This window comes from Medicago truncatula, chromosome 2 (assembly GCF_003473485.1).
Source record: "Medicago truncatula cultivar Jemalong A17 chromosome 2, MtrunA17r5.0-ANR, whole genome shotgun sequence".
Lineage (NCBI taxonomy): Eukaryota > Viridiplantae > Streptophyta > Magnoliopsida > Fabales > Fabaceae > Medicago > Medicago truncatula.
Genome location: NC_053043.1, coordinates 50,159,443 through 50,231,531, shown reverse-complemented (window position 1 = coordinate 50,231,531; position 72,089 = coordinate 50,159,443). Strand labels below are relative to the sequence as shown.

The 72,089-nt window shown below is 32.3% G+C and overlaps 6 protein-coding genes and 2 non-coding genes across 13 annotated transcripts; 4 read left to right on the top strand and 4 right to left on the bottom strand.

The window, feature by feature from the left end:
* Positions 1-935: 935 nt before the first annotated feature.
* Positions 936-6,320, bottom strand: LOC11442049 (DNA-repair protein XRCC1). 3 transcript variants are annotated; one of them, XM_024775625.2, is made up of 8 exons: positions 6,166-6,320; positions 5,742-5,983; positions 5,139-5,327; positions 3,520-3,631; positions 2,844-2,926; positions 2,610-2,720; positions 2,243-2,329; positions 936-1,441 (listed from the first exon to the last, which is right to left on the bottom strand). In XM_024775625.2, exons 2-8 carry the CDS (start codon positions 5,910-5,912, stop codon positions 1,097-1,099), a joined length of 1,098 nt encoding a protein of 365 aa, XP_024631393.1. In that variant the 5' UTR covers positions 5,913-5,983; positions 6,166-6,320; the 3' UTR covers positions 936-1,096. The 3 variants fall into 3 exon arrangements, with proteins under 3 accessions (XP_024631393.1, XP_039686852.1, XP_039686851.1); XM_039830918.1 differs by having other exon boundaries at positions 5,742-5,923; positions 6,166-6,312; XM_039830917.1 differs by having other exon boundaries at positions 5,742-5,973; positions 6,166-6,311.
* Positions 6,321-6,345: 25 nt separating this feature from the next.
* Positions 6,346-6,427, top strand: TRNAS-AGA (transfer RNA serine (anticodon AGA)). Its single transcript has one exon. It is a non-coding gene; the product is annotated as a tRNA-Ser (tRNA).
* Positions 6,428-9,921: 3,494 nt separating this feature from the next.
* TRNAS-AGA (transfer RNA serine (anticodon AGA)) lies at positions 9,922-10,003 on the top strand. The gene has a single exon. It is a non-coding gene; the product is annotated as a tRNA-Ser (tRNA).
* A 27,072-nt stretch (positions 10,004-37,075) lies between these two features.
* Positions 37,076-38,609, top strand: LOC11433560 (F-box/kelch-repeat protein At1g80440). The gene has a single exon (XM_003597742.4). The coding sequence runs from the start codon at positions 37,368-37,370 to the stop codon at positions 38,460-38,462; it is 1,095 nt and encodes a 364-aa protein (XP_003597790.2). The 5' UTR covers positions 37,076-37,367; the 3' UTR covers positions 38,463-38,609.
* Positions 38,610-42,308: 3,699 nt separating this feature from the next.
* Positions 42,309-47,110, top strand: LOC25487936 (F-box/kelch-repeat protein At1g80440). Its single transcript, XM_024775720.2, is given in 5 exon segments — positions 42,309-42,771; positions 42,774-43,196; positions 43,199-43,255; positions 45,282-45,375; positions 46,938-47,110. Coding segments are annotated over 5 exon segments (1,173 nt in total). The 3' UTR covers positions 47,074-47,110.
* Positions 47,111-48,072: 962 nt separating this feature from the next.
* On the bottom strand, positions 48,073-51,414 carry LOC11421501 (WAT1-related protein At1g25270). Of its 2 annotated transcripts, none has more exons than XM_003597740.3 (7): positions 51,106-51,414; positions 50,939-51,001; positions 50,745-50,861; positions 50,288-50,525; positions 49,919-50,080; positions 48,950-49,101; positions 48,073-48,676 (listed from the first exon to the last, which is right to left on the bottom strand). In XM_003597740.3, the coding sequence occupies exons 1-7, from the start codon at positions 51,375-51,377 to the stop codon at positions 48,484-48,486; spliced, it is 1,197 nt and encodes a 398-aa protein (XP_003597788.2). In that variant the 5' UTR covers positions 51,378-51,414; the 3' UTR covers positions 48,073-48,483. The 2 variants fall into 2 exon arrangements, with proteins under 2 accessions (XP_003597788.2, XP_024631980.1); XM_024776212.2 differs by having other exon boundaries at positions 48,482-48,620.
* Positions 51,415-52,327: 913 nt separating this feature from the next.
* Positions 52,328-57,610, bottom strand: LOC25487935 (uncharacterized). Of its 2 annotated transcripts, none has more exons than XM_024777220.2 (6): positions 57,421-57,610; positions 55,892-57,049; positions 54,443-55,031; positions 54,125-54,347; positions 53,430-53,486; positions 52,328-52,804 (listed from the first exon to the last, which is right to left on the bottom strand). In XM_024777220.2, exons 2-6 carry the CDS (start codon positions 56,907-56,909, stop codon positions 52,556-52,558), a joined length of 2,136 nt encoding a protein of 711 aa, XP_024632988.1. In that variant the 5' UTR covers positions 56,910-57,049; positions 57,421-57,610; the 3' UTR covers positions 52,328-52,555. The 2 variants fall into 2 exon arrangements, with proteins under 2 accessions (XP_024632988.1, XP_024632986.1); XM_024777218.2 differs by having other exon boundaries at positions 55,892-57,012.
* A 3,320-nt stretch (positions 57,611-60,930) lies between these two features.
* LOC25487934 (coatomer subunit beta'-2) lies at positions 60,931-71,767 on the bottom strand. 2 transcript variants are annotated; one of them, XR_003009558.2, is made up of 26 exons: positions 71,613-71,767; positions 71,374-71,394; positions 71,206-71,267; positions 70,713-70,767; positions 69,987-70,023; positions 69,504-69,829; positions 69,270-69,401; positions 68,830-68,978; positions 68,457-68,525; positions 68,145-68,295; positions 67,990-68,055; positions 67,037-67,225; positions 66,197-66,337; positions 66,039-66,113; positions 65,743-65,919; positions 65,557-65,648; positions 65,352-65,468; positions 64,811-64,925; positions 64,648-64,719; positions 63,930-64,126; positions 63,747-63,840; positions 62,896-63,002; positions 62,656-62,785; positions 62,274-62,506; positions 61,626-61,691; positions 60,931-61,282 (listed from the first exon to the last, which is right to left on the bottom strand). XR_003009558.2 is itself a non-coding variant. In XM_013610084.3 (26 exons), the coding sequence occupies exons 1-25, from the start codon at positions 71,613-71,615 to the stop codon at positions 61,672-61,674; spliced, it is 2,754 nt and encodes a 917-aa protein (XP_013465538.1). In that variant the 5' UTR covers positions 71,616-71,767; the 3' UTR covers positions 60,931-61,282; positions 61,626-61,671. The 2 variants fall into 2 exon arrangements, 1 of the variants encoding a protein (XP_013465538.1); XM_013610084.3 differs by having other exon boundaries at positions 62,350-62,506.
* Between the last annotated feature and the right edge of the window lie 322 nt (positions 71,768-72,089).

Sequence of the window (72,089 nt, the reverse complement as noted above, 5' to 3'; positions counted from 1 at the left end):
TTTTGCATGAAACTTCTTACTACTAATCTAGTTTATACCTTAGTACTCCACCATTTGGACCTTCTTTAACTTTGAAAACCCGCCTTACATCTATGCCCTTCTTATTAGGTGGTAATGACACCAACTTCCAAGTGTGATTTTTCGTCAGTTTGTATGAGAGAGAGCAATTTTTGATGAGAGAAGAGCAATTTCCATAAATAGAAGCTGTATTGTCATGTAAATAACACACTTGAAAAATAATAAAATATACTATCTTATTCTCCCTTTATCCATTTCTCTCTACTCTTCTATGTTGTTGTACAATATCTTGCAACACTTTGAATTACTTTCATAACACATCTCTTATTTTCTTCTGTAAAAAAACATTTTTTATTTTGACTATCTTGATAATCTTCACAAGTACAATTACCTTTACATCCTTTATATTATGGTTCTTCATAGGGGGAGCCTACCAATGTGGGTGATTGTCCTCTCAGATTTGAGGTGGCCTAGATCACTCATGAGGATTTTCATAGATTGTTGGGAGAGAAGTGGGGAAAGAGCTCTGATTTGTTGCATAACCTTATTACCTCACAATTGAAAGATCGGAATATTGAAACTTTTGGGAAGGGGCTCTGATTTGGGCATACTATTTCTCAGGGTCTACCGTCTATTGTACCCCAAAAAAAGACAATTTTTTATCCGATCATATTAATTTCTCGCGCGCCCTACAATATTTTGAATATATAAGCCGACAGGCGTAAAAACACGCTACATTTTTTTCTTCAGATTTCATAATCCGAATCAGGTATGGAGGGTGGAAAAAAAAACTCGAAAATATTATAAGATCTTTCAAGTGCAAGTGCACAAGTCCGAAAATTCAGGTACTCCTCCCAAAGTTAAGTAAAAAAAGAGTCCGTGGATAAAATTAGTACTAGCAAAGAAGACGTGAGCCGTTAGGCTAACAAAGATAGTATGAAAAAGTTAATTTTAAACAGAGGCAAGTCTCATAGACCTGGGAATTTTCTGCAGTGTATTGTCGTAGGAAAAAGTAACCAAAATTGTGTAAACCAAACTAACAACTTTTCATCCCTAAACAAACCAGTTCAATCAGCATTCACAAGTTACACGTCTTAGAGGATAAAGTCTTATATGCAAGGTCTATTTCTTGTTCCGTCATCTCGATTGTATCATCACTATCATACTCAACTGCACCAGAAGAAGATGCATCATTTGTCCTTCCCCTTTTGCTCCTATGTTCTTCATTTATCTTAGATTTCTTTGTCAATTCATGATCTAACCTATTCAGTTCTTCCTCGTAAATACGTTTACAGTCCAGTGCTTGTTTGTGGATATCTTCCTTTGACATTGAAGCCTTATTGTTTCCCACAACATACAATCTTGCAAGCTCCTCAACAACTCGAGGTAAGAATTTCCAGTCCTCAGTTCCTCTCCCAATGTCCTGGTTAAATTTAACAAGACAAACACAATCAGCAACAAAAGCATTCCATTTAATCCTTGATATAACAGCCCCACATTGAAACTTAAAGTAAGAATACCAAGATGGCATGGAATTCAGACATATGTGTAAAACCAAATACAAATGGACTGTACAAAGATTAAGCATACTAAAACTAGATAAGCAATTCAGCAAGTCTAGATGCCAATTGTCAACGACATTGAAGGATATTTTAAATGTAAATGAGTGTCATTCAGTGTGATGACTCGGCCAAATGATTCGCCAATTCTCATTCAAGTAAAATATCCAGTATAGCTATATACTTAGGCCTTATAATTAGTCGGCATCATCAGGTACATAGACATTATAAATTGTCCATCCTGTCATAAAAATAAGTGCAAAGGTTCTGGAGAAAACTTTGTTAGGGACAAAAAAAGCTAGGATGACAATGATTAGGAAATAGAAAATACTCAGTAGTAAGTAATACTGGTGCTCATGCAAGAGAAAATTTGACATACTTACGATATGTTATGTTTCTATGTTTAACTGATTTCATACATTCCCAAGAAAGATAGGCAAATTGCTATGAATTCTCAAATAATAATGAGATGAATTTACATGATAATATAAATCTGTGCCCTGCATATATTATTAGTCTGATACTCAGATTATTCTCATAGAATTTTAAGAGATGTCTCCACTCTAAATTTTACTTATATTAACACTCCGCAGGAAAAGAAAATAATTAAATTAGTTCCTTACTAACCAATACAAGTCACAATCAGTTTTAATTATGCGCATTACCTGTTTTTCCTCGATAGAACATATGGCATCTTGCAAACAAGTCAGAATCCCTTCTGCAGCTATTTTTGTTATCTCATTTGGATCTGGCTGAAAGGATTATTTGAGAATTTAGTTTTACATAGGATATAACTAAAGACCTTGAACAAAATGAAGTTAGAACAACAGATATGCCTTGCTTCTAAAGCATTTATCACGGTAAGAGTGAGCACTGACATACTATATTTTTTTAACAAATGAATTTTGTTTCACAGCTCACTTGTTTTTTGTCTTTTAGTTTGATCCTATGCAAGTTATGAAAGCTTACTTAAAGTCATGACCTCTAGAATGAACAGAAACAGTTTTCATATAGAAAGTAGAAGATCATAACCTTTTCTTCTTGACTTTCCAACCACTGAATTGTTTTATTCAAATCATCAAGAGCCCACTTCTTCACTTCAGAAGGTTCAAAGCATTTCCTAGCATCGTCAGTGTCTTTTCCCTGGAATATGTAGCAAACAAAAAAATAGCAAATTTAATTGTCGACAAATAAAATAAAGGTTATTTAGATCCATTTTTCTCAAATCAAGTATATAAAATTGTAAAACATTTTGCCACTTTTTACCTTTGATTTTATGGAAGTAGTCGCCTCTGAAGTCTCTCTTTCAACACGCTTTTGTGGTTTGTGGGGTACAGATGGTTTTTGTTCTGCACTCACGCATAAAATTCATGAGGAAATATTAGATGTGAAACTGGACCGAGACAATGGTGCGGGACTTGGGTAGGAGGTTGGCAAACATGCATGTGGCAACAACTAATTAGATCTGCCCTTACAATTTTGCACTTATTTATATATATATATATATATATATATATATATATATATATATCTCTGGTGAAAAAGATGGTTGTAAAGAAAGTTTTAAACACACAAAAAAGGTCTTTAAGTAATTTTAGGAATAATTAAGCATGCATAATTGCATAATATCAATATATTTGCAGATAATGGAGTTTTCTCTGTAGCTAAAACAGCGATTCTGCTCCAAGAACAACTTTTTATTCTTTCTAATTAGTAATTACTTTTCCAGATAAATGAGAGAGAAAAGGGATGAATATGAAACGTAATATCTAAGATGCAATCACAAAGGTGCACAGCTCCATGCAATCTTAATTGGCTTCTTTTGAGCTCAAATTTCATGTTGTATACAAAATGAATATGGTAATCAGGAAACCATTTATCAAATGCAAAATAACTTAAACTAGGTCCTATCAATTTACTAGTGCATACAAAAATATATCACCTTCATCGACTTCATGTGATCTACCTCCATTACGCCATGGTTTCCCAGCATGCATAAGGTAACTATCAATTTCAACGAGTTTCCTCTGTCTGTAACACTCTTGTATCCAATCCTAACACCCAAGAACAAAATAAAGGATACATCATGTTACGTTTTTGTTGACAAAATATATGGACAATGATACAACCAAAATCAGTGTAACTTTACTAGAATTTTCCCACCAAAATCTAAAAAGCGGTAAGCTTGATTCCAATAATATTTGAAAAATTAATGCCACCAATATTAGTAAAAAAAAAACGTCTGGATTATGTAACAAATAGGATTCCCCTCAGTGAAAGGTTTGGATTAGCACATCACATAAAAATCTCATTCATGTTAGAACAGAAAAGAACAACGAACTATATTTATTATCCTTTCATCGAGCAAAAACTTGATGTCTGAATGTCAACCAAGACAAAAGATCCCTAATTTCCTTCATTGAGGAAATAAAATCATTGTCTCAAGTCTCAACTAACCTCAAAATACCACCGTAAACTAAGACACTAAAGCTACAGCCTACAGTAATTAACGCTAAATTGCTCGCAGATATCAAACTAAATGCTTAAAAATAAATTATTCCACAAAGAAAAATGAGATTATACATAGAGATGCCCTAGTACCTTCTTGGCTATCAGCTGGTTCAAGATTGAGGACAATAGTTTCAATTTTAACTCTATGGGATTGTCAATAATGAATCAACACCAGAGATCTTATTTGTTGATAAGTAGTTTACAAACTCTGACCATGAGACATTAATAAAATGACACTTAGAGCAATGAACTTATTCTCGCCACAAGTAGTGAGAATAACAAACCATACAATAGGGATTCCTAAGGAGTATCTGTTAGGTATCCGGTGGTATTGATAGGGTAACTGCTGATGCAGTCAGTTATTATTTTAATATATAGTCAGTTATTTTATTATATAGTTATTTAGGAGCAGCTAGCATTTTGTATAATATGCAGTATTTGTGTTGATCAGGAGCAGTTAGGCAGTTTATGCCCTTAGTTTGTATAAATAAGACCATTTGGCTACAACAGTAGGGGAATTCAGAATTATTCAGTTAGGAACCATATTGGTTTTGGGCAGAGAGAGAAATGTCTCTTCTCTGAGGAGCTGTTGCTCTGGGATTACAGAGGGATAATCTTCTGTAATATTTTCTTTTCAATCTATAATATTATTTCTTTTGTTTCTCTTTAATTCGGATTCCTAATTAAATAATTATGAATTCCCCCCACTATTGTGGCCAAATGGCCTTATTTATACAAACAAAGGGCATAAACTGCCTGTAACCGCTTCTAATCAATACAAATTACTGCATAAACTGCCTAACTGCTCCTAATCAACACAAATACTGCATATTATACAAAATGCTAACTGCTCCTAAATAACAATATATTAAAATAACTGACTGCATCAGCAGTTACCCTATCAATCCCACCGGATACCTAACAGTATCAGACATAGATTCTTAAGGAGTTCTTCCTTCCACTTCAACCTTCCCAAAATATAAGCAGTACTTTTAAAGGAATACATTTAGAGACCATTCACGTGTAACAAGTTAAAAGAAAGGAAAAAACCTCTGATACAATGGTTCCACAATCAGCTTCAACTTGTCGAAACTTGGGAGTGTTTGGAAATGCACAAACCAAAAGAGTGCAATTAGAGTTCCAGTCCTGCTTAAATTCTGCTCCCATTTCCATAGCACGCGACCTCAGGATACCACGCTCCGGATTCACAAAACCCGACAGCACAAAAACTACACCTTCCTGTCAATTAATCAGTTTAATGAATTAATAACCTCATTCAACAACAATGCAAACAAACCCAAAAAAACACAACTGTTAGTATCCCTATGAGTTTGCCCAAATCACATTGAGCCATCATGATTTTGCAAAAGTTATGTGCATTGTTAGTATCACGGTGGATATGCTGAAATCACAATGAGCCATCGTGATTTACAAAAGCTACAAAGTGTAGCTTTTACAAAATCACGGTGACATTGTGATTTGACATAGCTTGTTCGGCATTGTAGCTTTTACAAAATCATGGTGGCTCGCTGTGATTTCAACATATCAACCATGATACCAAACACGTACTAAGTAGCTTTTGAAAAAATCACGACGACTCAATGTGATTATGGCAAACAGACAGTGATAGCAAACATAAACTTAATCAATTACCATAAGCTTGTTGAAAGCATTTTCATTTTCAACTTTGGTCTTCTTGTTGGAAGTCCCAATTTCACTGGATTTCTCACCACCTTCATCCAAAGTTGGTCTCTTTCCAAAATTTCCATGACCATCATCATCATTTGAAGTCATCCATGATGGAAGGTTTCTCTTGGAAGACATGATGACAATAACTACATGTAAGATGATAAAGCACCAATTTTGAAAAAACACCCAAGTTCCACTGCAAAAACCTGCAATTAGGGTTTATTCAAAATTCACATATTATTTCAAAAATTCATAAATTGTTTCAAAAATTCATCAATTAACAGAGATATACATCAGAATTTGATGATTTCTTTTAGCATACATTACAGCAGTTTAAATAAAACAATAAAAAATATTTACATATGAGATTAAATGATAAATAAAAAACCTGTTTGGTTGATTAGTTTCTTGTTCTTTGTTTCGGCGCTGCGTTTGATTTTGGTATATAATCCAATTGTGAAAGTTTCGCTTCTAATTTGTTGTTGTTATCAAACCAGTGAGTGAGTTAAGTTCTGAAGCCGTTCAAAGAAGTGATGGATTTATATTTTGTGAAAAGTATAGCACAACAGTGGACGTGCCGGAGTGGTTATCGGGCATGACTAGAAATCATGTGGGCTTTGCCCGCGCAGGTTCGAATCCTGCCGTCCACGTCTTTTTTTTTTTCACTAGTTAAATATAATTAATTAAATGATAAAATTGTCCTTATAATGTCAAAATACTGACTAAGAAATCGACAGTCACGTCAAGCAAGTTTTAATATTTAAGGCTGTTTTGTTGAAAATTTTTTTTTTTGTTAGTAAGTAAGATTAAAGAGAAGATTTTTTTTTTTTTTTTTTGTGGTGGTTGGGGTTTGAACCCTAGACTTTACATATACTATGCACTGTTCCTACCAACTGAGCTAAGCTCACAATGAGAGACTAAAGAGAAGATTAGCTACTCCAAACCCAACAAACAATTAAAAGAATACAATCAATATTTAAACAAAAAATATCAGTCAAGTGAAAATCAACAACAATGTAACATGTTATTCTTCCATCTGTTTACATTATTTTTTGTGACACATGAAGCTATTTTTTCATTTCAAAATTTGGGATAATTTTGTTTATATGGCACTATAAAATACATTAAATTGATATGTTTCAATGCATTCTTGAATGTGAGTGGGATAATCTTCTCTCATGTATTCTAAAAAATCAATGAGTGAATTAGTTTGCTAGTATGAGTAGCAGAGGGTTTGGTTTGATCTAAACTTTAAGGAATTATGTTTGATGACCCAGAATGTAGAAAAGAGAAAGAACACAACTACTAGCACATGCCTCACATTTTAATTTGACAGCAGGATATTTAGAGCCATACGATTCATTTGATATTACGGTTGAGATTTCGTTTAAGTCCTGATATCAACGGAACTTGACTCATATATTGACAAGTTCCCAAAATCATGTCTAGCTTCATTTCCAAGCAAACCATACTTGCATTGTTACATGGTTTCATTTCCAAGCAAACACTTAACAGCGAAACAAAAGACAGTCTGTCCAATAATATAAACTAGTATAAATTGATTCAGTTCATGAAATGCAAACCCCATAAATTATTGTTGAAGGAAGCTATTTAACTTAACCGCGCCTTATTAAAGTTAGACAAGAAAATTCAATTCCTACTAAAAAAATATTTACTTAAACTGAATGTCTCATCTTCTCATGTCTGCAAGTTGATTCTTGACATCCGCCAGGTTCTTCAAAGGCACACCATGTGGTAAAAATGGCGAACAGGTAATCTCGATCAGCTTTAAAACTCTTGCATTTTGTAAAATAAACTCAACGAAACTGATTGAACTATAATATCCATGAAAGTCTGAAATCTGAAGCATCTTGAGAGAAGATTTGAAACAATAAGGCCCTGGAATTAATGCATAGTCTCTCTTATCGACGATTTTGCCAATTCCCTAAATAAGAATCAATTAACAAGTTAGCGGATAGAAGTAATATCACTGTTTTAACATTTAAATGAGGCAGATTAAGCAGGATATAAGGCGTACCAGAGGAACAACAAGAGTTTCCAGTTTAGGACACCTTAAGAGGAATTCCAGTACTGTTTTTATAGTGAAAGGTTTAATCCTCCGATGCAGACAAAGATGTGTCAAATTGTGGAACTCGGGAAGGAGATGGAGATGATCAATTGCATAGAGAGGATCCTAAAAAAATGAAACAGAAATAGATTTGCATGGGAAACACAACTAAAGGCAACATTGCGCATCAATACACATTATATTATACACAATATTTAAAAAGATAAATGATGATGATCAGATAAAAGATAATACATACCTTCAAAGCGTTTGCTGATAGTGCGAGAGACTTGACACTTGCAAGTCCACTCAATAGCACAACTGAATAAGGAGAAACATGCCATAACAGGTTGATACAGATCCACATTGATGTTTTGCATTCTGTACAGTTATTACAAAAATTCAAATCACTTTCATCCAACTTTGAGAGACATATAGCTTTGAAGAGGCAAATTATTTCTTGAGATGCAGACAGTTATTACCAACCTCCAACTATTACACTTCACGACTCCAATCTTGTATCGATTCTAAGTGTAGATAGCACATTCTCCTCTTTCTGTTGGAAAATGGTTTGGCAAAACATTTAGTATCTGTGGTGTAATGGTGGGTGAGTAAGAGATTTCATATGCACTTGAAATTGTATTTGTGTACTTTTTGTATATTCAGTCATGACATTTAAGTGTTAATTATCATTGATAGCGAAGCGAGCCACAATCGATGAGAATGCTTGCTATTGATTATTCTCCAGTAGTATGTCATGCTGAGCCAAGTTTCTACATTCATTTTGTCAGAATGAAGAGTTTCTTAATTTTGTACAAGGATAAAAATGTTGCAATTTGTAAGTGTGTAAGAGATATTGTTTGAGTATTACACATGATCTCCTGCACTCTACCTTTCCCATTTCATCATCCATCGAAGTTCAATTTTTTCGTTGTGGCGAACAAAGAGTGTCACAAATCAATAATGGTGTATTGTTTATCAGCCTTTGTTCTTATTTGGGAAACAAGAGTTCCATATACTTTCGTGCTTGTAGCTATCAATTTTTTTGGGTGATAGTGCAATACAATTTAATAGAGCTTTTAATATAAACATTCTAAACCAGTAGTAATTTTTTTTTCCTTTCAAATAGAGTTTATGCCTTAGGTTTATTTTTGTATATGATCAATCAAAGGCATAATTTTGGCTTAAGAATCAAATACTAATGATATCTTTTTTTTTTACAATAATCCTAAATATATCATAATGATATCTTATTCTTGTTTGTAGATGAAATGACAAACATCATTATAATCTCACACATACAAAATGGAAGAATTTGAAACACTATTAAAGGATTACTCAAGAATTTAGTTTTACATAGGACATAACTAAAGGCCTTGAACACAATGAAGCCTTGCTTCTAAGCATTTATCACGGTAAGAGTAAGCACTGAAATGAAATACTATGTTTTTCTAGCAAATGAATTTGGTTTCATAGCACACTTGTTTTTTGTCTTTTAGTTTGATCCTATGCCATTGTTTAAAGTCGTGAGTCATGACCTCTAGAATGAACAGAAGCAGTTTTACAGAGAAAATAGAAGATCATAATCTTTTCTTCTTGACCGTAGCTTCAATTTTTTTTTATTTTTTTTTTAACTCTATGGGATTGTTAATAACGGATCATGAGACATTAATAACAGATCAACACCAGAGATCTTAATAGATGACATATAAACCAGTTTAATGAGTTAATAACCACAATCAACAACAATGCAAGCAAACTCAAAAACACAAAAGACACCGATGCTCCTTAATTGTGTCTTATATCAATGCATGTTTGATATCACATTGTGTTTGCGGAAATTGCACCGAGCCACCATGGTTTTGCAAAAGCTATGTGTATGTTTGATGATGGTGGGTATATACCGAAATGATGACGAGACATCGTGATTTTACAAAAGCTACAAAGTGTGCTACAAAGTGTAGCTTTTACAAAATAACGGTGGCTCACCGTGATTTGACATATCTACCATGACACCAAACATAAAGTGTTGAAGAAATTGGTATATTAATGTTTTGTGAAAAGCTTAACAAAAGAGTGGACGTGCCGGAGTGGTTATCGGGCATGACTAGAAATCATGTGGGCTTTGCCCGCGCAGGTTCGAATCCTGCCGTCCACGCCTTTTTCTTCTTTTCCAATATTTTATTTTTTTCCTTACGAACACCGATCTTCACGCACGTTGTACTTAGGCCTCTCACTTTTCCCATACATATATTTTTATAATAACTTCCTTAACATGTGCCCTCAATATTTACCTTTTTAATACTCATTAAAATATGATGGAGGTTTCTTGGACTCCTCCTCCACCACATGATCATTATTATAAGGTTGATGCTGATATGTCACCTAAAATGTCTTCGTAAATTTCTACTCGTGGAGGTTTGATTGGGAACTCTTGTGATAAGTTCATTTGCGGTTTCTACAATCGACTTGATTCATGATATGCTATATGGACGGAGCTATGGACCCTTCACATTGAAATAGAAATGGCAAATCAATTGAATAAAAAAAATGTCATTTGAAGGATTCTTTAGTCGGGGTCACTAAAGTCAATTAAGACTAATCTCTAAATGCTTTCTTTCAATCTCTTATCTAAGAGGTGATCTCTCTTCTCCACCGTCCTGGATGGAGCACTTCAATCTGTCACATATATCACGAGGCTATTCGTGTTCATATGTCCGTAAATCTAAGACACTCGTAGATTTTAATTGTATTTCATTTGATGCTTTTCATCGGTCTTTGAAACTTTCGATAGAAAATGTAAGGGTCGTTAGTTTGCCTCAATTGATTTCCTAATTTAAGTCCGTTTCTTATATAAAAAAATCATGAAAAAAATGTTAATATAAGATTTTTTTAATGATGTATTTACATCCCTATATATAAGTCTCATGAGAATCCACTTTAATTCACTCTCTTTCTTGAAATATGCTTAGAAATATTATAAGTTCATCTAAAAGGTAAAGAAAATCGAATAAAATATCGTTTCATCTAAGAATTGAGTTATATTCTTTCGAACGATTTGTCTTAAATTGTCTAGAAGGTAAGGAAAATCAATTTTTTAACCACTTAAATCAATAATATGGTCATTGTTAATTTATTCTTGTAAAAGAAGTTAAGCTGTTTAAGAAAATAAAATAATGATTTTTGAAATTCACTTTAAAAACTAGAGAAATAATATATATTATTCAGAATAATTTTTTATTTTTTGGTTCTAGAATAGACTTAGTTTAAACACCGATATTTATGATCGTAACGTATAACTACTTGAATTTTTATTTTTTGGTAGTGTTACAAAGTAACGAGGAAAAAAAAAGAGCTATAACTACTTGAATTATGGTATGCATCGTCACTTTGTATTAGCCATATTTTTTATTAAGTTAAATAAACGATTAGTAAGGTCCAGGTCTAACTGACCATTTGAAAGCATCTGAGCATGTGGTTGGTACATTTTCTCATCACCCATGTTTCAATTCAACATTCATGTAAAATGTAAATCATACTTTGTTTTTTTCTGTATTTTTCTTTAACCAAGCAATAATTGTAGCACACATTGCTTCTAGAAGAAGTATCGTGACTCCGAAACAAGACAAAAATCTCAATAATAATGCATAGTATTAGTATATTAATAAAAGAAAATTCACACGGAATGGATTGGACTATAATATCTAGTCATATACCACTTGCATTGACATTGATATATGTTGCACAAACATTCAATATATAACGACTTTGCTGTCAAGTGTATGCTTAAGTGTCAACTGTCCATATCCTGTGCAATTTTCTGTTTGAGGCAACTCAACTACCATAATTTTAACAAAACTTCACTTTACAGTTTTAACAACATTATAATATTACCGTAATTTTGTTAAACTCACTACTTGTTCAAATATATATATATATATATATATATATATATATATTGAGCAATTAATAAAATATGACAAATTTCTATAAAACGCTTCATTTATTTTCTCATTTGCCACTTGTAGTTAGAGATTATGTAATTATCACAATCATACAAACTATCAAGTATAGTTCACATTTCAACTTTATGATGAATAAGTAGATTAAAGATAGCAAGTGGGAATGAGAATTGGTTGACGAAAGAATTGATGAATGAATCCAAAAATTCAGACCATTACCCACAATTTGCAAGCTTATATGTCTATTCCTAAAGTGTCGTGCTCTACTATATATCCCATATGGAAGTAATTAAGTTGACATATTATTACAAGAATCAAATGGGAAGCTCTTTTTTGGGAAACTTATTGGTCAAACTTGTGCAAACAAGTGCTCTACTATCCCATATGGAAGTAATAGTTTTCACAAGCATAGTCGCTTCACGATTATTTTACTTCATTAGTTGCGTCATTGTTCCAAAGGCAAAGATAATCGATCACTTTTTGATAAATAATGTTTTTACTCTAATAAAATTTAAATTAAATTGGACACAATTCGATGTTAAAAATCATGTATACTATTTCAAGTTAATAATCAATAATTTTGTCATTTCGATATGAAAGTTCGATTTTTACCTTCCTTAACTCGTGTCTGTGAACCGCATGGTAGGATGACTTATTGTTTCAAAAAGAAATTATATTTATACAATCATTTTGTGACAATTTTCTCTCTCATATTTATTGTCTATTTACTTTCTTTTTATATTATTTTAGTTTTTATGTCAATACTTACTTTTCTGTATATATCTTTAATTATCCAACAAATAATTGTTCAAATAACATACCTCTATTTCAAAAACACGCCTCCGGAAAGTGGGTGTTAAAATTATGACTTGTTTTTGTTCTTTTCTGCAAGCCGTTGTTTGCCTGGGAAAGTGGCCCATGAGAAACTTTAACCATACCATCACATTGACATGTCAATCCTATTCCTATCTATAATTTCTCTCCTTTCTGAAAGTACTCCCTCCGTTCCTTTTCTTTTGATGTTTTAGAACTTCAACTATATTTCAAAACTTTTGATGTTTTAGTGAATTTATTATTATTTTCTCAAGTTTACCCTTATAAATTGTTGGAAAACACAATAAACTATTAAGGTAGTTGTGACCTTTATGGTTTATCACATGTGAATTTAATGATAAATAAAGACATTTAAGTAAAAAAACACACAAATGTTTATATACTTTAATTACTCCTTAAAACTTATGTCAAAAGTTAAAACATCAAAAGAAAAGGAATGGAGGGAGTAATATTTATCTATGTTGCTAAATTCAACCTTAATTTACTTTTATTGAAATTAAATTAACGTTGTTGTTGTCAACGACTTCAATGATTAATTTATTGATCTACAAATGCAAATCTCGAAATCTATCCCCTAAACAGAGAAGAAGTGAATCGTTGTCCTAAGAATTAATTTGAAATTTTACTTAACTTTTTTTTTTTCTGAAAGAGTTTCACTTAATATTATAAAAAGATTTCTGTTGATTTAGTCATGGCTATATTTTGAACAATTCAAAATTTAATATATATTTTGAAAATAGAGGATTTTAGGATGGTTTTTTATTAATTCAATTATACCCTTTGACAAATATCATATAATAATGTTTTGCTCAAAAAAAAAAATCATATAATAATGTTATATTGTTGGTGTTATTAAAAAAAAAAGTTATGTTATATTTTTTATTTTATCAGTGTCATTGAAAAAGATAAACATGATTTGTTGAGTTTGTTTCAATTTAAAAGTCATAAATATCTATACTGATTAATCAAAATTAAAATTTTATATAAAGTATCATTCATAATTTACATATGTTGACGCAATAAAAAAAAAAAAGCGAAAAATCAACTACGTGAGTGACTGTCTTTTTGCTAGTACATATAGTCTTGATGTAGAATTTCATGTTCGTAAAATATTTACCATATAGTGTATGAAAAATTGCTACGCTACATATATCGTGGTTAACGAGTTGTTTCACTAGTGTCGTATTCCAGTTTTATAAGAGCCAACAATTTTAAGCCTATGTTTGATTCACCTTCCAATTCTTTTAAAATCGTTGTAGAAAGCCACGACAAAGTGGAAGCAATGCATTGTAGCTTCTTAAAATCACAATGAAACCTAAGTTAAAAGTGTTTATTTTCGGTTACTATAGAATCACTTAGTTGAAAGGTAAATTTCAATCTTGGTGAACTGAGTTTAATGCTCTGACACACCGAGAGAAAAGAAAAAAAAAAAAGTGAAAGTGTATTGGCATCAAGTGTATATAAAGATCTTGAATGAAGGTTATATGTGTAAATTAACATGGCAAATGGTGGCCAATCCTGAAAAATTATGTGCTAGTATAAATGTGGTTGTAATAGCATTTCTTCTATTAGTGTTAGTTCAACATCTTCTCCTCTTTAGAAGGTTATTGTAAAGGAATGGTCGAATGTTATATCAAATATATTAAGGATAAGTGATGATGAAAACACCAACAAAGTTTGTAATGATACTTGGATCCTTGAATATGTTAATCTTAAAGATTAATTTGGTCCTTTGTCCCTCCTTGTAAAATTGACGATCCTGTAGCATTTTATGGTAATAGCTTGGGATGAAATTGGGAGCAAATTTTTAGATATATTCATATGTATATGAATGAAGTTATTGATCTTGTTCAACCTCCTTTTTTGCCAGTCTAAATGTGTTGTATATGAATCTAGCTTTCAATGGGGATTTTTCTATAAAAATTGCTTATGAAATGTTGAGCACAAGAAATAATAAGAGAACAATTTGGATCCCCTCTTTGACAACATTTGGAAATGGAAGAGACCGGTTAGAGCTAGAATCACTTTGTAGAAAATCATTCATGAAAGACTTCTCACAAATGAAGGAGTAAAAATAAGAACGACTTCTAATAGTAAGTTGGTAGATATGGAAGCTCCATAAACGATTTTACATATTTCGAGACATTGTGAAGATATTATGGAATTTTGATCTAGGGTCATAAAAGAATAATGTTGACAAACTCTTCAGTTTCAACTTTTTTTGTTTGAATTGGATGTAACTTGACGTGTAAGGATATTGGTAATCTACTTAGGAACTGACCTATCTTCTTTGGAGTTATACTCCCATCTTAATAAAATATAAACAAACAAAAAAAAATACATGCATTTGATCATTTCTTTTTGTTTATATATAATGTGTTATAGATAGAGTATCTATTAATTTTAAAAATTGAATAAAAAGTGTTTAACTATGGTATATGTAGTATACAATATATAAAAGCTTACAACAAGTTTATGAGGGTTGTTTTTTTTAACATAAAATATTTGTATATCTTTAAAGTATCATTAAATTTTATTTTTTCATGTTGTGGGTTGAAAACTCATAATTGTTTTATGTCATAACCATCTTCATGGTAATTGTTTTAAGATGTAAGAATTACATGCAACTCATATCTGAATTGCATGTCCTAACCATAAATGGTACATACCAATTTCAAAATACCTACAATGTTAGTGTGTCGGTCGGGTTCATGCAATGAAGAATATACCAATTTCAAAATACCTACAATGTTAGTGTGTCGGTCGGGTTCATGCAATGAAGAATATTGATTGTTATTTTTTTTAGAGGAAAGTTGAACGTGAACCTTCTTATCACTTCAATTTCTATATTCTTCTCCCAAATCATGAAACTAACTTATTTTTTATAATCAAATTGGCTAAAGTTTTTATTTATTTATTCATTTAATTCCTTTTATTTTTACTTTGGTTTTGATTGAGTTGATTTGATTATTACTCGTTGTGTTGTCAATTTATTACTTATTTACCAATTTTTTGTACGTAGAATTTATGTTGTTGGACTTTCTACAAGACTGAAAAGTAGCCTTTTACTCTTATGTTACTCAATCTAACTAGTATTACTGAATCAAATAACAATATTTTTTTCATATCGATTTATTACTGAATTGAACCAAATAATCATAATTTTTTCATATCAATTTAGTTAGTTTATGGTTTAGTGAGAAAAGATTGCGAAAATTGAACCTAATCAATTCAGATGTTTTTAAAAACACGTTCACTTCAAACTAATTTATTAGTTTAAAATAGATATAAAAAAAAATTCTTAATATTACTCCCTCCGTCCCTATATCTAAACATCATTTTGACTAAAAAATTGTCTCTAAATAGAAACCCTCAGTTTTGTACTTCCTCTTTATTTTAATTCAATTTCTCCTTTGTTTACAAAAAAAATATATAAACCCCTTTTAAAATTACTAGATGCATTTATTATTTTACTTAAACATATACCTAATTAATACTACTTACTTGTCTCAAAATATAAAAAATCAAATTTAATACACATATAAATAAAGAATAATTTAGTAATATTAAAACACAAAATAAACACATTAATTGCACTACAACTATTTTTTAAAAATGTGAAAAATATAAAAGGTGTTTATATACAGAGAGATAGAGTAGTAAATCACTCTGGTGTATGTAGGACTAACATATCAATTATCTACGTGTTTTGGGGCAGACCCACAATTATATTTAATTTATTGCTTGACAATCTTCTTTTTTTTTGTTACTTTTGCTTGACAATCTTCTCTAGTTATATTATATTCTTTCTTTTTTAATTTTTTTTTTTTACATTGCTAATAATATTCTCTTAACAACATTAGTAAAAAAGACTTATCCAAATAAATTGATCACTAGCCAAGTACTTCTTCATTTACTTCTTTAAATTAATCAATTTAACTAGGCAGTCAATCTCTTTCATTTCCATATTTGTTAACAATTGGGTTTTGATTTTCATTTATAAGCGTAGATTATTCTCTCTACGTATTCTTACCAATGGTGATTGTAAACAAACATGAGAATTGTTGTTCCCACATGTTGTTTGGCTGTGCCACACGAGTAAAATATGAAAATACCCTTCGGCAGTTTGCTACCGAAGTTTTTAGGAAACCGGCGGCAGTTAACTGCCGAGGAAAACCTCGGTAGTTAACTACCGAGGAAATATGAACTTAAACAATTTCGGCAGTTAACTACCGAAGAAAACCTCAGTAGTTAACTGCCGCCGGTTTCCTAAAAACTTCGGCAGTTTACTACCGAAGGGCATTTCCGTAACTTACTCATGTGGCACAGCCATACCATATGTGAGAACAGCAATTCTCAACAAACATTGTCCATTTAAAGGAACTTGATTTATGAAGTTTTGATACGAAATTTTTAACCTTTATTACAACATAACATTATCATACGAAAATTTGTTTAACGCTATAACTTAAATAACAAAAAAGTCAATCTAAAATTGCACTATACGGACATTTCCACTTTACTCATTTGTTAAAATTGCATAATAGATTTTCCACCGGTGGAAATTAAAATTGCACTATAAAATAACCTATAGTTTATATAATTGTTTAGATCATTAAATTGATTTTGTATTCTTTATAGTTTTTATATTAAATAAATAGGATGTAAGCATAATAAAGAATTAGAATGACTCACCCCAAAATAATGTTTAAAAAATGATGTGTTGCAGAATGAGCTAAGCCCTTGTAATTTCAAGTTTATAATTCACAATTACTATAAGAATTGTTTGTTGTGCTGGGTTATGTCAGTGCTTATGATTAAGCACTAATGATGTATATCTTTTATGTAAAATGAAAGTGAAATGACAAAAACAAAATGGTTATACTAAGTATTAGCAAGAAATCTATTAATCACATACTACAAGTCTATTCAATTACTTTCTTTTTCCCTTTCTCTATCTCTTCTTCCAACTTTCTCTTCCTGCATTTGTCTTTCTTTTTTAATACCATCCATTCTTTCTCAACATTCTCAATGTCTTTACGCCATAAGTCTTTCAACTCCCACAAAATTTTAACGGGTAATTCAAACAGATAATCATATTCGCCTACATTTTGCATATTTCGCATATCTAAAATGATCTGAGCTGGATTTATCTGACCAATATCCTTTCACACTCTAAACAATTTTATCAATTTGATTTTTTTTTTGAAACTCATCCTACCATACCCGCAACCATACCCTGGCCTATCTTGTTATACTCTCATCATAACAAAATATAAACAAACAAAAAATACATGCATTTGACCATTTAATATATATATATATAAAATGTGTTATAGATAGAGTATCTATTAATTTTGAACATTGAATAAAAAGTGTTTAAATATGGTATATGTAGTATACAAAATATAAAAGCTTACAACAAGTTTATTGGGGTTTTGTCAAAAAACAAGTTTATGAGGGTTATTTTTTTAAAAGACACAAAATATTTGTATATCTTAAAATTATCATTAATTTTTTTTATATTGTGGGTCGAAAACTCATAATTGTTTCATGTCATAACCATTGTCATCGTAATTGTTTTAAGATGTAAGAATTACATGCAATTCATATCTGAATTGCATGTCCTAACGATAAATGGTTCATACCAATTTTAAAATACTTACAATGTTAGTATGTTAGTAAATTGTTATATATATATATATATATATATATATATATATATATATATATATATATATATATATATATATATATTATGTCATAAATTGACCGTTGGTACCTTCGGTACGACGCATTGCGCGATACAACTCTAGTCAAAGCTGAATGCACATTTCCTGGCCTATATGAATGTTGGGTTATCATTGTTTGAGCAATTCTCAAGTCTTCATTTGCATCCCGACATATCTGCTTTTAGTCATTATTTAGGAAAAAAAATCATGTTGTAATAGTCGTGTGTGTGTCTCTCTATATTATATATATATATATATATATATATATATATATGATTGGGTAAATATCTCTTTTCGTCCCTGTAATATGAGCGAATTCTGGTTTTGGTTCCTGTAAAAAAAATAATTTAGATTATGTCCCTGTAATTTCAGATTCTTCCACTTTGAGTCCTTCACTTAAACTTGTCAGCAGAATCTACTGACGTGTCCAGCTGACTGTGTAATTATTTATTTTTTTATTTATTTTTTAAATAGAATTAGGTGCCACTTGGATTTTTTCTTTTAAACCATTTATTTTAAAGATTAAAATCTGAAAATAGCATATCCTTGTATTTCCATCATCCTCTTCGCAGATCCCTTCCTCTTCTTTGTTGTTCTGTTCCATTCAATCCTTCATCAATTCATCTTCAAATTGAAATTCTGGAAAACGAAATTCAAGCAGTATCTTTATCTTCATCCACTCCCAGTATCTTCAATCATTCATTCTTTGTATCCACCACACCATACTACCCCACCTTTAGCCTTTAATCTTCAATACAAAACCAATTTTTGTATAATTGTTTGTGTTTGTGACATTTCTCTCTCTTCTCATCTTCTTTCAACAAAACAACAACAAGACCAACATCAATAAGAACCGAAATTGTTGCTCTCATCCTTCAAACTCTTCATGTCTATCCAACAATAAGTAAGGGATTGTTGTTGAAAACAGAGATTTTCAGATGAATAAAGGGAACCTAGATCTTGTATGCTCAAATATCTTAAAATTGCAACAAAACATCAGCAACATCAGAGAACAGACGTATGCGACCTGGAAACACCGGAAACATGTTGACGCTGAATCGGAAGTTGAAGCTGAAGCCATTGTTGTTGAGTGGAGAGGATGGAAGGACAGGACCCGAAGTCGTCGTTGTTGAACTCGGATTCAATTTTGGTGATGATGAAAGGATATTATGGACGTGGTGATGCAATTGAAAGAAGAAAGGATTAAAGAAGATGAACGAAAGGGGGAGAATAGGAAACCTAAGATTTTCCCCCTTTTCTGCTGTTTTTATTTTATTTTTTAGTTAATTAAAATTAACTGTTTTTTTAAATAATGGAAATAATTATAAAATCCACGTGTATTAAAAAATATTTAAAAAAATTGAAAAATATATTAGTTACACAGTCAGCATGACAAGTCAGCAAATTCTGCTGACAAGTTTGAGTGAGGACTCAAAGTGGAAAAATTTAAAATTACAGGAACGAAATCTAATTATTATTTTTTACAGGGATCAAAACCGGAATTCGCTCTTATTACAGGGACGAAAAATAGATATTTACCCTATATGATTTATATTCAAAAGATATTGTATGATACTATCCTACCATTTGATCATACCCTATTATTTGATCTATAAAAGACCCACCATACAACCACAACCTAAACCTAATTTAAAATAAGCAAACAACATCTTTTTTCGTCTTTGCTATACGTTATGTTCCCGTAAACACACAATCCCGAGTTCTAATAATTAGTATGTAATCATCCATATTGTAGTTACTATTTTTCTTTGCATAAATGTAATGACAACAAGGTAACATCCATTTTCTACATGGACACTCTTTTGTTTGTAGACTGACATCAAATTTATCTCTATGTAAATAAAAGGCTTAAATATATAAAAGGTCTCTGTAAGTTCGCGTGTTTTTGGTTTTCGTCCCTGTATTTTTTTTTTCCTTCTAAAACAAACCCTGTAAGTTGTTAACCTTTTGGTTTTAGTCCCTAACGTTAACTTCTGTTACAAAAACGCGTTGTTGGCAAACGGAATTACACGTGGCAATCGCTGACATGGCAAAACACGCTTATGTGTACTGACAGATGATAAGTGACTAGATTTGAAGGACCAAAACCAAAAACGCAAAATTACATAGGGATGAAACTCAAAAAATGCAAACATTGAAATATAAAAACTAGATTTTCTTAATTCCTCTGTTTTTTCTTCTTCATTCCTTTGATTTGGTTTGCAATTGTGAAGGTTGATTCATCTTGTTAATTAGTATTATCACATTCATGCTTGAGTATCTTTTAAATTTGTTGATCAAAATGCCTATTTTACTCCAACAAGAAGTGATGGCTCAAGAAACTACGTTAGAGGCTGCTCTAATTACCCAAGTTACATGGCTTATACAGAGTCAGCAAAAGCCAAAGTGTTGGAACACTAGTGTATAATGAAAAAACTTGGAGTATACTAGTGAGTTTGTGGAGCCTTTGGCATGTAAACACAAGGATGGAGAAACTAGTGTAAAGTGTGAATTGAAAATTTTATGTCCCACATCGGGTAGATCACACACTCTAGTAGAAATCCTCCTTATAAATTGAGAGCTCGGGAATAGTATTCTTTACTCCAAAACTGAGAATCGAATACTCTTCTCTGGTTTTCTCCCCTTCTCATCTCCCGCGATTTGTGTTGACGAATCGTTCTTTTCCTCCTCCTCTTTCTGTGGGCTTCGGAAAATTGTGGGCTTCGGAAGAGTGGTCTAAGAACCATATTGTGGGATTCGGAAGAGTGGTCTAAGAACCATATTGTGGGTTTCGGAAGAGTGGTCTAAGTACCATATCGAGGTGTCATTCTCGAGCGATTTCTGGCAGTGCAGCCTTTAATCGTACAGTAAGAATCTGGGCTGTTTTATCCTGGAGACGGCGCGGTTGCTAGTCTACCTTGCACAATTCAGGTAGTGCCGCGAAACGTCTTAAAGAGAGCGACCTGGTCGTGACTCATCCCGGTAATAGTTTCAAAAGCTCCATCGTATATTTTTAAATTACAAAAACAACACAAAGTTAGATCTCTAAGTGCACCAAAACAAAGGCCTCAATATGAGAAATCGGGTTCGTCAAATAGGTACTCACTCAATGGACACGACATGGCAAGATTGGCCGCACAGAGAACATCTACATTGCAAGCAAGCTTCACTAGCAAAGTCTATCCTGGTTCTGGTCGTTTGGATAAGCTTGGAATTCCTGTAGGGTATAGATATTGATGATAATGTTAATTTATGTTTAAAGGGTATAGATATTTTTGTAGCTTTATTTGAGTGTTGTTGAAGTCTTAACATTTATCTTGCTAACTAACTCGTTGTACTTTGTTGTGTTGTGAAACTTCATCTTTGTGGGCTGTGGCAGCATTAGAATACTTTAACTATATTATACATAATGCTAATAGAAGAATTTACTTTAGTTTCTCTAGAATTTTTGTCAGAAGGTTATTTCCTATTCCTAGCATGGTGTTATAGTTATATATCTATTAGTTTTTTAGGTAGGTATCTTGTTTTTACTTGTATTTGGATGCCCTGCATACTCAAGCATGTGATAATATTAGATAACAAGATGAATCAACCTTCACATCTACAAACCAAATCAAAGGAATGAAGAAGAAAAAACAGAGGAATTAAGAAAATCCAGTTTTTAAATTTCAAATTTTGTTGTTTACATTTTTTCAGTTTCATCCCTCTGTAATTTTGCGTTTTTGGTTTTGGTCCCTCAAGACATGTCAGCGATTGCCACGTGTGACTCCATTTGCCAACAAAGCGTTTTTGTAACGGAAGTTAACGTTAGGGACTAAAACCAAAAGGTTAACAACTTACAGGGTTTGTTTTAAAAAATAAAATAAAAAGATACAGGACGAAAACACGCGAACTTACATGGACCTTTTACATATTTAAGCTTAAATAAAATAAATGTTAAACATATAAAAGTAATAACTTTATACATATGTGTGATTATAACCTGGAAAACAAAAATTGTTTACACGAGTGCTGGACAAAAAATCTTATAATATGATAAAAATCGCAGCTTTAGACATACATATGATAAAGTAACTATAAAACTTGAACAAAAATTTGAGATAAAAAAATATGTTAAGCATGGATGTTGAATACAAAATACATTAATATTGATCATAGGTTGAAGTCTTGATTGAAAAGTTTCTCACTGTTTGTTCTTATTGGTGACCAAATAAAATTTTGGAGGTTGTGGTAACTGATTGACAAAATATAGTAGATAAGAAATAAGATAGTTGAAATCAAAGAGGATATGAAGATAAAGTTTAAAGAGTGTGAACGAGTGTTTGAAAAACTTATACTCCTTCGATCACTATTATAAGCAAAAGTTCGTTTTTTAAATTCATTTAATAAATGTTGTATGTAGTCTATATATATGGTGGGATTTAGCATGGGAAAGGAAAGTTGTTTCCCACCATAAAAAAGTTTTTTTTGACCATTAAATTAAAGAGGAGCACTGATTTTATCATTGTCTGTCTATATTATGTTTCCTCTTTCTCCTTCTCTTTCTCTTTCATACCGTTTTCTACCTCATGAATGCTGATTTTTTTTCACAGATCTGAAATTTTTCTTGCTTTACCAAAGCCTTTTCAGGTATACTGTGATACATCGCAGGAGATTATAAAACCTGGCTCTGTGCTCCTCCATCACCCCACTCATCTCAAAGATATAAAACCTCCATAAATTCTGAAAGTAGAAATGGAATCAAATTATGAAGATTTTTTTTTAAAGGGAACCATCAATTACTATTACTCAAGTTGGTTTTCGTTGAATTTAATTGAATCAGATTTTTTTTTTTTTCCATTAAAATTGCAACAATCATTTTAGGTTTGATTTTCTCATTTGGATAAATACCCATATTTTTTTTTCTTTTTCTGAAATGATTTTCTTGGCTGAATCTCCATATTGGTTCACGACCTCTTTGCTAAATTAATCTTAAGAATTGAATGAATGTCGAGGGTGGATTACAAGGTTGTTGGGATAATGTTTTAAATGAGATGGCTGCAAGTGGTGAGGTGAAAGAGACATTGAGAAGAGTGAAAAAATCTTGTGTTGAATGTCTATGATAATATCAGTACTCCTCTTTAATCCAATGGTTATAAAACACTTTTTTATGATGAGAAACAACTTTGATTTCCCAGGCTAAATGCCACCTATATATAGTCCACTCCATCAACAAAAATTATTGTGTGAAAATATAAAAAAAAACTAATTTTTTTCTTAGATCAAGCAATTGCAAAATGACAAATCTATAAAAATAGGAATTATATTAAACAAAGAAAGATGTAATTTAGTCTGAAGTATGATTATCAACGATCTTATATTAGTAGTAGATAATAGACCCACAATGATGATCAAGCATTGCATGATTATATTGTTGTCTTTATTTTATTTGACTTTGTTTTAACTTGAACACAACCTCAAATTAATTTATTTTGGGCACACATTTACAAATGAAAAAAAATTAAAAGATAATAGATTTAAATGATGTTACTAAATAATTTTTCTTTTAATTTTTTACATTTGTGTGTGCTCAAATAAATTTAATTTGAGTTTGTGCCTATGTAAGAATTGGTCATGATGAGTGGAGGAGAGAAGAAGCTAAAATATAGAATAGTGTTATTTTAATCTTTATAAACTGAGCAATTAATATTATGCATTGTGTGGAAAATTGCACACATTAGACAAAATGGTGATAAAAATGACAAATTTCTTTAATTTTTTTTGTACTTCATCTTGTACATAAAACGCTTCATTTATTTTCTCTTTTGCCACTTGCAACTAGATATTACATAATTATATTAAATAAAGTATAGTTCAACTTTATGATGAATAGATTAAAAAATAGCAAGTGGTAATGAGAATTGCTTGACGGAAGAGTTCATGAATGAATTTAAGTTCAACTATACTACCCCAATTTGCACTCTACTATCCCATATGGAAGTAAGTTGACATATTAGAGGAGTAATTAAAATGGGAAGCTCTTTTTTGAAAAACTTATCGGTGAAACTTGTACAAACAAATATATACACCCTTAATTTGTTGAATACTAGCCTTAATTATTTTTGGTATGTACTTTATAGACAAAGTACATGCTTAGACATTGTGTTTAGTTTCATATTTTTTGTTCTATAAAATAACATTACTCATGTCATGAGGTTTAAGTAGAATTTGACCGTAGTTACAAATTGTTTTCACACAATTACTTCCAGAAATTTTTGAAGGCATGAGTTGCCCTAAATCTAAGAGGAGGTTGAAATAGTTTTCACAAACATAGACGTTTCTCGATTACTATCTCATTAGTTGCGTCTAGGGGTGGGAATAGGCCAGGCCAGGCCAGGTTTTGATAGGTCTGAGCCTGGCCTACGAAATAAATCACAAGCCTGAGCCTGGCCTATGGCCTATCATAGGCCATTTTTCTAGACCTGGCCTGGCCTATTTAAAAGCCTGGACTTGCCTGAAAGCCTACTTATAGGCCCACTTCACATTAAGGCCATCAAATAATTCATTTGGCCTACTAAATAGGTTAAACATGTCTTAAAGCCTACTTAAAAGTTTATTTCACTACAAGTAAATTTCAACTAGATTCAAGCCTACATAAAAGCCTATAACAACAAAGCCTATTAAGGGACTAATAGATAGAGAAAAGTATGTTTATATTTTTAATATATGCAATTATTTTAATATAAAAAAAATATTTTTTAATAAATAAGTATTAATAGGCCGGCCTATTAGGCTTAACAGTCTTTTTTTGAAGCCTAAGCTTGGCCTATTTAACTAAACAGACTTTCTAAAAAGCCTAAGCCTAGGCCTATCTACTAAACAGTCCAGGCCAGGCCGTAGACCCCTGTAGGTCGACCTGGCCTATTCCCAACCCTAGTTGTGTCATTGTTCCGAGAGTGGAGATAATCAATCACTTTTTAGTAAATAATGTTACTCTTATAAGAATTAAATTAATTTTAACACATTTGGACCACGAATATTATGCATGCAATCTTAAGTTGATAATCAATTATTTTGTCATCTCAATATAAAAGTTTGATTTTTAGCTTCCTTAACCCGTATCTTGAATCATAAGTTAGATTAATTCATTATTTGAAAAACATGTCTTGTTTTATGGTCAAATGTATTAAAATTACCATTATGATAGAAGGGCATGATAGATTTTGTGACCCATGAGAAATTTTAACCATGCCATCACACTGACATGCCAATCATATCTATAATTTTTCTCCTTTCTGGAAGTAATATTTATCTATGTTGCTAAATTCAACCTTGATTTGCTTTTATTTATATTTAATTAAATTTGTTATTGTCAATGATTTTTGTAACACCCCGTTACCCAAAAACAATTATATAACAAATATTCATCAGAGTAGTTCCACAACGGGCATGTTACACGTCATTTCAAAATTTCTTAAATAGAAAATAAAACTATTTTATCAAATCAACTTATTATATATGAAAACATAGCAGCGGAATAGTTTTCAAAATCCATAACCTCATGAACATCCAACAATAGTCTAAGGCATTAAAGGCCTTAACATCATTCAACATCATAGTTCAAAGACAACAAAAGGCTCCACACCATAAGTTCCAAAATTTGATACATAAGGAATGAAAACAAATATAACTAAATCTCATCCCGTACGTATCAGAGCCCTAGACACGACTTTGAGCCACCACCTACTACTCAGGATCACCTGCAAGTTACCCATAGGAAGGGCAACATTTTCAAGCAGAAGGGGTGAGATTCACAACAATAAATATAGATATTAAAATCATCAATTGAATCTAACACCCTAATCAACAATACTTTATCTTGTAAACATATAAATGTATAAGTCACAAGCAACAACAACATCAACAATACACCATGATCACAATGAATATATATATATATAATGCATATTCAACACCAACATCATCCATCAGATAATAACTGAAATCAACAACCAAGACTCATGCAAATGACATGACCACTGCTAAGACACCATCTTAGACTTCTTAATGAAATGCAATATGCATGTGGTACCAAACAGGACCGAAGCCCTCATTGCTTTTGAATGGTTAAAGCATTCATCAGGACCGAAGCCCTCACCGCTGTTGAGCAACTAGTACTCCAGGACCGAAGCCCTCACCGCTGTTTTATGCATATGCAATGGACCTACTTGTGTATATCTACATACAACTGACCATGCAATGCAACTCCATGTGACTCCACTTAAACAACATGTATGATTCACTAATTAACATACATTTAAATCATCATCAGTAATCATCAATCCAGCAATCCAATCAACCAAAATAATGTATAATTATATACAACCATGCTCAAATACAACAACACCAACCACTACTAATCATGCAAGCAAGTCAACACTCAGAAACTGTGCAACTCGCCTCGCGAGCACATCTGCTCGCCATGGCGAGTTCACAAAAACACTAGCTCGCCATGGCGAGTTCAAGGCGAACTCGAGGCGAGTGAAAATCAGATGCTCTCGGGAAAAATGTCATTTTCTCACTCAAATCCAAATTCTAAGTTCCCTATTCATCTTTTTAACCTAAAACTTTTACCATTCATCATTAAAATCATCTAGGTACCATAAACCATCCCCAAAACATCTTATAACAATTTTTCAAAAATCACATTTTAATCTGGGCTACTCGCCATGGCGAGTTGGACTGCTCGCGAGGCGAGCGATGAAGTTGCTCACTTGCCATGGCGAGCACAGCTACTCGCGAGGCGAGCGATGAACTTCTGTACGGGCAGAAAACTGGTTTTTCCCAAAAATCCCATTTTCCTTCCAATCACTCCCCAAATCAGTTTACAGATACATAATTAAGTGTTCTATGCAACCAGAAACTAATTCTAACATCAAAATCATGTTTACAACTTCAAAATCCTCATTCTATCATAAAACCCCAAAATCCCAATTCCTCACCAAAACCTGTTAAATACAAAATCAGGATTTAATAACTACATTCTTGAAGTAAACCTCACCCTTACCTCAATTCAGAATGAAAAATGCACAACAATTGAATTCTCTGGGTTCTACTTGCTCTCCTCTTGGTTTTCTCTTGCTTTCTCCCAAAACTTATGTTTGTACGTGAAACAGTTTTGTCTGACTCTCCCTTATTCTTAACTCCCAAAACTTAACTCCCTTTAATTCCTTTAACTCCCACTTAATTTCTATTAATTCCAATTTAACCTCAAACTCCTTAATAATTCTATTTCTCCACTTATTCTATTAAATAATGAAAATAGCCATTAATAAAATAGACCACACCACAAAATCAACATAAATCATTTAAAATCATATAAAAGACTTTAAATCAATTAAAATAATTAAATAACAATTAGGGCGTTACAATTTTAGTGATGATTTTATCGATCTACACTTGCAAATCTCGAAATCCATCCCCTAAAAAGAGAAGAAGTGTTGAATCGATTTTCTAAGAGTTAATTTGAAATTTCACTTAATATTATAAAAATACTTCTATGGATTAAATTAAAATTGTTTTACTAAGTGAACCGACTTTGTTTGATCTGAAATGAACAACCGAGATCCTCTACGACATGATTTTTTTTGGGTACAACTAGGGACGGACCCAGAAATACAGTATAGTGAGGGCCATGTGTGCATATAGTTCTAACAATAAATATTATATACACCCTTTGATCATTATTATAAGTCAAAATTAACATTTTAAATTCATTCAATACATGATGTATGTGGTCTATATTATAGACCATGTACATCATTTATTCAATGAATATAAAAGATGTATTTTTGCTTATAATAGTGATCGGAGGGTGTATGAAATATTTCTGTTTATTTTTTTTACATATATTATTATATATTTAGAATGTTTTGATGGAATTATCATATATATTTTATTACATTTATAATATTAAATATGACTATGCTAGTTTCTTTCAAAAATAATAACAATATAACTATGCTAGCTAGTGAACAAATTGCATGGACATGGTATTGAGCAAAGGTGTCAAATGGCCTGGCCCGGCCCCGAGAGGCCCGACTATATAAATGGGCCAGTCTGGCCCAACCCATTTATAATTGGGCCATAAATTCTATGGCCCTGCCCAGTCTGTGTGGGCCATGGGTCAGCCCAGTCTGTGTGGGCCATGGGCCAGCCCGGCCCAACCCGTTTATATTTTACCTTTAAAATTTATTCACTATTTTTTATATATTTTTAATATATTAGCCATTCATCACTATTTTTTGCTAAAATATGATTAGATGGACATAAAAGTGTAAATAATTTTTACATTAACATTGAATATTAATGAAACTCTAGATTATTCATTCAATTAAATCAAATTAATAATTTATAAACTTTAAAATTTTAAAACTTTAAACTAAATTCATTCATTTTTATTTATTTAAATATATTTTTATTGACAAATTTTAAAATAGTTGATAATTTTTTTCAAAAATATACTATTTTTTTTAACAAAAATCAAATTAAATAGCAATAATGAGCTGACCCGGCCCAATTTTTGTATGGGCCAAAAAAGCCCAAGTGTGTTTTGGGGCTAGTTTTTGAGGCCCAGCCCAAAATTGTGGACCAATGGGCCGGCCCATTAGCCCGTGCCATTTTTTACAGCTCTAGTATTGAGAAACTATAAAAGGTAGTGAGGGCCATGGCACACAGACCCTTCAATGTGGGTCCGTCCTTAGTAGAGCTGTCAAAAATGGGTCGAGCCCATTGGCCCATATTTTTGGGCCGGGCCGGGTCTAAAAAACTAGCCCAAAAATGCACTCGGTTTTTTTTTTTGGCCCAAGCCCATTTTGGTTATACAAAAGTTGGGCCGGGCCGGCCCATTAGCTCATATTTCATTTTATTTTTGTTAAAAAAAACAGTATATTTTTTAAAAAATTATCAACTAATTTAAAATTTATTAATAAAAAAATATTAAATAAATAAATTTAATAAATATGAATGAATTTAGTTTAAAATTTTAAAGTTTATAAATTATTAATTTGATTTAATTGAAGGAATAATCTAGAGTTTAACTATTATTCAACGTTAATGTAAAAATTATTGACATTTTAATGTTCATCCAATCATATTTTAGTAAAAAAATAGTGGTGAGTAACTAATACATAAAAAATACATATAAAAGAGTGATTAAATTTAAAAAATAAAACTAAAATGGGCCGGGCCGGGCTCTAGAATATGCAGCCCAATTATAAATGGGCTGGGCCGGGCTGACCCATTTATATAGTTGGTCCACACGGGCTGGGTCGGGCCAGCCCATTTGACACCTCTAGTCCCCGGGTACAACCCTAAATCGGGTGAATCTTATGAAAATCACAGCGAAATGGAAGCTACCCTTTGTAGCTTGTGAAAATCACAGCGAAATTCAAGTTAGAAGCATTTATTGTTGGTTACCTTGAATCACTTAGTTGAAAAGTAAATTTCAACTTTGGTGAACAAAGTTTGATGCTTTGACATACTGAAAAAAAGTGAAGGTGTATTGGGGTTAAGTGTATATGAAGACCTTGAATGAGGTTTATATATGTAAATTAGCGTGGCAAATTGTGGCTAATCCTAAGAAATTATGTGTAAGTATAAATGTGATTGTAATACCATGTCTTTTATTATTGTTAGTTCAACATTCTCCTCTTTGGAGGGTTATTGTAAAGGCTTGGTCAAATGTTATATCAAATATATCATAGATAAGTGAGTATGAAAAGTGAAAACACCAACATATTTTATGAAGATACTTTGATCCTTGAATATGATAATCGTAAAGAATAATCCGATCATTTTATCCCTCCTAGTAATTAAAATTAATTATCCGGTGTATTTATATTTTCTTGTTACAATAGTCTGTGCATTCACGGTAGCTAGGGCCATGCGTTTCCCCACTGCCACAATTTGTAGCTAGCTCTGTATTGGAATTAAATAAAATTTCTATTTAAGTTGACCATGGTCAGTAATATGATATTAAATGTGGATAAGAGTAGCTCATGTGTTGTCACACGATTTTAAACATTCTACATGGGCACACACAAAGAAACAAGACAATGACACGACGAAATGGTTAAATAATATCTATTTTTACATCACTAATTGATATGTCTTTTTATGTGCGACTAAATGGTGTGTCATAAACTCTTGTGATCACACAAGAATTACTACAAAGATATTAATGTCTTCCTGCAATCCGCAAATAACTCTAACATATCCAAGTAAATGATCAATATTACTTTCTAGTTGCTTGCTCGTGAGTTTTTTTTTTTTTTTTAAGTTAAATTAACTCACTTAAATTAATATCGGAGAGATCGATGTTGCGACTTCAAAGAAGAGTACACTTTCAGATCCCAAGTCAATACCACCGAACTAATCCAAGTGAGTTTGCTTGCTCAATGAGTTAAGACTTGAGAGGCTTTGGTTCTCAAGAAGGGAAAAACCGTGGAATATTGTAGTTCACCATACGTGATAAACGTGTTTAATTGTATTACTGGTACATAATATCATCCAGTTTATTGGTAATTATTTCTGTCGGAAAATCTAATTGTCCACATGATAATGTGTTTAAGGGGGTGTTTAATAAAAATGCATGTAAATAATCTTGAATTTAACTGTTGTTGTATTGAATTGGATGCATGAAATGACGAATTTTTTAATTTTATTATTTTCAAAAGAACATATATCAAATTAATTTCATAAAATTGTAGGTATAAAAAGTTGGAGTTGATACCCTAAGGTGCTTAGCTTGTGAGGAGAATCAAGTTTCAATCTAACATAACACACTTTTGTAAGGGGTGAAGAGTCTTAATAATTAAAGATCATAAGTCATTGTGATTTGTGGCAATGTACGAGTCCAACATAAAGAATTTGTGAAGCTTAAAAAAGGTTTTTTTTAGGTGCATTCCTTGCAAAGTTGCGAATGTGATTAGTCATCAGAGTGATGTGTCACTCTATGTTGATGAAATGAAGAATTGTGAAACTTTGGATAAATGAAGAATATGTTGTGTTAAAGTGTACTTCCATCCAAGTCGTACATTGAGTACTGAGTAAAAAAAAAGTAGAGAGTTATTATAAGAGGAGTGATATTTGTACATCCATTTAGGTGTGTTTAAAATCGAATCAACCCAATAGAAAAACCGTAAATCGAATTAACCCAAACTGAAACTGCAAAAAATCGCATTTGGTTTTGATGTAATCAGATTATTTTCCTCTGAACCGCATGGTTTGGTTTGGTTTGTGGTTTTCATTTCACCAACCGAACCAAACCAAACCAAACCGCAACATAAGAAAAATGTTAATTAAAAATATCTCACCTAGACCAATACTCGTGGAAATTCAATTGAAACTTTTATAAAATGACATATTTTTTCTTTTGTTAGATTCTTTCTTTACTTTTTATTTAAAAAAAATGTATTTATGTGCTACTTGAAATTTTAGAGAATGATAAAATCTCAGTCTTTTGTATTTCTTACAAAATAGGATTACGTTTTGTCTATGCTTTTAAATTGGTCTATGTTGTTGAAAACATTGTAAAATGAAAATGAAATTATAATATTTGATGAAATTTAAAACATTGCTGAAAATATGTTGTGTTTCGGCTTTTTAACTTGATTTTAATGTTGGAAAAAAAAATTGTGTTGTCTCGAAATAACCGCACCAACCGATCCAACCCAAACCGCATTGGTTTGATTCAGATTTTATTTTTAAAGTCAACCGAACCAAACCAAACCGCATGCTTTTTTTATCTTGCGGTTCAGATGACTTTAACCCTCAAAACTGAACCAAACCGCATGACGAACACCCCTACATCCATTCGATGATAATTTTTTTTCTTCTTCTTATTGATAAAAAACAATGGAGAGAGAAAAGGTAAGAGAGGAAAGAGGAAAAGAACATCATGTGAGTATGTGATAGAAAATTGTCCAAAAATTGTCACAAAATAATTGTATAAATATCATTTATCTTATTATAAATATGAACAGAGGGACACTCTTTTCAACAGTCACTCTCTACAACTAATTTTAGACAAATTTTGTGTATGTGTGAGAGAGAGAGTAAAAACGCATGTGAGTATGAGAAAAATAGTTGTTTTAAAAAAGAAATGCATATAAGTAAAGAAGGTAGAAGAGAAGCAAATATAAAATATAGAATATGGTAGTTTTATCTTTATAAATTGAGGGATCAGTATTATGAATTTTGTGTAAATCCGCACATGTTATAAACACCGGTGATAAAATATGACATTTTCTTGACTTTCTTGTCCTTCATGTACATAAAACATTTTTTCGGTTTTTCACTTTTCACATCAAATTTAATTAATATATTTTTTTAGTTTCAATTAGTGTGTTGTCACGTCAATTAATGAATATAAAAACATATAATTAAATATACATGTAACATAATTATACATCAACATATTATACTAATAAAATTCTATGCCACTTCCTAGGGGCGGTTTCACCGCCCGGCGACCCCGGGCAGTCGCCCGGGCTCGATCGATAATTTTTGCACATTAAACCCAATCCAAAAGTTCATTAACACACTTACAAAAAGAAAAATTTGGGCAATCTGAAAATTCTCATACGCAAATAGGTCTCAGAATTTTATTTAGCACACTATTGACGGGTTCATCTCTCTTATTTTAACGGATTAATTGTTCAAATTGACCCTGTAATATACATTATTTCTGAAAAATGACCCTGTAAAATACAAAACATATATTCTAGCATTGTAACTTGAATTTCTTCTTATTTTTGACCATCCTATAATATACGTCTGGTCTAAAAATGTGACCTACAGGTTGAATTTTTTCGCTATTTTTTTCATACATGTTTAGCACGTTAAAGTATAGCTTTACACAAAAAAAATTAAATTTCTTCGACCAGGGATAAATTAATTATGATTTTTTATTCCCTCATAATTATGAATTTCTTAAATAATTTATAATTAATTTGTATCTCGTTTAAAAACTACAAAATTTCATTGTGAAGGTTATTATCATTTTCTAGTCATGCCTACAAAATTAGGGAACTAAATTTGACTTGTGAGTATATTTGATGATAAATTTTTCGCCCAGGCTCCATAAATTTTCTGGCTCCGCCACTGCCACTTGCACTTAGAGACCACGCAATTTTCACAATCACAAAGTACAAAGCATGAGATCAAGTTGGTATAGTTCACGTTTCAACTTCATAAATAAGTGGATTAAAGATAGCAAGTGGCAAAAAGAATTGGTTGACGAAAGACTTCATGAATGAATCCAAATTCAGACCATTACCCCAATTTGCAGGTGAAGTTTAGCATGGGTTTGCAAGCTTATATGTCTATTTCTAAAGTGTCGTGTTCTACTATCCGTTATGGAAGTAATTAAGTTGACATATTACAAGAATCAAATGAGAAGCTCTTTTTTGAGAAACTTATTGGTCAAACTTGTGCAAACAAGTATACTTCAAGACTTTTATACACAAGTACACTCATAACATTACGTTTACTTTCCTATTACTTGTTTTATAAAATTATAAAAGAGAAAAGCTAACAAAGGATTCAGTGATATTCTTTAAGCACCTCAAATAATAAGTTTTTATAAAAACTTATGTATTTAATAATTAAAAATTAAAATATTTGACTCTTTCAAGTACTATTTTTTTTTTTGAAGAAACTAAAATAAAATATATTAACACGACAAATAAAATATATTAAGTACTATTTTTGTGTCCTGAGACAATCGTTATCAAGATTCTTTGTAAAATAACATTACTCATAAGTTTTAGTCAACATCAATTAAAAGTTAAAATAATTGTTTATAGTTTTCATATTATACTAGTATCAACTAGTACAACTTTTTGAAATTTTTTATATTTATATGTTAAAACTATTTTTGATAATTACACGATCAAAATAGTTTTTGATTTAAAATATCAAAAAAATTATTAATTTAATAAATTTTATTTTTTTTTGGGTTCAAACCTTAACTCATTCATTTATCTATACATTGTCAATATGTAGTTTATTATTGGGTTACGAAGTGAGCTCTGAGAATCATCCACGTTCAAATAAAAGTATACATACAAGTAGGAAAGATATCATACTCTTACCTAAAATCTAAAGATGATGTGTTTATGAGTAATTCACTTATAAAGCGTTCAACCTCTATAAAAAATGAGACATATAATTCACACTTAAAGACAAAATTTATATTGGTGTTGAAAGTAGAAACCATGATAGAGTGCTTTACATGTCGTTGCTCTTATCTGCAATTCGCTGTTAGGTCCATGAGAATTTTTCACTATGCCATCATTTTGACATGCCAATCTTATCTATAATTTTTCTCCTTTCTTTTTGAAACTAATATTTATATATGTTGCTAATTTCAATCTTTACTTTCATTGACATTAAATTATATTTGCTATTGTCAATGCCTTCAGTTATTAGTTTATCTATTTACAATGCAAATTTCGAATTCTATCCTCCAAGGAGGGAAAAATTGAATCAATTTTTTATGAATTAATTTAAAGTTTCACTTTTTCTTTTAAGGATTAAAGTTTCACTTAATATTATTAAAGTAACACACTCGTATGACTTGTATAGATTTAGTTATTGATTTTTTTTTTTTTCTGAGGTAAGATTTAGTTATGGTTGGTTATATTTTGAAAAATTCAAAAAGAAAAAGTAACTTATGTGTTTCAATTTTTGTTTATTTGCTGCAAAAAGATAAAAGCTGACTATGAAAGAGTAGTGTTTAAAGTTAAACTGTTTCTAGTCATGTTTGTTTTTAGCATAAATAAAAGGATAGGATGGACGGTGGCAGAATTAATCAATCTTGTTGATAAAGTTAGTCCTTGTATTGTATTGTATTGAAGTTAAACATGGAATTGACATACAACGATTCACATTAGTACTTGTAATTAATCCAAAGGCCCACACCAAAGTCAGCATCCAATCACGCATGGGTAAGGACTAAGGAGGAAACATCAATTATTGCAATAACCAAATATCAATAAAATAAATCAATATATTTTATCCTCTTTTTTAAATAATGCTATATCAAAATAAATATTTGTAAATATATATGTTAAGAAATAACATTAAAAAGTGATTATTATATTATAATTTAATTGGATGTGTATGTCAAAATGTTTTACACTCTCGGTATATACAAATAAAATTTAAAAAAATACTATTATTCCATTAGAGTTGTACACAAATTACACATAAATAATAAAAGATGATAACTAAAAGAAAGAAAAATAACAAATTCTAATAAATAGTCGTTATTTTGTTTTGAGGGGAATATTTTAGGGGAATAAACTATCATTATTCTTCTCTATTATATTGAAAATAGGTAGAATATTTATTATATAGAGAAAAATAGGTAGAATACAATAATAAATTATAAAAGTTAAATGAAAACATGTAAATAATATCCTTTAAAGTAACAATTTTTGTTGGTTTTTTGTGTGTTTATAATTTTAAACGACAATTAAAAAAAAATGAAGATACCTACAAAATTAAGCTTAGTTGGAAGGGTTAGAATCCCACAACTCGTCGAACTAAAATTTTAAATTATTATTGAGAGACATTCTCATATGAAATGCATGACAATACCTTAGATAAGATTATTTTAAATGGATAGAAACTATGGAAAACATAAAAGGAAAAAAAGAACTAGATGTGTAAAAATTAAAAAAAAATTTGGTAAAAAAATAATTAATTGATTTTTTATTAGAAAAAATCATTTTTTTTTGACAAATTTTAGAAAAAATCATATATTTTATTTTAATATATAAAGTAGAAAATACAATTCAACAATGATGTAAGCATGCATTAATTGCACAGTATAATTAAAAGAATCAATTAAAATTTCCAAGTATATAAAAAAAAAATCAATTAAAATTATATAAATAATTAAAACCGACACGATTATTTTTTGAATATAAATAAAAGCCGACACGGTTTACAGAACTATTTTCCATTATTATATATTGAAAATAAACCGTTATAATAAGAGAGGAATAATGCATGTATTTTATTTTATAAATTAAAAGCAACAGTTATTAGATTCTCCCAACCCAATGTCATTGTCCTATGCACCAAAGAATACTTTTCTTCCCCCACATGACAACCTTGCCTTTAATGCTCACTTGTCTCTTCTAACCTTTGCCCAATTGCCGGTTCTCACAAGTCTTCTAGAAGACTTTCACATTTTTTATGAGAAAAACATTAGATTCGTCGATCTAAGTTGATAGAGCACATTAAATACAAATGTAGATTTAACAATAATAAAAATAAAAAAATGATAATATACGAGCAAACTTACAACATTTAAATTAATAATATATCAAGACAAAATGCTTTTAAGTATGTACTTTTAAGCCACATTTATAAGTAAAAATAACTTTTTATGTTCAGTACATAAATAATGTATCTAGTCGATCAAGTACATTAATTATTTCATGAATTTAAAAATTATTTTTTGTTTATAAATGTGAGAGGAAGAAGTGTATGATAGGATCAAAATATTCACATCATAAACCTTCTAGAACAGCAATACATTTGTTTATATTTTTTATGAATAAATTATCTATCACTTTAAACTTATCTGAAACTCCATGTGCGTACCGCTATTGTTTCCTATAAAATCCAATATCTTACACATCACCATTCACTCTCTATCTTCATATTATATTATCCAATTAAATTATTCACACATTCTCTCTTATTTATATCCTACCCTAAAAAATTTCTTCTCATTCACTTTTCTCAATAAACCTCAAAAACCCATTTTCTTCTGTATACTCTACCATACTTTCAATCCTCCAATAGATAACAACCCATCAATCAAGTTTCAAACTTTCTTTAATTTCATTATTTTCAATTCGTGGGTCATCAAAAAAACAGTGAAGTTTTGGTTTGTTTTTTTGTTGTCAAAACTGTTGTGTTTTGTTTTGCTACTATGGAGTTGATTTCATGTTTACCAGAAGACATAGCACGAGAGTGTTTGGTTCGAGTTTCATATCAAGAATTTCCGGCAGTTGCCACCGTGAGCAAAGGGTGGCAAACGGAAATTCAGACGCCGGAGTTTCGCCGTGTACGGAGGAGTACAGGTCATGCTCAGAAAATCCTAGTCACGGTTCAGTCCAAATTTGATTCTGAAAAAAGCAAAACCGGTTTATTGGCTAAAGCTACAGCGAACCCGGTTTATAACTTGAATGTATTGGAAACTGAAACGGGTATATGGAGCGAGTTGCCAATGGGACCCGAATTATGTGAAGGGTTACCCTTGTTTTGTCAGATTGCGGGTGTCGGGTATGATCTAGTTGTTATGGGTGGGTGGGACCCTGATTCATGGAAAGCTTCAAATTCGGTGTTTATTTATAGTTTTTTATCTGCTAAGTGGCGCCGCGGGGCCGATATGCCTGGTGGGCCCCGCACATTTTTCTCTTGTGCATCAGATCATGAAAGAATGGTCTATGTGGCGGGAGGACACGATGAGGAGAAGAATGCATTGAAGTCAGCATTTGCGTATGATGTGGTAGATGACATGTGGATCCCGCTTCCTGATATGGCGAGGGAGCGCGATGAGTGTAAGGTTGTGTTTTGTGCCAAAGACAATGGCTCTGGCACAATCAAAGTTGTTGGTGGATATCGTACGGAGATGCAAGGGCGATTTGAACGTAGTGCAGAGGAGTTTGGTGTAGCCACGTGGCGGTGGGGTCCAGTCGAGGAGGAGTTCTTAGATGATGCCACATGTCCAAGGACTTGTGTTGATGGTTGTGATTTGGAGAGAAAAATGTACATGTGTAAGGGTGATGATGTGGTGGCATTGGATGGTGAGACATGGCAGGTGGTGGCCAAGGTACCTAGAGAGATAAGAAATGTTGCTTGTGTGGGAGCTTGGGTAGATGCATTGTTATTGATTGGGTCTAGTGGGTTTGGAGAACCTTATATGAGCTTTGTGTTGGACCTAAAGAGTGGTGTTTGGAGTAAACTTGAAAACCCAGAAAATTTCACTGGCCACGTTCAATCTGGCTGCCTTTTGGAGATTTAAGAATTTTGTTTTGTTCTAATATATTACAGTGTAAATATGAAGCAACATTTTTGTTTTCTTTTGTTAAGCTACTTCCCTTAAACTTTGAGAATGTTTACCTATTCTATGAACGAGTTGTGTAAATTGAACTAATTTCTCTGTTAACAATTACAAGTTACTGCCTATAGCAGGTTAAACTAAGCTCTTAACTGGTAGTAACCAGTCACCACTAATTACATAGATAAAGCTATGCTATGATACTCCTTTAATACATATAAAGCTTAATTCTTGCTTGCACAGCCGTGTTAGTAAAAATATTGCACTACATTCATGATAGAGACATAAAGTGCAAGGACAACATATCTAATTGTAGTAAAATCAGATATATTACTATATAAAGGGGTCCAAATTGTTCCAATGCGTATTTTTTTAGTTATCTAGAGTTGCAAATCAACCCAATGGAACAAAATATGGTAAATTGCTTATAAGAGATAGAAGAAAATTGAAATGTTGAATGAGTGTCATTTTGCATTCAGACGCAAGATTTTGTATGTATTTTTGGGGCTTTTGTTTTGCGTTCAGGCAGGGTCTCTCTTTGTTTATTTTAGGTTTAATTGCACTTTTGGCCCCCTATGTTTTAAGAAGTTGCGATTTTGGTTCCCTAACTAATTAAAATACCAAACAGCCCCATATATATTGGATCTTTGGCAGTTTTGGCCCTCTCACTAATTAAAATACAAAACAACCCTCTATGATTGGATATTTGACAGTTTTGGCCCCCTAGACCAATTTTGACTCGGTCAACGCTGACATGACACTTCAAAGCCGCCACGTGTGCATTTTTTTAATTAAAAATAAATAAATAAACCACATATAAATTAAAGAATTAAATAAATCAAGAAAAAAAACAACAAATAATTAAAAAAAAAATAAAAAGAAAGAAAAAAAAAGGAAGGAAATCGTGTTCCAAAATCTGATTCTCCCTCTTCTTCCTCTCATCTCTCTAAAACACTGATTCTCTCTCTCCAAAACCCTTTGTTCCAAAATCTTGAAGTTTTATCACCACCGTGGATTTGCTCCCATTGAATTTCTCTCGTATTCGAATTGTAACCAGAAACACGAGGAAGTAAAGTGGCATTATAATTTTTCAAACACAGGTAAACTAGTTGTAGCATTCACGAACATAGTTGATGAGAAAATATAAATAGAAACTATCATTATACTTTTGATAATGTAAACAATATGTGATTGTTCTGATTTTTTGGGAGATCATCAAATTGATAATACAGGGAGTTCTTATTCATGCATTCAAGGTAACATGTAGGAGTTATTGTGTCTCGGACGAGGAGTTTTAAAACACTTTTTAACTGATTCAAGAATAGATATTCATACTATTAAAGATTATTCAGATATTCTTGCATTATTCATGCTGACACTGATAATATTGCATTTATAACTGCAAATTAACAAATAACTGAGCCGTTTATAATAAATATACAGATTGGAAACGACATAGTAAGGGAAGAAAAAAAAGAATTCATATGATAAATATATCATGCTATTGGATTGTTAGGGAACAATGGAGGTGTAATTCTTATTCAAGTTATGTATAAGCAACATGTAACTAATATAGCTGCCTTGTTTTGTGCCCTTTATATATGTCAAAGTGCATGTGATATGCTCATTTTTCTTTTGATAAAAATGAAACTTTCATTTCGTTCAATAGAACATTATTTCATTATTGTGCTTGCATTGAGCTACTCATCCTTTTTCCACTTTTTCCATGCTTCTGTCAATGGAGCAGGTTCTTGAATCAGTGTTTTAGAGAGAGATGAGAGGAAGAAGAGCTAGAATCAGATTTTAGAACACAATTTTCTTCCATTTTTTTTAATTATTTGTTTTTTTTCTTCATTTATTTAATTTTTTAATTTATATGTGGCTTTTTTTATTTATTTTTAATTAAAACAATGCATACGTGACGGCTTTGAAGTGCCACGTCAGCGTTGATCGAGTCAAAATTGGTTTAGGGGGCCAAAACTGCCAAAGATCCAATACATAGGAGGCTGTTTTGTATTTTAATTAGTTAGGGGTCCAAAATCACAACTTCTTGAAACATAAGGGCCAAAAGTGCAATTAAGCCTTTATTTTATTTACTTGTTTATATTACACTGAAGACTCACTTATATAATATTGTATTATGCAGAATTAATCTTGTGTCAGTTGTTTGTTTTCTATTTATGTTTATTTTCTGCAGCTGCAGTTGTACTGTTTAATCTGTTTGTATTCAACTTGAAGTTAAAAATGGAATTGAATTCAAACAACGATGACTACCTACGAGTACTTTACCTACAGTACAGGCTCACAATTATTACAACAACGAAGTATCATATTGAAAATTAAAACGGGCACGGTTTGTGGAACAACTTTAATTTCTTCATCATATTCAAAATTAAAACCGTTATCATAAGAGAAGACCTCGTCATACGATGCAAGTAAGTATGCATGTATTTTATTTTAATTGTCTTTATAATTTGGATTAATTTTGATTTTCGTTGTAAAAAAATACTTTAAAAAAGGTCTCTGACCCCATTTTATGTCTGACTTGGCATGTTATTCGCCACGTGGCAGTTGCTGACTGTGAAACAGTCAACGTAATTAAAAAAATTTAAAATAAAATTCTGAAAATTAATTTTTTAATTTAAAAAATCTGAAAATAAATTTAAAAATCATAAAATAATTCCAAAAATAATCTGAAAAAAAACTTTGAAAATTAAAATTTTCAAAAACTTAATTTTTTGACATAAAAACTATTAAAATTTGAAAAAAAAAATGTGAAAATTAAATTTTCGAAAAATAGATTTTTTTTTTTAATTTGAAAATTATATATTAAAATTTTTTGGAAAGTAATGACAATTATATTTTCAACAATTATAAATATAAATTTTTTGAAATAAATTATAATTTAAAAAAAATCTAATTTTTTGCTCTTTTTTTTTTCTTTCAGATATTTCTGAATATATATTATTTTGAAAATTATACAAAAAATAAATCATAAAATTATTTTAATATTTTAAAATTTATTTTCAGATTTTTTAAATTGTTTTTTATTTTTTTTAAATTTATTTTATTATTTTTTAATTTTAAAAACAATTTTCAGATTTTTTTTTTTAATATTATGTGGCATACCACATGGCAAAAGTTGCACAGTCAACAACTGCCACGTGGCTAAAACCATGCCAAATCAGTTGAATAGTGGACACAGTGTCCTTTTTCAAACAATTTTTTTTTTTTACAAGGATGTATATCAAAGTTTTTTTTTATAGAGACGAAAATCAAAACTGGACCAAATTACAGGGACGATTATCATATTTAAGCCTCATTTTAAAAATACATTTCTTATCCAAAATGACAACCTTACTTTTAATGCCCAATCTGTCTCTTATGTCTTTGATACTTTGCCCTTTAACGCTTCTCATAAACCTTATAGAAACCCACACACGTATTTCTTAACACTCTTTTTTTGTGCATATATAATCACTCTAAACTTTAAATTTATCTTAAACTACATGTGCCTAGTGCTTTTGTTTTCTATAAAACCACACACATCACCCTCCATTCTCTATCTTCACACATTCACCTTCCATTCTATAAAATCCAATACTCACACACACTCTTATTTATATCTTACATTAAAATTTTCAATTTCATTCAACTTCATAAACCCATATGTATGCATATTTTTTCTCTACTTTGCAACACTTCGAATCCACCAAGAGCTAACACCCAGTTATTCAATTCGTGGGTCATAAAAAAAAAATGAAATACTTGTTTTCCTTTTCATTTTCAAAATTGTTTTGTTCTACTACAATGGAGTTGATTTCAGGTTTACCAGAAGACATAGCACGAGAATGTTTGGCTCGAGTTTCATACCAATAGTTTCCGGTGGTTGCCTCCGTCAGCAAAGGGTGGCAAACAAAGATTCAGACACTAGAGTTTCGTCGTGTACGGAGGAGTGCAAGACATGCACAAAAAATACTTGTCACGGTTCAGTCCAAGTTTGATTCAGAAAAATGCAAAACCGGTTTATTGGTTAAAGCTACAACGAACCCGGTTTATAAGCCGAACGTATTGGAAACTGAAATGGGTATTTGGAGCGAGTTACCAATGGGACCCGAATTAAGCGAAGGATTACCCTTATTTTGTGAGATTGCAAGTGTGGGGTATGATCTAGTTGTTACAAGTGGGTGGGTCCCTGATTCTTGGAAAGCTTCAAATTCAGTGTTTATTTATAGCTTCCTATATGCTAAGTGGCGCCGCGAGGCCGATATGCCTGTGGGCCTCACACATTTTTCTCATGTGCATCAGATCATGAATGAATGGTCTATGTGGTAGGAGGACACGACGAGGAGAATAATGTGTTGAAATCAGCGTTTGCGTATGACGTGGCAAATGATGTGTGGGTCTCGCTTCCTGATATGGTGAGGGAGCGTGATGAGTGTAAAGCTGTGTTTTGTGCTGGAAACAATGGCTTTGGCACGATCAAAGTTGTTGGTGGGTATCGTATGGAGATGCAAGGGCGATTTGAACGTAGTGCGGAGGAGTTTGACGTAGCCACATGGTGGTGGGATCCGGTTGAAGAGGAGTTTTTGGATGATGCCACTTGTCCAAGGACTTGTGTGGATGGTTGTGAATTGGATAGAAGAATGTACATGTGTATGGGTGATGATGTGGTGGCATTGGATGGTGACACGTGGCAGTGGTGGCGAATGTACCTTTGGATATAAGGAATGTTGCTTATTTGGGAGCTTGGGAAGGTGTACCTTTGGAAAATTGCTTTTCTAACATAGGATACTTCCTATTGACACAAATAAATGACGCTTTTACCCCCAGCGGCAGTTAACTGCCGTTAGGCCATGCGCCGACAGTTAACTGCCGCTGGCTTCCAGCGGTTGTTAACTGCTGTTGTGTTCGTGATATATTCAAAAAACTGACTTTTCTTTAATACACATTTTTTATTTGAATTTTCGTATTTCATATAAATAAATAAATACAAATAAAAACTAAAATAAAGGAACGCAAGTAATAGATATAAAATCACATTTTATTAATATAATAATACATTTACAATGGGGTAAAACTAAATCTGCTTCGTCATACCAATAACATTAAAAATAACATCTTCGTCGTACATTTATTCCTTAATAGGTGAAGTCATCTTTGTCACACCAATAACATTAAAAATAACATCTTCGTCGTACATTTATTCCTTAATAGGTGGAGTCATCTTTATTCCTAGAACTTTTGAATACTCGTCTCCAAGATACTCATACAAGACAACACCAAGATGACCCAAAAAATATTGTTCCTCACCTTTGCACTCTTGTTGTTTAATAATACATTTAAGGCTAAAATATGGTTTTAGTCCCTGCAAATATGCCTCGTTTTGATTTTAGTCCCTGGTAAAAAAAAAAATTGTTTTTGGTCCCTGCAAAATTTTTTGTTTTTGAAAATAGTCCCTGACCTCACTTTTGTGATAATTTGCATACGTGACACATTATAACCGAACCAATTTTATAGTTTTTGGTCCCTGCAAAATATTTTGTTTTTAAAAAAGGTCCCTGCAAAATTTTTTGTTTTTGAAAATAGTCCCTCCCAAAATTTTTTGTTTTTGAAAATAGTCCCTGGAGGGACTATTTTCAAAAACAAAAAATTTTGCAGGGACCAAAAACAATTTTTTTTTTTACTAGGGACTAAAATCAAAACGAGGCATATTTGCAGGGACTAAAACCATATTTTAGCCTACATTTAACTACCGTTTGGGTTAAAACAAAGAAAAAAAAAACACAAATCATTAACCCTAAACCCTAAATCCTGAGGTAAACCCAATTCAAAGAAACCTCTTGAAATTTTTCAAATTTTCAAAGAGGCTTATTTCAAAGAAAGGCGAATGATGACAAACCAACATTTTGTAGAAGAAAGAGGAAGAATGAGAGTAAGGAGGAGAGAATGTGAGGAAATGTGAGAATGTGAGGGTTTTTATAGGGAAAAATGTAGAAAAAATAGGTAGAATGTTGAATAAAGAGATTAAATAAATGATGGAAAAAGAGATTGAATGATGGAAAAAGAGGTTGAATGGTGAAAAAATAGTTTGAATGTTGAAAAAATAGGTTGAATGAATGATGAAAAAGAGGTTGAATGATGAAAAAGACGGTGCATCCCAGAACGCACATAGCGGCAGTTAACTACCGCTGAGTGCCAGCGGCTGTTAACTGCCGGCGGTTCTCTCAACGGCAGTTAATGTAACAACCTATTTAATTATTTAATTATTTTGTGGAATTTAGAGTCTAATTATATGACTTATTTGATTATGTGAAAAGTTGTTATGTTGATATGTTGTTATGTGGCTTTATCTTATTTAATAAGATATGATTTAAAAATAGAATAATATAAGTTGAGGGGCTGTTTTGAAAATTAGAAGAGTTTAGTGGATTAAGTGGAAATAAGATAAAGTAGGTTAAGATTTTATATATAAGGAAGAGTCAGAATTTAGAAAAAAAAAGAAGAATACGTGAAAGCAGTTTTTGGGAATAAACCAAGAGAAGAGAAGAGAGAAAGCGGTAGAGTCTTGCGATCGATCAACCTAAGGTAAGGGTGAGACTAACTTTCACTAATTCTAAGTGTATGATTTTGAAAATTGAATTTAGCAAGTTGTAGGTTGTAGTTTTGGGAATTTGGAAATTAGCGTTAGAAGTTGATTTTGGTTAATTTAATAGTAGAAATCTGTTGAATTGATGTAGAAATAGTGTTCAGACCTTAGATGATTCATAGTACAATGATTAGAATCAGTTTTGGGGTTAGAGATATGGAATTGGGAGAGTTTTGCTGAAACCTGGGTTCTGCCCGTAGAGCATATCGTCATCGCTCGCCATAGCGAGTAACCCTTGTCGCCTCGCGAGTGAACCCATTCATCGCTCGGCATTGCGAGTGAATCGCTCGCCATAGCGAGTTGCCCAGTGAGAAAATATGATTTTTGCAAATTAATGTTTAGGGTCAAGTTTTATATGGTTTTGAGTGCCTTAACATGTTTAGAAATGATTAGGCAAGTTTTTGGATCAAAATTGGGGACAGGGAAGTTAAAAATGGGATTTTGAGTGAAAAATGTCAAAACTCCCGAGAGCCATCAGTTTTAGCTCGCCACGACGAGTACCTTGTTCGCCATAGTGAGTACCCTTTTTGTTGAACTCGCCATAACGAGCAGAGTGGCTCGCCTCGCAAGTTACTCAGTGGCAGTCAGCCTTACTTAGTGTTCTTGCGATCTTTGTCGCACGTGATGTTCTGAGTTGGTCTTTGGGGTAGGAATGTAAGTTGTTTATAATTGTATTGTCTTTCAGTGAGTCTGAATTAACATGATTATTGTTGTTGGATAATTTGAGATACATATATTATGTGGAAATTGTATGATATAGAAATATTGTTGTTCATATCGTTCAAGTTGTTATTATTAGTGTTGTTATGTTGCAAGTTGTTGATGTTGTTGTCTTTGCTGTTGTTGATTATTAATATCATTAAGTTGCAAGTTATGGTCAAAGTCGCTAAGTTGTAAGTTGTTGTTCCAAGATGTTGAAGTCGTATAAGTTGTTGAAGTTGTCTAAGTTGTTGGTTGATGAGTCCATGCATACTCATTAAAGTTGAGGGTTTGATGCCCTGTGAGCCCTTTTGTGCTCTATACGTTGAGGGCTTGATGCCTTATGAGCCCTTTGTGCTCTATATGTTGGGGGCTTGATGCTCTGGTTGGTACCACATGCATGATTAAGCTGTTGTAGTTGCATTGTCGAGATGATGTCGTTGTTGTTGCATTGTCGAGTTGATGTCGTTGTTGTCGCATTGTCGTTGTTGTTAAGTTGTCAAATATCAATGAGTTGTCAAAGAAAATTTATGTGAAGAATTAATATTATTAATTGATGTTGTCTATGTTGTTAAATTCTATTGATGAATTATATGCTTATTATTATTGAATGTGAATCTCACCCCTTCTGCGTGAATGTTGTCTCTACGTGGGTAACGTGCAGATAATCAGGAATAGCTGTTGAAGTGAGTTGACTCTCTCACGCGTCGTCTTAGGGTCGCTCTGATACGTAACGGGATGGAGATCTTACTTGTTTTCCATGTGTTACGTATTTGCTATGATTTTATGTTGATGAATCACCTAGATTGAATTTTAATAAGTTGTTTATGTTGAGGCCGTTGTGCCATTACGTTGAAATATGAATGTTTTTCGTTGCAATGTATTTGAATTGTTGACATGTGATGTTTTGAATAAATAGTAATTATACTCTATTTATCTATATTAAAGATGTGTGACATCCTGTTGAGTTGATTACTCTGATTTTATGTAAAAAATTTCAAGTTGGAAAAACGGGGTGTTACAGTTAACTACCGCTGGAGGCATTTACGTATTTTACTTGTGTCAATAGGAATGTTTCATTGTCAAAAAAGCAATTCTCTACTTTTGTTGATTGGGTCTTGTGGGTTTAGGCAACCTTATATGGGCTTTGTTTTGGGCCTAAAGAGTGGTGTTTGGAGTAAACTTGAAAGCCCATAAAACTTCATCGGGCACGTTCAATCTGGTTAGGGATGGCAATGGGTACTCAATGGGTAGGGTACTACAGTGCCCGTCTTCATATCCGCATTTATAAAAAAATACCCGTACCCGTGCCCGTACCCTCGTGGGCAACAACTTTAGTCCCCTTTCCCATACCCTATGGGTACCTAAGTGCCCATACCCGCACTTTAACTATGGAAAAACAAAAAAAAAACATCACAAATGAAATAAAACTACGATCCCAATTTTTTAAAATTAACTCATAAAATAATATAAACCGTGGTATTTAGTCAAATAGAAAACATCCAAAATATCCCTAAAAAATTATACACCGGCATGATGGAGTTGTTGTTGTATTAAGCAGTTGTTTGGTTTAAGTTTAGGTTTAATTAGGCTTAAATAGTTAAATAAATAAATTAATTATACATAAAAAATAAATAAATAATTTATAATATTATATAAATATGTATATGCGGGGTTGCGGGTCTGGGCAGTATAGTACCCTTACCCGTGCCCATACTCATAAAAGCGGGATTTTACCCTACCCATTATGAATATTTTTTGCGGGTACCCATTGTGTCTGGGTCCAATTGCCATCCTTAAATCTGGCTGTCTTTTGGAGATTTAGAATATAGTTTTCTTCTAAGATATACTAATGCAAGAGAATTGCTCTTCTCCCATATGTTTTTTTTTTCTCATTTCCATCCTACGTGAGTTAACTCACGTTGAAAATACACCTGCGTGAGTTAACTCACGCTTGGTTATTATGATGGAATGAACAAAAACAAATGGGAGAAGATAAATCTTAATGTAAATATGAAGCAACATTTTAGTTTTGTTCGAGTAAGCTACTTAGCCCTAAAGTTTTGAGAATTTTTACCTATTCTACGAACTAGTTGTATATATGTGTACATAACGATTCATATAGTAAAGTTTATTATATTTCTTGCCTACAATGCTAGACAAGTAAAGTAAATTGTTAGCAAACAAATTTCACTAAATTCTTGATAGAGACATAAAGTACAAGGATAACAAAAAAACAAGATAAGAATTAATCATTCATATATTTGGACATTTAATTTAATTTGTTTATCATAGACTTAGTTTTAGTCAAATCGGATATAGTACTCTATTGTTTTAAGTGGGGACAAAACTGTTCCATTACATAATTTTCAGTTAATTATACCCCAGATTCAATCTACTGTCACTTGCCCCCCTCAAGCAATCCACTTGGACTAATATTAACATTATTTTTAGATGTATATGTACAACATGTGACATTAGGATAAACTTTGGACAACACACTCTACATAAAGTTACCTTGAAGGCAATAATTTAACACTTTACTGGTTAACAATGAAATATAATTGGATGAGTGATTTGATCACTTTAATGTAGTTGAATATGCCTTCCCATGTGATGATTGTTTATAATTTAACACTAGTGACTAGACTTGATGTCATTGTTGTTATCAATATCAAGACTTTTAGCATCTACAAGCTTTGTGGTAATTATCTCCAATGGTTGAACCTGGACTGAGCCTCTTGTGTGCTCTATAATTTGCTTCAATTCTCTACCTTTACCCCACAAGACAATGTATAAACCAATCACAATCAATAATGATCCTATTACACTGAAATTTTGAAGAAAAAGTTTAGGACAATAATAATTTAAACTAAAAGTATAACAAATTAATAATAGACAAATGTTAATTTGTGCTCTCAAAGACACATGTTAAGGAATTCATTATAGAAATATATGTATCAAAAGTCGTGCAATCAACTTCTTAAAAGTTAAATTATCATGTTTTTCAATGCAAAGTTGTTCATTTTAGATTCCTTAACATGTGCCCTTAGGGCACAAGTTAACATGACCGTTAATAATAATATCTGTTAAATGTTTGAACCTTCCCAAATGTAGCCTTTCATCTAGTAGGAGAGACCCTCCAATAGCCACTAGAATAAGGAAGAGGGGGTTGAAAACAGAAGCATAAAGTGGGCCTTTTATGCATACACACCATGCAATGAGAACCCAAACTATTCCTGAGGCCACAATACCCTGATACAAAATATCGTTAGTTTATGTGTAAAAATAAGTAATTTCATTAGCCAATACCAATATTTTCTTGAAAGAAATTAATTTTTTGCAGTGATAAGGTAACACTTTTCGCACATGCATCCGATTAAGGCATGTCAAACAGAGCTTTGTAGAGAGATATATTTAAATTTAGGGAACTTCTACGGTACACTCAGAAATTTTAGTGTATCGATACTCTTGTTTTACAAAATTTATAAATTAACGATCATTTTTATAAAATAAAAGTTAGTTGTCAATATTTATATTTTAGAAAACGTCATATCATAAGAAAAAACATCATTTCATTATTTATAAGGATCATATTAAAAAATTTAATTTTGTAATAAAAATTTGTAAAAATAAATTTTATTTCGTCGAAGTTTTTGATAAATAAAATTTAATTATTATAGTTGTCAATGATAGAAAATAATAATTTTTCTTCAAAAAACAACTAATTTATTATTAATTTAATGAATTGGTATACCGATACACCCAAATTTATTGGATATACCATAAAATTTATCTTAAAAGTGATATTATAAAGTGATTTATTTGGATGCATGTGAAAAAATTACATTGTCGGTTTATATAAATTAAACCCTTCTTCAAAATGTCGGGTCACTAATTTGAATAACCTAAGTTTTGTCTAACAAAAATTCCACAACGATCCGAATCAAAATTTGAATATAACTTTGAGAGGTGTCCCACATTTAATATCCAACAATGTCCTAAATAATATGACTAATGAAGATAACATATGAAAAACAGAGGGAAAAAACATTTGATATAGGCAATGTACCGAAAAAAGTGCAGTGAAAAGTTTGATATCCCAGCCAAGCTTCCACTGATTCCAATCATCTCTTTCTTTAAATAAAGCAAATATAATTGATTGAATGGAGGCCATCACGGACATCAAAGCTGCACTTGTATAATGCCAAGGAAACTTCTCACTCATTCTAGCCTATAAATAATATAAAAATATATATATAATTGATAGTAAATATATAATTGATTTTGTAATACGATTATCCGGTAAAAAATTATTTGAGGTGTTATATTATTAAGTTTGACACCATGGTGTCAATTGATCCTATATCATATATAAAAGTATTTACACATTCATATAAAAGTAGTATCCTATCCTAATATGAAATGAATTAGGTGTTACCTGAATTATCAACCATATTGAATATGATATACATGTGCCTAATGCAAGAGAAGACCCCAAAATATTATCAGCAGACACATTTTTTGGTTGTTGATGTTTCAACAAGTTAATATGAGTAGACCATAGGTGAATCTCAATACTTTTATAGAATGTGAGAATCATTGCTCCACTAATTCCCAATAATGTTCCAACTATCTTGGCCTTCCCTGTTAATGTTCCAATGTTCAATCTTTCCAATCTGAATTTTTTTTTTACAAAAATAGTAATAAGAGTTGGGAAAAAATATCTTGACATCAAAATTATTAATGTTCAAATACGCGCAGTGTCCATTGTATTTTGCGTATTTTTAAAATATGTATAAAGTGTAGAAGATAAAACATATAAGAGAGACCGAACCGAGGTAAACACATTCAATGTCACGTAACGTAAGGTGTCCATGGTATGAAGGCTTACGTACCCAAAACAAACGGCTAAGATAAAGGTTGCAGCAGGAATGAAATTGTACATGACTGTAGCATATGTTACACCTGCCAAAACCACTACTTCAACGTATAAATTTTGTTGTAAGGTTGCCCTGAATGATCCATGTTGCAAATGTTAAGATAAAATAAAATAAAATTATACACATAAAATGATATTGAATCAACTAACCCAAATAATCCACAAAGAAATGCTTGAAAAAGAACTTCAGCTGTGATCTTTGGGTTGCTCTTCCTGTTGAATTAAAAACAAGTATATAGTGCTTCAATCCATCAATTGTGTTATGCTCTAAAAGACTAATGAATCTTAATGTAAGTAAAATGCAGTTAAAGTGGCACCTCTCGACAAAGTAAGCAAGAGGAACCATGAAAATGGATGCAAAGAGGTAGCGATAAGCCACAAGTACACACAAACTCATTCCATCATTTGCTACCAATTTGTACAATATGCCAACCACAGCATAAGCAAGTTGAACCAACACCATTAGAAATGCTGCCTTGAGGCCATCTATGAATTTCAAAATAGATGGCATGCTAGTTAGAGGGTTATTAACATATATGTTAATCAATCTATGTCTTATAATCACTCTATGTTCTATATTTGTGAACATGTAAATGTATAATCATCTCTCATGTGGCACAACCAAATGATCTTGGAACATCTTTATATATATATATATATATATATATATATATATATATATATATATATATATATATGTGTGTGTGATTATGGAAATTATCCAAATTAACATGGATGAATTCAAGGTGCCAACACTTTTAAAATGCCTCATTGGCAGTAGCAAGAAGACACATATTCTATGGACACAACAAAGAGATTGAGTAAAAAACAAGAAACAGCAAAGAGGCAGATTTTATCCAAAAAAAAAAAAAAAGGCACCGTAATGGAAAATTTATCAAAGAATTTTAAATTCTTTTATTAATTTAATTTGAATTAAATGATTTAATATTTTTATATTAAACTAAATTAAATCAATATTATTTTCTCTTTTCATTAATTAACTACTCAACTCAACGAGAGACTTTTTTTTTTTCTTCAGGAGAATGCTAATCGATGCCCCAAGCACACCGGTTACGGAACCAAAACAAGTAACTTTGTACAAAAAAGTAGTGTGATTATTACTTCATTAAAAGTAAAAACTTACATTTTCAAGGCAAATTTTCCATTTGAGGATTCCTTAAGCAGTGCCCAGGGAGGCACCAGTTAGCAAGACTTTTTTTCTTTTTTTTTTTTTTATTCCTTAATTTCTTTAGGGTTTGTCTAACACGTGCAATAGACAAACCCATTTCTTTAATCGATATTTAAATTTCTTTGACCAAAGCATTAAACATAATATAATATTTGGAAATATTTATTGAAATACTAAATAGTTTTTTTATTATTAATGGAATAACTTCCAACATATCAATAATTTTTAATTTAATCACTTAAAAAAAATTAAAATTTTTAATTTAATATTTTACATGCATTTTGTAAAGTATCCACCATTTCAAGCAATACTACTAACTAACAGTTTTAAGGGGAAAAAACTATTGATACTTTGGTACTCTGTTGAGTAAATTGATTTGTTGTACTCAAACACTAATGAATATTGCTTCTTAGAAATGCATAATGACATTCATTTCCTCTGATAAAAGAAAATAGAGGAGAGCTAGCTAGTCATAAATTGGCACAACTATGACAACCAGCAGTCACTAAATTATGTATTTTGTGAATGAGTAAATTTAATTGAAAAAGAAAAAAAACGAATGAGAGTATTGCAAGGGTTTATTTGCTTCTCATGCACCTAACAATAACCTCAACAAATTTCTTATACATGTGTTGCTTCAAATACATCCTCTCCACCTTTTTCCTGCCTTCTATCCCCATTTGCTTCCTTGCCAACTGGTTTTTAAGTAAATACAGAAGATTCTGTGCAAGGACATCGTTCCCCGCTGCACGTCCAATTGGATGAAGAAGACCTGTAACATTGTTCTCAACTATCTCCTTCGTTCCCCCAGAATCTGTTCCGAGAACCTGCTCCCATAAGATTAATTGAAACACAACTATTATCACTCATTCATTTACATTCAGGATTGAGTATTTTTATATATATAAAAACTATTATTTTGAACACTTATATAGTATCAAAACATAAATAAACCTAGGAGCATTTTTCCTAGTTTGAGAAGAACTGGCAATACACAAATCACAAACAAAATCTGTATATTTAGAGGCAACCACTATCAGAAGGCAATGCACCTTTCTTTCGGTCTTAGGCTGGTATAAATAACGTGTGTGTGTTTCTTCAGTAACAATTATCAAAAGGATCAAAGGCCTGTTTGATTTGGATCATTTGAGTTTATCTGCTAACATTGGAACTTGTGAGACTGTTTGGAAGAACTTATGATAGCTTATGACATGCTCATCGGCTGTTTTCAACTTATTACCACAAGCTTTCCTTTATAACTTACGAAAACAGTTTACAAATAGTTTAATTTTATCTTTCGTTATAGAAGTAGCTTATGCATAAGTGTCTATATGATAAGTGCTTAACTAAATTGTCTATCTAAATAGAGCCCAAGTGTGACACTCAAATAAAATAAGTAATTGCATAAGATAAACAAGAGTAAACAAGAGGAAAGCAAACTAGCAGTCATACCGGAAGACCAAATGCCATTGCTTCTATAGTCACCCGTCCAAATGTCTCTCCAAGTCCCTGTTCACCATCTTGTTAGTTAGCAACAGTTTCCCATTTTGGAGGATATTTTCGTAACTAAAGTAATAGCTCTAAATGTAGGTAACAGCTGGAATTTGTAGTCTCAGCAATTATGTGAAGTTGTAAAATAATGAAATATTTTTTAATTTTCAACGTAAAACAATGCCGAAACTTCCATTCAATACTATTTCCAATAAATTCATTAATTACCAGTAAATCTTATCCTTTACTGATAAAGAACACTGAATATGCTAGATGCGAATTCAAAATTTTAAAGGGAACATAAAGACAAGAAGGTATTCTAAAAAAAGAACCAAGGTAAAAACTTCAAGTCTTCAAGATAAGATCATGAGATTAGAAAAAGTAAAATATTATATTTTGTTAGTTTCAAGTTCTCAACTGATAGCACAACATAATATTTCCAACATGATTGAACAATTTTGTCATTTAAAATATCTTTGCTTGGAGCTATGTGTGAATGTCAGGGCAAAGTAGATTCATAAGTGGATGCACATACTCATAATTAGGAAACAAATTAATACCTATATAAAAGCGTTATTACATATATCTATATGAATGAATAAACATTATAACTATTAGTCTATTACTTTATAAATAATAAAAAAAACACAACCTACCTGAGAGTTTATGGCATAAACATCTGCTGCAGAGTATAATGAGGCAACCTGTGTTGTGGCTGGAGTCCACAAAACTGATTTCGAAGTGTTTGGATGCTGTTCTAAGAAACTTAGGAGGCTTTTAACATAATCCACCTTGTTACTTTTGGATCCAACAGAGCCAATGAGAACTTTGAGAGATTGCTGCATTGTTGCTTTGTTATTAGCCAACAATTGCTTCCTTCTGTGTTTGTCAAAGTTCACATAATTAGTGCAATAAATAAAAAATAGATACCACAAAACCATAAGTTACATAATTTATTTCCAGTTTAATGTAACCTGCTTAAAGAATTGTTTGAGGTATCCTTCAGAGCTACTTTGCCGTCTTTCAACAATGGTAACAATTTTCTCATCCGATGTCGTCTAGTCCGTGTAGACAAGCCTTCCTTTATATTTGATAATTTTTTCATTTTCTTATCATCTTGCAATTGTTCGTGTTCTACTACTGAGCTTGCTGATTCAAGAAGCAATAGCTGGCCCTTTCCGGGGTTGATGCTACTTAGAGATATTACAAGCATATCATTGTCAGTTAATCCCATTTCTTTTCGGACCGATTCTCGCAACAACTGCCTTTTCTCAATCATTTTATCAGTACTAAAGGACGGAGTGTTAAGTGTAGAAGGAATGCCGGCTACAAATGCCAGTTCATCATTAACAGACAAAGGAACAATTGCAGGTTGGTATCTCAATTTTATGTTTTCTTCTTCACACCATTTTTGCCATTGTTTAGATTGTGATTCCGAAAGAAAAACCAACATCTTTACTCTGTGCAAGACACCCTTTGAACGGTCAAAGTACTCTCTACGGTTTTCCATGACCCACCAAGCAACTTGGCTCGCACCAGCAGGAAAACGTTCAATATATTGTTCTGGAGACATAAGAAAAGAAAAGTTTTTTTATTAAGACGTATAGAAGAGGAATTACAAACTCATACTGACAAATTATACTTGAATAATCTGAAAATGATTACTTTACAATGAATCGACACAACTACATTTACAAGAGAAATATAATTGGAATTCCTCTGTATTAGAAGCAAAATCAGTAACAGCTAAACAATCCATGGACACAATACCAAACAATAAAGGAAAGAATTAATGATAATTACAATTACAATTATAATCAACAGTTATGAATCTACCACGATATATATAAAGGTTTAAAACTAGAAAATGGTATAAGGTTACGTGAACTATGTAATATGCATACTTATATGTATGATTAAACTCATTCATTTCTAATGGTTTGAATGATTAAAAGGTAAGGAGTTTGTGCCTATCTGCAGGATATAGGTATGTGGAGGATCCAAAGTTAGTGCCATTTAATTAACGAGACACTCGAGTTTTGAAGTATGGCATATGCTTTTGTGGTAAAAGTCCTAAACCAATAGTTATAGAGCTAGTATGATAATGTGGAATTAAGCCTTTTACAAGTTGCAATGTCTGTTCAAAAGACTAGGTCGTCCTAAGCATATTAAGTTATTTTAATATTTCCTTTTGTGGTAGCTACAATTTCAATGAGCATAAACTAACAGGCATATCTTTCTGGCTGACAGCTCAAGATCAATTTCAATGTTGCATATTAATTTGGCACCTTGAGGTTGAAGAAGTATTTGTTTAGTCTAAACTACGAAAGTAGAGGAAGGAAAAGATGGAATTGAAAAGCATTTATATGTTGAGTTATTAAAATTTGACTTTCTAACACTAAAAACAACAAATCTGTTCATACCAATCCATGATGCACATACAGCTGAACCAGCAATTACAAGATCAGCCTTCATTGCAGTTTTGAAGCTTTGATCTGCTTTGTCCTCAAGCACCTTGATCCGTCTTCTAGAAAGCTCTGACATCAAACCACCTTTCCTGCTAAGTGCAACAGCCGAAATAGTGGCACCACAGCTCAAAAGCTCTGTTGCCAATTCCAACATTGAGAGTGGAGCTCCGGTCATGGAAAGCTCGTGGAATATCAAGATAAATCTTCTGGACCAAACAAGGCGTGCAAAGTCCCCCTTCCTATTACATGTCCCGGAACGTTTTTGAGGACTCCATTCCAAAATCCTATCTTCTGTTGAGCCAAATGGACCAACAAGTAATCCATACGTACTATTGGTTTGAGGAATTTCTGGTTCCTGCTCTTCTATATCATTGTTCTTAATTTCCACTATTGGTGGTTTTTTCTTACCACGAGCTTTACCTTTCGAAGATCTCCTGCTCTTCTTCTTTGGGCTTGCTTTACGACGAGAAGGAACCTCATCATCACTTTCCTTCTTCGCCAAGGCTACATTTATTGTTCTACCAATCCCTCCTTTATTTCTAACCGTCTCATTATTAACAGACAAGGAATCATCACTAGCAATCAAATCACGGCGAAGACTTGGATCAGCATCTACGCCAGTATTTCTTGGCCCGGTTCCAAAGCCAGAAAATTCCTCCTTCTTATCAATATGTGCCCACCTGGACTGAAAAAAAATTCCAAGATAAGCCCAGAGGGTAATTAGAAGCAGCCACAACAACACACGATTGCTCCGAAACAACAGAAAACCACCAAGAGTTCTTCCTTCTTTCCTCGGTGTTCGATTAGAGTTTAGTCTTCGAAACGAAGGAGAATTATTTCGTGGAGATGATCTTCCTGATAATGTTGATTTAAAACTTCCACCTGACCTTAATGAAGATAGTTTCGCTAAACTAGCCTGAAATTCACCTCTATTGCTGCTTTCCTCCATTATATTCCTTTCCTCAACAATCATGATTCATATATCACTAATAAGCTTGACCCTTTTAGAAATACACATTCCTTTCCCCAAATTCACCAAAAAATAGTCCTGCAATGCTTCAATCTTGAACAGTTTTCTGATATCAAAGAACTATTAATTTCTCAATCATAACCCTTCAAGTAATTAAAAAAAAAAAAAAACTTTAGCAAGTTAATCCATGTGGGCTATCTTCATAACATCGAAATTTCTTTTCTTGTTATTCATACAACAGTTTAATTAAAAATTAAAACTTTAGCAAGTTAATCCATGTGGGTATCCTTCTTAACACCAAAATTTGTTTTCTTGCTAATCATAGAACAGTTTAATCAGTGTTTCAAGATTGTTTCTATTCTTTAAATCAATAATCTATTGCTTGATCAAAAAGGAACTAATTAAATTTTAGCAACCAAGTAGTAAAAGATCATGCAAGCAAATAAAGAAACTAAGCAATTTGATTATTAATATGCAAAAATCTCAATCTTAGGCAAAGAAATGGAAGCATTACATTGAATTAGATCTGTGATTGATTCTTGAAGTTGAGTTCAGCACTGTGAGAACTTGTGATAACTGAGTTGGATGCAAAGTTCAGTGAAGAAGAAGAAGAAGAAGTTGACACTGTCAGTGTGAGAGTGAGAGAGAAACATGGTTCTAAGAGAAGACTGAGACAAATTGAATGATAGCACGTGCTTGTTACACGTGTGATATATTTCTCAATTTCTTTCTTTCTTTTACACTGACACTGTAATAAATAAACAACGCATGAAATATTGACTGTACCGTCGGTGGGTCTTTCTTAATTCAAACATTCTGTCACCTTTTGATCAATCCAAGGGTCTCAATTGTTGTTTGATCTTTGTCTCATTGATTACTATTTTTGAGTTTCCCTTTTTTGTGGCCTTCTTCTATTTTTATCTTTTCCTTTCTTGGGTACCGGTTAATAACGGATTAATTGATGTGTTGTCGTGTAAATACTATCCTTACGATATGAAAAATGATATTGTACATCATTTTGACAACTTTTGTACAACTTTCTCTCTCATACTCATATTATGTTCTTATTCTCTTTCTTCATTTATCTCTCTTTTTATTGTTTTTGACCAATTAAAAGAGAGAAAAAGTAGGTTGTCACAAAAGTTATCATCAAATGGTTGTTCAAATATAATTACTCTTACAATATAACCTAAGCTAATTAATTGAGTAGTGATATTTGTACAACTTTTTGGTACAACTTCTGTGACAACTTTGGTTTTCTCTCAATTGATTGGTCAAAAATAATAGAGAGAAAATGGGGGGGAGAGAATAAGAAGATAATGTAAGAGCATCCACAATGGTAGTTCTTTAACAAGAACTCCTTAAATGGACCCCACATTACACATCATTTATTTATAATATTTTAATAAAAGTACTTATTAAGGACTCAATGACTCCAATTGGGAGTACACTAATAAGGACTCCAATGAAAAGTACTTAAATAGATCCCACTAACTTTACGTCATTAATCAAAAAAAAAATTATTAAATTATAAATTAGCTCATAATATTTAATTGTAATCCTTAAAAAAAAATTAAATTATAAAATTTTTATTTATTCGTATGAACTTAAATTTATGCTACATTTGCTAATAATTTGAAAATGGAAAAATTATCATTACAAATTTTCGATTCCTTCGTTAAAAAATAACAATAATAATTTACATGAATTACATTTTATTTTAAATGATGACAAATAGATAAAATAATATTTAAAACAACTATTAATTATCATTTTTAAATCAAAATAACTATCAATTATTAAAATATTACTTCTTTTGTCAGCGGACCACATAATACATATTTTATTATTTCTTTTAAATGTGGGACCGTTAGTTGCTTATGGGAGAGATGATTCTTATATGGTTACCCGTTCTTTTATGGGTACTCATTTTTTTTCTCTCCAATGAAGGGTCCTTAACGGGGAATGGTCATTGTTAAGTAAGGACCTCCCATTAAAAATGCTTTAAGTATGAGAGAGAACGTTATTAAAAAATGATTGTACAAATATCATTTCTCTAATTAATTAGTTCATTCTTTAGGGCATCTCCACACTCCAATGGAAGATTAGAGATGTTTTGCACTTTTGCCTAATAGTATGTAAAGTTTATTAGCTACTCTCGTTTGAAAAAAAGAAAAAAAAGAAGGATTGTTATTCAGGTATAATGTTTCGATCATTTGTTTGTCCAAAAAAAGGTATAATGTTTCGATAAGCCCTCCCTCCATCCCCTCTCTCTCACAAACACACATGTGCATAAATGTGAGTTTCATTAATCATTGCAGACTTTATTCAACTTCTTTCATTATATTTCAAAAAAATAAATAATGCATTGTAAACTATTAGTGCGACCAATTTAAACTATTAGTGCGACCAATTTAATAATGCATTGTAAACTATTAGTGCGACCAATTGAGAACTACACATTACACATGAGAGGCTACTACTCTTATCTAAAAAGTCACAACAACGCCAGGTATGTGAATTTTTGTACACTAACATGCACATGAAAAATACACAAATGACATCAAATGACGTCTTTATTGACTTAAACTACAACACAATATACATATATAGCTCAAGTTGTTTGTTAATAGAGTTAAGGGATAAGAAGTTTGAAGTCTTGAGTTCAAATTCAAACAAAGGAATGAATATTGATTAACATTTTTTTGAAAGAGTAGAGATATAAGTAGGCATGGCAACAAAACCATGTCTATGGGTACCATCCCAAACCAACCCCGATTTGACGAGTTTTTTCCAATTTGACTGGGTTTGGGTACGAGTTTGGATTTTCCCTGATTTCAAAATACCGGTACGGGACGGGTAATGGGGATATATGTACCCACCCCCGAACCCATACCCAAACCCTACCCGAATGTAGAAAGGTCATATACATATATATATATATTTTTTAAGGAGGTTGATAATGATATGCTATGTTATTTGGTTTGATAATTGTCATGATATAAGAACTTTTACGGATAGTTAAAGAAGCAACCGAATTATTCGGTAACAAAATTTTAAAATGAACGTAAATTGTTGGATAATGCATTACAACATTACCATTGAAGCTTAAAAAAACTCTTTTTATCTTAAAATTATTGATTCACTGCGGGGACGGGAATGTGGTGGGAATACCCGAACCCATTGGGGACGGGGATGAGATTCAATTTTTCATCCCCGTCGGATATGAGTAGGGTAACGGGTAAGTATATGGAAGTAGGGGATTGGGATGGGAAAGGCGAAACCTGTCCCATCTCACCCCATTGCCGAACTCCCCTAACTCACTTTTTTTTTTTTTATATGTGAGCGTCTTTTTAGGTCTTATCTAATTCTCTATTTTTTTGTCACCATTCTCCCCTCTCTTTATCATTGTATCTCCCCTTCTTTCATCACAACACAACCTTATGGTAATCCTTTTCTTGTTACCGACGACCAACGTTCATATTGATTTCGGTCATTCTCTTCAATCGTTTGGCAGGTACCATTTCATTTTCTCTACAAATCAACGTTGTTTTCCATCGTCAATGTAGTTTATTTTTAAGAAACCAACTTATCGGACATCTTTCAAAGTGACAAATCCGAAAACAACTTTCCATGATTGCTTATTTCTACACATACGAAATCAATAATTTCCAGATTTGTAGAAAATACTTTCCGTCAGTGGTTGGGATGAAATTTGAATTTCAATGGATATCAATACATGAAAACACACAATTAACATAGAACAAAGGACAAAAAATGTAAGAATTGTTAGTTTGGCAACTATTTTGTTGTCCAAGAACATATTTATATACGGTATTGATGCAATTTTCTTTTACAAGTTTTTTCTCTTTCTTAAGAGTCAAATCAATAGTTATAAATGATGTATTTCTATAGTGTCAAATAAATTGCCAATTTTTAGTTTTCAAATAACATTCCTCAAAATGTAAATACTATTCTTACTATGAACACACCAGAAAACAGCAAAAATTTGAAGAACTTGGTATAACATGTAAACAGAAGTAACCCTCGAGAAGGATCATTATTTTCTCTATCAAACATCCAAGTTTACAATCAAATAAAATATATATGTAAATAAAACATGGCCAAGAAAAAAAACTACCTAAAACTTAAACAGGCACCCATCTCTAGTTCAACTTTTCTACATTCACAATGGCACGAATATATTGAGGTAATATCCCCAAAAAAATGTGCTATAAACTCTAGTAAATTGTAACCAACCTAAGGATATTGTTATGCCGCAGGCAATGACAAAATTCAGAGCACTATAAAACCACAACACCAAGGAAACAGAAACAACCAGTCCGCATAATCCATTCATGGCTTCTTGAGGAAACCTGCATTTTTATATATTAAAAGCAAATCAAACCATTAACACACTAATAAATTACCACGCTTGTCTTGTAAACCATACAAAAACATGCAATGTAGACGAACTCCAACTCAGATATGGTCTTCAACAAACAACACTATCAACAAATAGTTTATCTGCATATGATAATAAAATCATATGAAAACAAAAACTTATTTGGTTACACACACATTGATGACCTCAATCTGCATTTTATTAGCAAAATTGTCCAAACAATCTGACTACTGATTTTCACATTTTGGTTCAGTAAAAATGTGATGCAAGCCCAATATGATGAAGCAAATACAATATGGAAAAGTAAGCCAAACCTCAGATAAATATTCCAGAAGCTGGAACCAACTGTCTTGATGGGACCTAGTGATGTGGTGCAAGCACTGTCAACAAATAAGAATATTTTAGGAATAATAACTTAACAAAATCAAAACTAAAAGAAAACAGGTTGGGTTATTGGGGAGGCTTCAAAATTGGAGTCAACAATATGGTAAAGGTACATAGTCTAGCAACAATTTCAGCAAGTAATTATCTTAAAAATAAAAGGACTGTCAAATGTGCATTCAGAAAGCAGGAGGGATATATCAGAAATCATTGGTGATATTGACCTCAACTATATTATGCAAGAACAAGATGTTACAAAAAACCGTTTTGTTATTAAATTAGAGTTGAGTGGTGCAATAAGTAAGAAAACGGTACAAACTCCCAAGCCCAAATGGTTGTTAAAATCACGAGGAAAATGTAGTTATGAGATTTAGTCAATTAATCATCATTGACAGTGGACTTTATTTGAAAATTTCCTCCCACATTCCCTAAATATACAGCCTAATTGCAGTAGACATCCAATATAGTAAAAATTGAAAGCAATTAGAATTGTCAAGACTCGGGTGGTATAAGTAGTTATAGTGAAAACAGGCAGTTGTCATATGGGAGTTAGAAATGGCACTTCAGAATCAATTAATCACCAGAGACAAAATTTTGATTTTCACACCACCCCAACCAATTGCTTTTAGGCTGACGGGGCTCCTTCATTATTCGTACCCCACTCTTCGTCAGCCTCGTTGCCGTTTACGAGTACTGCACCATCTGTTGATTCGGCATCCACGACAACTGCCTCTTCTTGGCTTCCTTCCTCTCCATTTTGTTCCTCCGTGTAGTGTTCTTCTTCCGTATAGTGTTCTTCATTTTGTTCAGTCAACTGCAACAAAGGACAACAAAATAAACCAACAGTCTAATACCACTGACAAACAATTTACAGTGTACCATAAAAGCAAAATACGATATTATGTTGTCAATTAGAATTTCTTGAAACCTTTTGTTTCTGATGTTTCTGTATATTTAGTATACCTCATGATTAGAGTCTCCATTCTCAAGAGGCTCCTCCTCTTCAATCTGCATGTTTCTGAAAGCTTCGACAAGGGTAACATGTGATTTGTCAGCATGGTTGATATACTGCTCTGCTGGAGGGTAAACATTCCTAAAACAGAAATATCAAAATTAAAGTAAGTAAACATTATTAGAACACCAACACAAAAACAGTCAAAGCTGCAAGATACATGCAAGAAAATAAGTGTTCTCCACACTGACCTTGTTTCTGCAGCTTTAGATTCAACAGCAAGTGCAACTTGCCAATCTTCAAACAAATTTGGATATTCCTCCGGATCAGCCAATGATTCAGCAGCTTTTGGATTAACCTGCACTCAAAAACTCTATTTAATCCACAGCAATTTATCAACCTGATAAGACTAACCAAAGAAGACAATTGAATATCTAGTCAGTTTTTTTTTTTTTATAAAAAAACAAAAAAAAAATTCAGAGGTTCTCGGCTCTTGACAACAATTTAATGTATGATAAAATATTGAAACCAAATATAATTGAATGTGTATCTATTTTATTTATTTCATAATTAAATATTGAAACCAATTTATTTTACAATTAAATATTGAAATCAAATATGATTGAATGTTATATCGATTCTTTGGGTTTTTCCAATGGAGGAGTGTGCAGTTTTTTTGGAACTGTAAGGGGATGTTGTTTCAAGTTAAATTTGTTCCCGGGAATAACTCACTAGAATATAATGTTGGGAATCCTATTCTTGGGGTTCTATTTTATTTTTTGAAGTGTTTGGCTAACGTGTGTAACACTCCCGGGACTTGGTTGTAGGAGTGTGGTATAGATACAGTTACACATATATTTCATTCCGATCTCACAGGAATTTTTTTCCAAACCTTCCTTCGAGAATAAAATCATGGGATGTGGAAGTTATTTCGTTCCAGGAAACCTTTTATACACAAGAAAAATTTCGTAACTTAGTAACAAACATTGGAATGCATATTTTCTACCCATATATTATGGGGAATGTATTTAGATGACTTGAAACTTTTACATAAAAAAGATTATTGAATCCAAAATACTCTATACCTGAACCAGGACATTACCTTATTTAGATCTTTACGCCAAATTGCCACTATCTCTGGGACCTTACTTGGGAGATAAGATCGAGCCATTAAAGCTGCCTCTGGAATTCGATTGCTGCAAAAAGCACAACTTGGCTATAAATATAATTCCAGTCTGGTGAATCCACCCGCCCTACCAGCAATGTCAGAATTCTAGAAGATTACCTTTCTATCAATAGTTGAAGGCAGTCTTCGAGTTTACCCAACATAAATAAGCAAAGAAATGCAACATTGTTCTTCCCTTGCTCCTTAGCAAGGGTTGCAAGTTTTGAAATTCCTTCAGCATCTCCAAATGAAGAATATAGCAGCAACAACCCGCTCAAATCCATTGCATGATTCAAACATTCCTCAGCCATTTGCAACTGCAACATGGAAAATACAGTGAGCTACACCAGGACAAGAGATACCCAACAAGAATTATGATTAGGTATCACCAGACTAATTTACAGAATTACTACTAATTTTGACAAATAAAACATTTAACATCCTAATTATACACAAGCATCGGAGTCTAACATGCTCCTGACCTGAACTTCTAACATGCAACAATAAGGACTATTATCCATCAGGTGTACTACAATGCACATGATCATGTTCAGCAGTAGTACATCTCAGAATCTAACATGCTCCTAACTAAAAATTCTAACATGCAACAAAACAAATCTTAACTTGGTCATAACTAAACATTTGTAGTCTTTTGCATCTCAGAGTCCCCATAAGGACTGTATTTGTCGTGCACACAATGCACGTGATCATGTTCAGCAGTACATCATCAAGGCACTCACTTCAATACATATTAGGACACGGACATTTAGGAAAGAAATCAAGCATAAGTGTTGGATAAATTACTAAAGTTGAAGATTTAAATCATATAAAAATACACCTTTCCAGAAGACATAGCTAATTCTCCCAACTGCTTCCATTTAGACTCACTCTGCACTTCTATCGCAATTCCCTGTAAGGAAAGAGATGAAGATATTAGATACCTAAGTTAACAACTTTTACTGCTGAAGCTAAATCTACCAACAGACATTACATGAACATACCTTTGCAACTTCTAATCTACCAAGCTGTATTGCTAGATCAAATCTGTAGTCAGGGTCTGTAGCTACTTCAAGAGCATCCTCTATCATCCCCCGTGATTCCAGAAATCGAGCAACACTGTCATAAAATCAAGTATTTCAATTATGATGCTGATAACATATGGCCAAACTGTAGATCTGAAACTGAACTCGGAAGTTCGAATAAACACTAGATGGTCAAGAGAACAAGATTCTAAACCAAAGCAACAGGCAAATCTATGTGCAAGTGCAAAATATATATGTATGGAAGATTCTTTGGTCAGCTACAAAAGATAAACTTCCATTCCCCAGCAGGTTGAAATCTAGTAACCACACTTACTTGGAGAAAAATAGAAATAGAGGGGAATGACATTTACTAATACTTATACATGAACATTATCTAGATATTGAGAACTTTATGAAGTCCAAGTGTGTTGCCAAAAGCATTTTCTACTACAGAATAATCATATTTCTGCACGATGAAAAGAAATTAATTATTATCCTATAGTATAATATGAATTCCTACCTGTTATGATGCTCTTTGGGAATTGATGGTAGAACTTCGTTGGCACTTTCCAAATCACCACGCATCACAAGTGTCTTGTACTCAATCAAGCTCAAAAGCAGTGTGTATCCCACAACACTAAAAGAAACAATCAATAAAAATAAATAAATAGTTCAGAATACTGCAACTGGGTATTTTAATTAATTGAAACAAACAGTCCACTTACTTAAATTCTTTGTCAATCAAAAACACTCGACTTTGGTTTGCAAGATATCCCAACAAGTACATAGGGCGGTCCAAATGGAACATTGTAGTTACCTAAATTCATAATATTAAACAATAGATTTCATATGACTCCTCCGGTACTAAAAAAAGATGCATATTTTCCCAAAGAAGGAATACAAGTTAATACCTCTCCGCCAACACAGTAATTAAGTCTCCAAGAGGAATTGTTGTAGATAAAGCAATCCCCAACCCAGATACCCGTCCTTACACGTTCATTCATTTCATGAAGGAGCTCAAAAGCATCTTCAACACCTTCCTCGTCTACTGGTCTTCCACTATCTATATGGGATGCAACTACATCACGCTGCACCAGTGGAAATCAAAATGATTACAAGCTCATTCAGTAATGATCAATCAAATATCTACTCAGCAAAAACAGGCCAAAAACTATAAGAAAATGATCAAGTTCTCAAGAATCCTCACGTTGTACTTCAGGATGTAGAATGATGTATCGCTAGCAATTGTTACTAGATCGCCACTATCAGCCCAGTAGAGGTTCTGACACATTAACAAATTAAATCAAACACTGAAAAAGAAGAGAGAAAAAGTAGAACTAGATGTCACCTAATCAAAGCACTTACTTTCACATTGACATCAATGCGGTAAATCAACCTGCATTCAGCCCAATCATAAAAGCAGATGAAATCATTCGAACATATTGCCAGTAAAGTGCCGCCAAATATCCGTTCGGCCGAAAATGTTGGTCGTACACTCTTCTTTTCCTGAAATACCAATTATTTAAACTCCTATTAAACCTTACCTATAGCATGTTTCTGATTACAAGAAGAGTTATAACAATCAGAATAAAAAATTTGTGCACTGTCAAGAGTGAGAACCAAGCCAGGCAATAAAGACAAATGAAATGTAATGGGGGCATATTCTACAGACATAGAGATTTCCTTAAGGAAAATTAATAGCTAAGTTCACATATTCATGCTCCTTGTCATAAACAGTGTTATATGACCAACAAATAGAGCAATAATTTAATAAAATTACTCTGACTATATACAGCTATGGAAAAGAGAGTAGAAATAGAAAAAGAATGATAGAGATCCAGCAGCACTTTCGTGGAGACTGATTCCTCTCTGCCCAAAGGCCCACATTTCCTTGCTCAATGACTGAATCCACTAGGATCCTCCTCTCCATTTTATTGTTGCTCCCAAATGTCTGCTATCCATTCCCAAACCCCTTGCCATATCAGCAAAGATTGTTACAGCCTAATTTCTCCATCTTCCCTTTGCCTCTCATCCCCTCTTAATTTTTTTCCTCTCATGACTTCGTCAGCCAGGAAGTACATAACACAGTACAAAAATGGTAGGATCTAGTACAAGAGCATAGGTGCCATTTATTGGTTCTCGTCACCATTTTCATTAAACATGATACGAGATAAAAGATAAATAAAGTTCATCAAAAGTGCAAACCTGGAAACTTTTGCTGAAAATTTTAATTTTTGATGTACTTTCTCTGACAGCATATTCTCCATCCGTAGACCATGCAAACTCTAGCGCTGAACCAAATGACCTGTTTCTCCATGCCAGTGCAGTGTATATAATATACTCACCATCTCCACATACAACAACGAACCTTCCATTCGGATTGTGTTTTAAATTCTGCATAAAGTAGCTCAACAATCAGACACCCACGCATGAAACAAACAAATACCTCTAAAAATTGAACCAGAAGTAAAGGCTGTTACTATTATTTCAGGGGAAATGCTAACATGTGCTCTAATGGACAAGTTATTATACTAAATTTAGAAACATATTGAAATCTGCGCATTCATATCCTAAAAAGTTTCAAATTTGGTTTTTCGACGCAAATTTTCTATTTTCAGATAACTTGTGCCCTAGGGCACAAGATATCACGACCCTTATTTCAAAGAGGTGTGTTATTTGAACAACCATTTGTGCGACAACTTTTGAGACAACCATAAATTTACAAAGAAAATATGTATTGACACGGAAACCAAAGCAATAAAGAAAGAAAGTAAAAACATAATGTGAGTATGAGAGAGAAGGTTGTCACAAAAGTTGTCATAAAATGGTTGTACAAGTATCATTTCTCTTTGGTTACTCTAAATAGTTACATTTCAATAATTATCTATGTCATACAAAAAACAGAGGTTCCTGCAACTGCAATTAACTTGTGAATTTCGATGTAGATTAACATTACATGATAAAACCTATAACCAGGTCATATGCTGCATAATAAAGTGATGATGAATAAGCAAAATGGCTGATTTCTATCTATATAATGTACATATACCGCTTTCCTAAAATCTGTCAAGGGTTGAATAATGGAGGCATAAATGATAAAAATAGAAAAGTCATGCAAAAGAATATTGCATATAATTTTGAGGAGGATATCGACTCACTTGTGGGTAAAGATCACAAGTACCCAGCTCCTTAACAGCCAAAGGTAACCTTTCTCCATCAGCAACCTAAAAAGCATAGTACTCGCATGTGTCACTAAAAGAGCTTTACACATTTTGTCATACATCACAAGCAAGAGGTATAAATGAGCCTATACCTCCAAACCTGCTCCTATGCTCTTTATATTGACTGTCTGAATTTCATTATGTTTAGCCCAAATAATTTTTCCACTGTTGTCCATGCTAGCTACAGGTACTTCTCTACCAAGTTTGACCATAATCGTTCCTTCGTCATATCCAATCACAACCCTGCATGAAAGGTGTATTAGTAATTGGTATTAATGCAATGAAGGAGGAGTGAGGATGACAAAAATTCATTATTCAGGACACTATTTCCCACTCGAAATTATGAAGGGCCTAAAATATGAGAATAAAATATTACTTGCAGAATTTTATACAGAAATACTCACCGACGTGAACTTTTCAAGTATCCAATAGCCCAAACTCTTTCAAGACCGTAGTTCAATGTATTCTCGAGCCTGCACACAGATTGAACAACCAAAAAAGTTGAAATGGGTAAGTTCTCAACTTCAAACCAAAATCTAGGCAATGCAATAACCAAAATAAACCTTTCATGTAACAACAGCAACAGCGAAAAAAAAAAAAGAGGAAGCAGTGCATCAACCAAAATATCATAATGTTAGCCTCATTTTAAAAGGTCAAGAGTCAACCCCCAGGCAAATAGTTCGATTTCATGCAAGAGATGAGGATAAAAAAAGAGGAACATGCTAAATAAAATAAACATAAAGCTCACAACTCGGTAATCTAGGCATCTCAAATTACCTATAAGTTGTTGAGTGCCATATGCGCACTGTACCGTCCTCAGAACCAGTAATGATTATAGGAAGTTCAGGATGAAAGCATACAGCAGAAACGTTGTGTGTGTGACCGTCTAGGGTCTGGACACAACTTTTGGTCTGATAATCCCATACCTGCTCAATAGGTTATGTAGATATTATCACTATTCATGCACAAATATATATATATATATATATATATATATATATATAGAGAGAGAGAGAGAGACATATATGTGCATGTGTGCAGAAATACAGAATGTATCTACTATTAATTACAACCGTTGGACCACAATCAATGCACCAGATTAAATGAGCTTGTTTAATCTTGACCATTGATTGTATCCAACGGTTCTTAGGCTTTATACGTTCTGATGAAAACATGTAAAACAAGAAAAAGGTGAAAACAAAAAAATTATGCAAAACCTTTGCAGTGTGATCGTCAGAACCAGTGATTAGATAAGGTTTGTCACCGCCTGTAAAGTAATCAACGCAATTCACTCCTTTCTGGTGAGCATCCAATGTAAAATTGGGATCAGGAGATCCAAGATTCCAAATCTGGAAAAAGATAACAGGGGCACCAATGCATTATACGATGAGTATGAGCATAGAAATAATTTAAAAGAAGGAAACAACTGGCAACAAAGAACACAAATATACCTTTATGGTGCGATCAAGAGACGCGCTGGCAAAGGTGTTTGTGTCTTTAGGATTAAATGTCACTTGCATAACATAATGAGAATGTCCTTCGAATATCTGGGTACAAATCCAGCCTTTTTCCCAATCCCAAAGCTTTATGAGCATATCATCAGATGACGACAGAACATAAGGAAGGGTGGGATGAACTGCCACACATCTAATGTAATCTGTATGTGCTTCAAATACTTTGACTTTATCCATTGTGTTGTAATTATATACACGAATAAACATATCATCTGCTCCAGCAACAACCCACTGTTTGCGTGCAACAAACTTCGCTGATCTAACTGCAAAATCATGTTGTGAAAGAGCCCCGGTGGTCTTCAGAGTAAGAATATATAAGTAAAAATATGCCTTCAAGCAAATACATCAAGAGATTTCAAGCACAATGCAGCAAGAGGAAGACATGCAAATGGTGAGATAAAAAAAAAAGGGTTCATATACCTGGTAACTCAGTGACCTCGAAAGATTTGGCCATAGTCTGAAATAGCATAAAAAATATTAGTGCTGATTGATTACACAAGCAAATCTCCATAGAAAATAATGATGCCTCATTTACAGTATAAGTTTGAGAAGAACTTGAAATAAAAAAACGGGAATCGCATGCTATCATCTCTTAATACCAATCCACGAATTAAGTAATATTTACTATCCCAAAACACAGACTCGGAGACTGTAAATTTATGTAACGTAAGATTGTTTACTAGCATTTCTTTGGAAACTCTGAAAGAACATTGGTTATTTTGCGGCAACTATGTATTTCAATTGATGAAAAAACTCCAAATATCATCTACTTAAGCATAAAATAATAATTTTAGCAATGCTTCAATATAAAAGATCACCAAAAATAACCCATTTATGAAACAACTACAAATTTACTTGTTAATATTGTTCAATGTTTTCTCCATAAGCTCTGCTACTAATTAATTTTGTAGGTTCAATGAATAATATAGCTGCTTGAAATTTGAAGGAAACCATGAATAAATAGGTCCCTCCAATCGTGAATTGGCAGCGCATAATATTTAGGCACCATGCAAAAGGTAGCTTGTTTAAATATCAATCAACAAGCACCCGTGTCTGACTTGGGTGCCAATATACATTGCATTTCTCAATTAGGTGAATTTCATTTTTAACAACATACATCATCATCATTTTATATCAATCACATACCTGAGATTGGTAGTTCCAGATACAGACAGTTCCAGAGTATAAACTTGCCAAAATCCTGCATTAACAAAAGGTAACATTGAGTAATTAAATTTTAAATTAAAAAATCAAATCAATAGTAGCATCATATAAGAAACAACGCTATTAATTATTAGTGACTAAATCTCAATAAACCATCGTAGTAGAACCCAGGCACACACAATTGGGATATATCTACTATATAATGATGAAAATAATTACAAATATTCCGAATTATAAACTTAGCTTCGGATCATAAACCACACTTTGATCGAAGACGTGCTTGGTGTTTGATATGTGTCCATATCTAACGCTAACATGGCACACGTGATTGCATTCAATTATGTCATTTTCTCAAATTTTGTCAAACTACTACTACGGTCGACATGTCAGTATGTTTTGACAGGTAGATCATAGATTAATAAATTAATTTGAGAAACTAAATAACGCGGTAAAAGTGAAGCATTCCACTATTTACCATGGTTCAGTTGGATGTAGATCCACACATTTCACTCTTTCTGATCTCTGCGCAAGCTTACGCTGATCAAAGATTATAAAAACACATCAGCATAATCCACACTAACCTTGATTTCATAAAATTAACATCATCAATTAAACACTAAATCAAAATTGAAACCAAACATACCTTGATTTCGAGTCTGAGAGGCTGAAATGCAAGCAACAAACAAAAAACTCGTCAATTACACGGTTTCATAGTAGATCTCATTGAAATCAAAATAGTAAAACCTAACTAAGCGAATCAAGAATCTCGCATTTGAGAAATTGGAAGAAGAAATGATGAAATGGGTTGAAAATTGAGATCAGATCTATAGGAATGTAGAAGCGATTGAGAGAGAGAAAGAAGAGATCGAATGAGAAGATTACCATTGTTGAAGATTGAAGATTGAACTAGCCTCTGTGAAGATCAATCGTTGGAGATCAGAGCGCGAAGAATTGGAAGAGCGAGCTCAGTGATGAAGAAGAGAATGGGGAGAGAAATTTTTGTTTTTGTATATATTGTAGGAAAGAGAGAGAGAGAGATCACAGTGTTATGAAAGATTTGGTTAAAGTGAGATTACGGAAATGCCACTGGATCTGTATTCCTGTGTGGGGTACACTATTGTGGGTACGGAGATCCGTGTTGTGAGTGTGATAGATCTAACGTTTTGAGATGAACAGTGTTGGTAACAATTAACGAAGTAGAAAACCATGGAAACAAATATAGAATTGTTATATTAAAAACATGAAATGATATTTGTACGATTATTTTAAAAAAAAAATTGTCTTCATGAACTTAACTGAGTTGATATGGACAATATATAAAGTATATGTTCAAACCCCGACCACCACAAAAAAAAAAAA

Excerpts from the sequence above, each read along its gene's own strand:
- LOC11442049 (XM_024775625.2), bottom strand. The coding sequence starts at position 5,912 with ATGTCTTCCAAGAGAAACCTTCCATCATGGATGACTTCAAATGATGAT. Across the intron at positions 3,632-5,138 it reads GTGGAACCATTGTATCAGAG|GATTGGATACAAGAGTGTTA; the intron begins GTTTTTTCCTTT and ends CTTGGGTGTTAG. Across the intron at positions 2,927-3,519 it reads ATCACATGAAGTCGATGAAG|AACAAAAACCATCTGTACCC; the intron begins GTGATATATTTT and ends GCGTGAGTGCAG.
- LOC25487934 (XM_013610084.3), bottom strand. Across the intron at positions 71,268-71,373 it reads CTCTCAGACTCGAAATCAAG|CGTAAGCTTGCGCAGAGATC; the intron begins GTATGTTTGGTT and ends ATCTTTGATCAG. Across the intron at positions 69,830-69,986 it reads CGAGGTCACTGAGTTACCAG|TTAGATCAGCGAAGTTTGTT; the intron begins GTATATGAACCC and ends ATGATTTTGCAG.
- LOC11433560 (XM_003597742.4), top strand. The coding sequence starts at position 37,368 with ATGGAGTTGATTTCATGTTTACCAGAAGACATAGCACGAGAGTGTTTG.
- LOC25487935 (XM_024777220.2), bottom strand. The coding sequence starts at position 56,909 with ATGATTGTTGAGGAAAGGAATATAATGGAGGAAAGCAGCAATAGAGGT. Across the intron at positions 55,032-55,891 it reads TGTATGTGCATCATGGATTG|AACAATATATTGAACGTTTT; the intron begins GTATGAACAGAT and ends TTATGTCTCCAG. Across the intron at positions 53,487-54,124 it reads TTTATGCCATAAACTCTCAG|GGACTTGGAGAGACATTTGG; the intron begins GTAGGTTGTGTT and ends GATGGTGAACAG.
- LOC11421501 (XM_003597740.3), bottom strand. The coding sequence starts at position 51,377 with ATGTTCACAAATATAGAACATAGAGTGATTATAAGACATAGATTGATT. Across the intron at positions 49,102-49,918 it reads TTTTCACTGCACTTTTTTCG|GGTATTGTGGCCTCAGGAAT; the intron begins GTACATTGCCTA and ends ATTTTGTATCAG. Across the intron at positions 48,677-48,949 it reads GAAAGGCTACATTTGGGAAG|TGTAATAGGATCATTATTGA; the intron begins GTTCAAACATTT and ends TCAAAATTTCAG.